General features: G+C 40.4%; 3 protein-coding genes and 1 pseudogene across 12 annotated transcripts; 2 read left to right on the forward strand and 2 right to left on the reverse strand.

Moving 5' to 3' along the window:
* Nucleotides 1–6049: 6049 nt before the first annotated feature.
* Nucleotides 6050–16975, reverse strand: CBX3 (chromobox 3). Of its 3 annotated transcripts, XM_017655214.3 has the most exons (6): nt 16447–16602; nt 15230–15281; nt 12184–12326; nt 9844–10006; nt 7655–7749; nt 6050–7318 (listed from the first exon to the last, which is right to left on the reverse strand). In XM_017655214.3, exons 2-6 carry the CDS (start codon nt 15251–15253, stop codon nt 7192–7194), a joined length of 552 nt encoding a protein of 183 aa, XP_017510703.2. In that variant the 5' UTR covers nt 15254–15281; nt 16447–16602; the 3' UTR covers nt 6050–7191. The 3 variants fall into 3 exon arrangements, with proteins under 3 accessions (XP_017510703.2, XP_036883305.1, XP_036883304.1); XM_037027410.2 differs by lacking the exons at nt 15230–15281; nt 16447–16602 and adding an exon at nt 16727–16975; XM_037027409.2 differs by lacking the exon at nt 15230–15281 and having other exon boundaries at nt 16447–16594.
* Nucleotides 16976–17201: 226 nt separating this feature from the next.
* HNRNPA2B1 (heterogeneous nuclear ribonucleoprotein A2/B1) lies at nt 17202–27808 on the forward strand. Of its 7 annotated transcripts, none has more exons than XR_001852346.3 (13): nt 17202–17765; nt 20504–20539; nt 20637–20747; nt 20936–21082; nt 21393–21603; nt 21762–21863; nt 21945–22025; nt 22684–22746; nt 24015–24134; nt 24388–24510; nt 25174–25256; nt 26609–26742; nt 27276–27808. XR_001852346.3 is itself a non-coding variant. In XM_017655209.3 (12 exons), the coding sequence occupies exons 1-11, from the start codon at nt 17760–17762 to the stop codon at nt 25233–25235; spliced, it is 1062 nt and encodes a 353-aa protein (XP_017510698.1). In that variant the 5' UTR covers nt 17202–17759; the 3' UTR covers nt 25236–25256; nt 27276–27808. The 7 variants fall into 7 exon arrangements, 5 of the variants coding, with proteins under 5 accessions (XP_017510698.1, XP_017510697.1, XP_017510701.1 ...); XR_001852347.3 differs by having other exon boundaries at nt 26609–26679; XM_017655209.3 differs by lacking the exon at nt 26609–26742.
* NFE2L3 (NFE2 like bZIP transcription factor 3) lies at nt 25656–59779 on the reverse strand. 2 transcript variants are annotated; one of them, XM_017655206.3, is made up of 4 exons: nt 58987–59777; nt 39178–39357; nt 33472–33555; nt 25656–32715 (listed from the first exon to the last, which is right to left on the reverse strand). In XM_017655206.3, exons 1-4 carry the CDS (start codon nt 59527–59529, stop codon nt 31474–31476), a joined length of 2049 nt encoding a protein of 682 aa, XP_017510695.3. In that variant the 5' UTR covers nt 59530–59777; the 3' UTR covers nt 25656–31473. The 2 variants fall into 2 exon arrangements, with proteins under 2 accessions (XP_017510695.3, XP_017510696.3); XM_017655207.3 differs by lacking the exon at nt 39178–39357 and having other exon boundaries at nt 58987–59779.
* On the forward strand, nt 43766–44393 carry LOC118974158 (ubiquitin-conjugating enzyme E2 D1-like; annotated as a pseudogene).
* Nucleotides 59780–70933: the final 11154 nt, after the last annotated feature.

Consider the following 70933-nt stretch of genomic DNA (forward strand, 5'->3'; position numbering starts at 1 on the left):
TCATTATTTTCTCCTTTAAGAAGCTAAAATGCAGAACTTCTGAATAGGTTGAATCTATGGTTTTATTTTTAAAAAGTGAAAATTCTCTATACATAGAGCTACAAGAGGAGCTTTAAATATCAATGTTCTTGTCCTGCTCTCCCAAGTCAATTTTTTCCTCAATGCTTATATCCAAGGAAAAGGGCTTATTTCAATTTTCTTTTGAGAAGAACAGTTGGTAGGAAGTTCTATAATATTCCAGGACACTGCAAATATTCACATTAGAAATGTTCTAAATCTAAATAGATGTTTTCCAAAAAAAGACAGATGGCCAACAGGCATGTGAAAGAATGCTCCACATCACTAATCATCAGGGAAATGCAAGTCAAAACCACCATGAGATATCACCTCACACCAGTCAGAACGGCCACCATCCAAAAGAAAAGATAAACAAGTGTTGGTGAGGATGTGGAGAAAAGAGAACCCTCCTACATTGTTGGTAAAAATGTAAATTGGTGCAGCCACTGTGGAAATCAGTATGAAAGTTCCTCAAAAAACTAAAAATAGAAATACCAACTGATACAGTAATTCCACTCCTAGGAATTTACCCAAAGAAAACAAAATCTCTAATTCAAAAAGATATATGCACCTGTATGTTTACTGCTGCATTATTTACAATAGCCAAGATATGGAAGCAACCAAAGTGTCCATCAATAAATGAATGGTTAAAGAAGATGTGGTTCATATTAGCAAAGGAGTATTATTCAGCTATAGAAAAGGAAGAAAGCCTGTCATTTGTGACAAAATAGATGGACCTAGAGGGTATTACTTAAAGTGAAATAAGCTAGGTAGAGAAAGACAAATATTGCATTATTCCACTTGTATGTGGAATCTAGACACTGAGAAGTGACTAGTGCTTAGCATGGGTGATGGGTTTGGGTGGCTGGGTGAAATAGGTGAAGGGAATAAAGAGGCACAAAATTTTAATCATAATATAAATTAGTCATGGGGATGAAAGTACAGCACAGAGAATATAGCCAATAGTTCAGTAACATTTTTCTATGTTGACAGTAACTACACTAGTTTGGGTGAGTATTTTATAATGTAGATAACTGGAAAAAGAAAGTAAGTAAACACACTCTAATTTATCAGGAAAAAAATGTTTCCTAAAATCAAGGACAAAGGGTATTTTAAGAAGGCATTTTTAAATTGGCTGGAATTCCCTGCATTATATATTTTGTTTATATAAAACATCCACCTTTTTCAGAAAGCATATTTCCCCACACAATCGGTTGTAGTTGGTAGTTCCAGGGAGGGCATCTGACCCCAGCCAGGACAATCAGAGATCTCTTAAAAGGATTTTTGAATTGGACAGCAGAAAGAAAAACTCCCTGTCTCTTTAGAGGCAGACGTGGGTATTTGGGAGCTGCCAGCACTTGTTTTTGATTTGTGATCAGTACCAGAGATGAGAGCCAACAACCAGAGATTGAATTGTGGCAGTCCAAGGTTCCAGTCATCCTAAGGCTGACAGTGGAGATTGGTAATAATATTTACCTGGTCCTATTAAGTACTAGACAGTTGGTTCTAGGTATTTAAACATGTTTCTTACTTAACTCGGAAATTCCATGAGATAATTACTATCATCATCCTCCCAGTTTTTTTATTATGGTATCATTAATATACAATCACATGATCAACACTGTGGTTACTAGATTTCCCCCATTATCAGTCCCCACCACTACCCCAATACCATTCTCCCAGTTTTATAGATGAAAATATTAAGGCATAGGGAGACTAAGTAATTACAATAGCTGAGTTGGAATTCAAACCCTTGGGGTAGGACTTCAGAGTTTAGTGCTCTGAACCACTTTGTTATTCTGTCTCTAGGCCAGTGAGTAATTTCCCTTATCAAAGTGAGTTTGTGTTGGGTATCTTCCACTTTCAGCCAAATTATGCAGTTTTGTTGTAGGTATACTCATCTCCTAATCAAAGGAATCAAAGGGATACCTCCAAGTATGTCCAAAGCCACTTTATTATTTCCCACCTGAAACTTGTTTCTCTTCCTTTTCTCACTAAATGACATTTTCACCCATCCAAGATGAAATGAAATCTTGGAGTCATTCTGAATCCCTTTCTTCCTAACCTCCACATCATCTCATTTTATATCCGAAAGCACTTTATTCTACAGACATGTACTCGGCAGTTACTATGGACAAAACTATTTTCAAACCAGTCTCTTTCTCTCTATTCCTACAGCTAATGTTGTAGTTCAGAATATTTCTTTAACCTTCTTTAACCTTTTTGTGCCCTGGTTTCCTTACCTATAAAATTGGGTCAGTCATACTCACTCCAGAGGGTTATTTTGGAGACCCTCTGGAGATAAAGATTGAAAAACATTTAATATAGTCCTCAACAACTATTAGGTATTTCTTCTAGGAATTAAACAACTTTTATATATGCTCATGGAAATTTTCATTATGAGCTGTAATGGGAAAATAAGAGACTTCAAAAAAATTATGATTTCAGATTTTTGTACTTCTCTAGGTGATTTACATGATTGCCTGCAGATATAAACAAATTGAACATTAATTTCTTAGCACACATAAAACCCCACCAAGAAACCAATGACTTTCAACCTCTCCTCCTTAATTATTGTTAGCAGGTATGTTAATGATTGTCATGCATCTACAAAGCATTCATCAGACATAATACATTCAGAAAAGATCAAGCTATGAAGAATTAACAAGAGATTTGCACCTACAACTTCCTAGATCAACTACTAGAGCTTTAAGTTGTGAAGGTTGCTCCCCTTGTTCAGTAAATATTCAAAGGTACAAATTCATTTATTCAACAAAAGGGTTGAATAAATGATACCTATGTATCATATAGGTTACATACACATATATTATTCATATTCTTCATATTAGAGATTCCTATCTTTTGCCTGATACTCAATTTTTCTTTTAATAAAACATACAAAGAATGCATCCTGTAAGGATCAAATATGAGATTCAGCTTTATCCATTAAAGCCACACACAGAAATTTTAAAAATTGAGCACTTGTCTTCCTTAGCCTTCTAGGGGAATGTAGCCAAGACAAACCTGAGTGGCTTTTTACATGGCAATAATAGAAAAGGAAAATATAATGATCAAGCTCAAACTCATGATTTCTTCTCCAGTATATATGTTCATTGGCTAGAGAACTTGAAAGAGAAAGGAGACAATACTTTTAAACATCCTTACAGTTACTTATTTCATACCTTCTCAATACTGTACATGGTACTGGGACAAACTACACAAATATCCTGTGCATATCAGGTCCCATCAGACTAACAAGAACCAGATCTCTGGCTTTAAACAAGCAGTCATTTGTTTTCAATCACAAGGAAAGCACAGGGAGGGGTGAAAAGGTAGTGAGGAATCATGGTATTAAAACTTCAGGTTTTGTAAGTGTCCATCAATAGATGAATGGATAAAGATGTGGTACATATACACAATGGAATACTACTCAGCCATAAGAAGAAAACAAATCTTACCATTTGCAACAACATGGATGGTGCTAGAGGGTATTATGCTCAGTGAAATAAGCCAGGTGGAAAAAGACAAGTACCAAATTTCACTCATATATGGAGTATAAGAACAAAGAAAAACTGAAGGAACAAAACAGCAGCAGAATCACAGAACCCAAGAATGGACTAACAGTTACCAAAGGGAAAGGGACCGGGCAGGAGGGGTGGGAAGGGAGGGATAAGCGTAGAGAAAAAGAAAGGGGGCCTTACTATTAGCATGTATAACGTTGAGGGGGGCATAAGGAGGGATGTACAACACAGAAAAGACAAGTAGTGAGTCTACAGCATCTTACTACACTGATGGACACTGACTGTAATGGGGTTTGTTGTGGGGGGACTTGGTGAAGGGGGGAGTCTAGTAACCATAATGTTCTTCATGTAATTGTAGATTGATAATAAAATGAATTTAAAAAAACAAAAAACGAAAAAAAACACTGCCCTAGAACTCCCAAAAAGAGCATGTCAGATACAAAATTCTTTGAAATCTCACCCAATTTAAACCCTTGGCCTTATGTAATCAGGGAATAAAAAATCTCTTCCAAAACTGAAGACAGCTTAAGTACAGTACAGACGAAAAACTACCTTGTTTAAACAGGAATGAGAAAAATCCAAGATAACATGCATTAGGAAAGGTCAAATCTAGGAGCTACTTCTTTTGGGAGCATAGGAAGAGGGAGTGGGAAGGGAGCCTGGTAGCCTCTTTGTCCAAAATAAGATAACTGAGTAAAGTTTATTCATTCATCAAAAAAAAAAAAACCTTCAGGTTTTAAAAGGAACTATTGGCAATAAACTCAAGGTTTAAGTATCTGTTCTCAATGGTATTAGTTAGGGATCTTGCCAAACTAATACTTGTCCAGGTATTTGAACAAATTTCAGGGCCGTTATAAAAAAGAGAAACTCTACAGTTTCATATGCTGACCAGCTTTTTTTGGAGTGGCACTTACTCCCTTTGATCCATAGGATCAAGGAAACTTTGCTACCTATATATCTGGCTCCTTCACAGAGGTACTAATGTTCACCTGGGGAAACAAAAACCAGAAACCTTCATCACAATACCCCAAAATCTAATATTAAAGAGCAGACTGTAAAAATAACAGTGAAAATAGAGGGAAATTTAAAAGAATATCCATATAACTTCAGGAATGGAGAGGTACTTTTAATTAACAGGGAATCCAGAAGACAGAAAGACTGACAAGAGTTGACCACATAAAAATGCAAAAGTTGGTACAACAAAACATTATCATAAACTATGTCAAAATATAAACCCTGGGAGAATATATTTGCAACAAAAAAAGTCCAAGCATTAATATTCTTATTACAAAAGTCCAATGAAAACAATTTATAAAAGTGGCAATTAACTTATAGATAAAGAAATACAAACAGAAACTAAGCACGAAAATGCTCAACAGATTATCAGACATGCAAATTAAAACACTGGACTGGCTAAAAATAAGATCAGAATTATTAATATGCAGTACTAGTGAGGATGGGGGGTAATGGCTACTGGTAGAAGAGTATCAGTGTAAATTTGATTTAATTTCTGGGAATCAATTTGCATCTACTTAAGTGTCACTATATACTATGTATAACAATGTTCACTAAGGTAATCTAATAGCAAAAAATACAACCTAAGTACACATACCCACAGTAACTGGTTAAGTTGGGTAACCTCGGCACAACAGCCTACAAGGTATCCCCCAATTAAATATATTAATAGATGAAACACATTTTGATTACTAACACAAAGCCCTGTTCTAAATGCTTCATATGCATCCATTTCATCGTTAGTCCACAATTTGTTTCATAGATGAGTAAACTGATAATTGACATATAACAGAGACGTGAAGTAACTTGACAGATTACATGCCATATTGGTTTTTAGGATGCAAGGGGCCAGGAATGAATGAATGTAATAGATGGCATCCGGAAACATAAAATGACAAGGGACCAGATTTTGCCCCAGAGACTCTGGAAGGAACCAGTCCTGTGTTGACAGTAGTGTTAGGTCTGTAAGGTAATAATAAAGTATAGATATATCATTTTTAAAAATTAATTCTACTGAGGTATGATCAACATATAAAATTGTTTCAGGCATACATGATGTTTTGATTATTTGTATATATGGCCACATTTTTCTGTATGGGTTTTTGGACATAGTAGAAATGTATCTAGCCCAACAGGGTCAGTGCTATCAGAATACCTCTGATGTCGTTTAGATGGTAGTTTCAACAAACTAGATTCTAAGTATCCAAATTTCACATTAATGAAGCAAATTCCTTCGGCATCACATGAATCTAATTTTTATTACACCACAAAAGAACATTTTTTGTGAAAACATATTCTAGTTGAGTTTTAAACCTCTAAGCTCAAATGATCTGAGACATATACCCTAATGCCTTAGTGGGATCTTAAAATTACATGAAGGTAATTCAACAAATGTGTGTGGGTGTTTCTATTCCCATCTCTAGAAACAGATGATGAAAAAAAAAATTCTCATCACATAAAGGAATATAAAATTATTTATTGACCACTGTTTACCAGTTATTTACAATAAAGTAAACAATATACAGTTGGGTAACATTCTGATCATGACAAAGTTACTGTTTTTCCTGGCTTCTGCTGAACCCGAATACTGAGACTAACTTACATATAAAGCAATGAATTGGGGTAAAGAAAAACATGCAGATCAAGAGTTTAGATTACAAAAGCTTGTTTACTCATTTATTCTGGTAGGTCCTAAATTGCCAACATCTCTTAACTGATTAGGTTTCCACGAATGGAGTCTCAGACATTCCATGAGTCATGATTGATATAGCATAGGGATTTCAACTTCTTGTAAGGGAACGGGTCACTATAAAGAACCTTTAAATGTCCACTTAACTGTCTTGCTTGTCTAATTAAAACACACGAGGACTTGTCTACTTTTTTTCATTTGGATGGGGAGGTTGTTGGTAGCGATCAACATTTTCCTATATAGGACTCTAAATAAATTTGGGGTTTGCATGTCTGTAAATATGGATTCTCATATGGTTGCTTTTAAATTGTCTACTTAATTATAATATTATCTATTTAATCTGAAAGGCTATGGCTTCAGGAAATCTTTCAACTTAACCTGAAGTGACTTACTTTTAGTTTACTCAAAATCATAGCATCCCATAAACATGGGCTTATCCATGGTTGTGAAATGTCTTTTGTTTTGGTGAATGTTTTTTAAAAAGAAAATTAAAACCATTTACATGTATATTTTGTGAACACACATACAAAAAAACCAATTAAAAAAAACTCAAAAAGGTCCTTAGGCATGAAAGAAACACAAATTCTCATTACCTACAGCATTTAGAAAAACTGTTATCTAATGCAGAGAAAATAATATACCATGATATCAAAATGTTCTTTTCTGATAAAGGAAGCCACTACAGAAATCTTTTATTTGTTCAAAGTAAGTAGTGCTATACAAAAAAAATCCAACATATCTTCCCTGCCCCACAAAACTCAACAACTCCCCCAATACCACTTTAAAACGAACATATCAATGTTGATTTTCAAGAGTATGTAGTTATTTCTCCACACTAGTAAGTCAAAAAAACAAGACCTGGGTTTTATATATATGTATAAATATATATAAAAAGCAATGCAAACACAATTACTGAGCTTCATCTTCTGGACACGAATGCCAAGTTAGTCTCTCTTCATAAAAAGCAATTACAATTTGAGGACACTTTATATTTGCCTCCTTTGCGAGCACCAAGTCTGCCTCATCTGAATCTTTCCTGTTGTGAGGAAAAAAAACATTCAATTAAAAGTCTAAACAGATACTGTCAGTTGTGATGAGCAGCTTTCATTTAAGAAAGCATAATATAATCAAAAAGTATGGGCTTCGTTCAGGAGGATTATGTGGTATTTGTGGCCATGTGCCAGGAAAACTTCACTTTCCAAAGCAGGCCACAGTTGCCAATCTCTGCTTTAAAACATCATTAGAAAAAATAAACTAGAATTGTCCTTTCAGCAGGTAATTACTATTTCGTGATAAAAACTATCCTAGACAAAGCTTCACAAATTAAAAAGCCTCTTTTCTAAAATATAAAGGCAATCACCTGCACACTTACCATTTCATAAGAAACATTAATTCTCCACTGCTGTCTGTGGCACCAATTATTCGTTCAGGATCAAGACCTCTGGCAAAGCCTCTTGGTTTATCAGCCTGTTTAAAAAAGGATACATGCTTACTTACATAAATGTTTCAACTAATAAAGTCAACTAATACTAACTTCTATTTTCATGATACATAGCTTTTAAATAAAAAGTTTCCAATAGTGAAACAGAAAGGATTAGAGCAAGAACCCACATTTAGTACTAGAACATGTAATTTCCATTAAGGAGAAAAAAACAAACAAATCTGGCTGTCAAAGTATTCTGAATCGTAAGTCAGGAAAATAGACAAGTAACTTTCTTCATCCCAAGACACCAAGGGCAGAACTGTGTGGGGGCAACAGATAAAAAAAAACCCATTTATTTCTGGGAAGTCAAGCCAATTAATAAATTCTTAAAAGTTGGTATTTCACACAACTTCTAGTCTAAACCACCCATTATTTTAAGCACACACACAAAATACAAAGAATAAAACAGTAAAAACTTACATCAGTATTATAACCAATCTGAATTATAGGAAACCTTATAAGACACTCAAAGTGTGATCTGAGAACCCCTGAGACTTTTTGGGGGTGCCTATCTCCAAGGTCCCCTTTTTCATGTATCTGTGACTTGAGATTATCTTTCTCAAACCTCCCAACAACATAATATGGCAAATCAAATGCACAAGTAAAACTGGTTCCTGAAGTCTGACACTAAAGATTTACAAAAAATGTAAAATGCCACTCATCTGTTTTTCATTGTTATGAATAACATGCAATAGGTTTTGTCATTCTTAACTGAGTACACAAATACTTCAGAAATTTCTATCATAATTTCTAATAGCATTGATAGTTATTACAACCTTTCTAAACAAAAGTTCTCTGCATCTTAAGTAATTTTCAAGGGTATAAAGAGGCCCTGAAACTACAAGAATTGCTTAGATTAACAAATCCTTTCTCTCCTCTAGGCTTTTACATTAATCCCAGGCTCTGAGTCAGACTGCCTGGGTTGGTTACAATGATGTGCTCTAACCTTTTTTGTATGGCTTAGGGCAAGATAACCCCTTTGTGCTTCAGGTTCGTTATCTGTAAAATAGGAATAATTCCGTATGTTTCATAGACATTTCATTGTATCTGAAATACAAATTAAGTTTAGAACACTGCCTGGCACATTGTTAAGGGCCCAATATAGGTACCTATTGTTATTAAACAGTGCTTCCCTTGAGCATGCCTTGAGCATGTTGTTGACTTTCAATTTATGTATATTGACACTCAACAGTTACCTTTTTTGCTCTGACTGCTAAAGCATACATAAAAACAAATTTGTAGCCAACTTCCTTGTTTCCCATTTGTAAAATGGGACAATACCTATAATCTTAATAGAATTATCATGAAGATTTAATGGAAGATCTGTAGTACTTAGCAACTAGTTCAAAATGACAATCCAAAGACCTCATCAGTAAATCTGTATTGTATATTTAGTTCCCAAGACTAGATAGATACTAAATCAGAACCAAGACTTTTCCCAAACTGCCATGCTAGGCCAGGAGGCAGGGCAAGTATAATCTGTTTTGAAGTTAAGGGTAGAGGGAAGGAGTCATGGGATTTGTCCAAAGCCAGACATTAGTAGAGCAGACTAGATCAAAATACACATGTACGTGAATGAACCATTTTAATTCACACCAATAACACATTTTAAAAAAGTTCATCATCAAAGATTATATACTTCAAATCAAAGTATTATTTAACAATACAAAGACCACATGAAGTATTTTCTGGTACTCAGTGTCACTAATGGCCTACAATCAGTATATGCTATGTGCAGATTGTTTTCACTGTATTTTAAGTTATTTCAATGATCTAATGTTAGTGTTCTTTGTATTTAAGACTGCCAGTCTTGGGTCACAGGAAACTGATCAGGAATCAAATCTACAAATGTGCCCAAAATAAGACTAGCACAAGTGGTATAAGTACTTTCTGCACATTTACAGATTGTAGGTTACACCAAACCTATCATTTTAATTCTAATTCTAAAACATTTAACAAAGGCTTTTAAAATGTAAAAGTACTTCAGGTTTTAGAATTGTCTTAAAAGTATTTTTTTAAAAATCAAGTCAATGACCTTTTTTAAAAAGCTAGTATGATGGGTAGTATTTTATACTTACAGCATCTCTTTTCTTCTTTGATTTGCTATCATCAGATTCACTGTCAGATAAAGATTTTCTTTTTGTACCATCTTTTTCTTTACCAGCTTTTTGAGAATTAAGAAATGCTTCAATTAACTCTGGACAATCTAAATTTTCTTCAGGTTCCCAAGTATTGTCAGCACTATGTTCAGTTAAAAAAAAAAGTTCACTCATTAAACATAATCATCACCATCACCCAGATCCTGTGAAAAGTCCCCTACACTGTAGATGCTTAACCATTTGCTCCCTATCTCCCCCATTCTTCTGAGACAATCTCCTTATACTTCCTTCTACTTTTACAGCCCCTACTAAGTGGACAATCTGCTATACTACCTCTGAGTTAACTGAATTTGACTCTAGCAGAGTTAGTATCTTTTCAAGTTATGCAGACAACCCACTTCAGAATTCCTCTGGAAGTGGCTTTTTTAACATGTGGATTCCTAAGTCCCATTCCAAATTGTTTTATCAGGTTTTACCTAGGCCTGAGGCCTCTAATATTGTTTGAAAACAACAATTCTGAGGCATTCTCAATTATAAGACATTATTTTCTATTTCTGCTGGGTGTTCAAATTGGGAATGATATAAAGCAGGGGTTAATAATCTACAAATCAAATCAGCCTCTTGTACAGCTGACGAACTTTTTTTTTTTTTACTTATTTAATGGGCTGGGAAAGAATCTGCAAGTGAAACATGAAATTCGAATTTCAGGGTCCATAAACAAAGTGGTATCAGAACACAGCCATATTCATTTGTTTAACTGCTGCTTTTGTACTCCATTCACAGAGTAGTTGTGACAAAGAACTATGGTCCACAAAGCTTTAAGTATTTACTATATGATTCTTTATGGAAAAAATTTGCCAAATTCTGATATAAGGCTGAAATGACCATTTCCATGTTTTTCAGAAGGGCCTGAAAGAAAATGAGCATCAATTACCAAACGTGAAAATTAGATTATTCCTGCACTAGTGACAGGTTGCTAACTTCGTGTTCTGACCCAAAAAGCCTTTAAAGAACAAGACAGAATGAAATTAATCATTTTACAAATGTTGGGAAAGGTGTCATTAACCTCTGGTTACAACTTGGTCTGTTAATATCCTGAGACTCCAAAATTGGCAAACCTAAATCAGAGGGTGGAGGAGGACAAAAAGAGCTGAAGTGGAGACTCCAATCTATAGCATTATTTTCATTATTTTCTTACACAATTTATTACACACAGCAGGTTCTCTATCATACTAACAGCCTTAAGTTTGAGAAAAAGAAGGAAAATTTAGTTTCCTAGTGTTTTGCTCAGTAAGATGAAGGGACAAAGAGTGTTTAATGTCTCATGGGACTCCAAAACAAAATAAAAAACTGTCTACCCTATGAAAGCAATGAATTCTTTGGCAAACTGGTTAAATTTAAAAATAGTTCATTTATTTTGTTTCATTCTTCTATGTATAGGAAATTTTTCTAGTGGTAAATCATGAACTTATGATATGTATGCTCAAGTAAAGGTAGTGGAAGGATACAATAGGGGAACCTAAATCTTCCATTCAACTCTTTAATTCCCAAACTGCTAGGGAGGCAGCTTTAAATGGGAATGGTGGGAAAAATAGTAGATAACAGATATCTGAAGCCTAACTATTTGACTACAATACCCATCTCCACCATGTTCAGAAGCTGTCAATCTCTATACATTTTCAATAGTTGCTGCTGATGGAGACTTGCTGTTTTTGTGGTTGAAGGCAGAAGAATCCAAGAATATTAGCACATGATAAACCTAAGCGTAAGAGTGTAATTTCTGCATGTTAGTTATTCACCAGACAGCTAACATTATAGAGAGTAATTATGAGAGTAAGATACAGGACCTAGGGAGCTGGAAAAAAATGCCAACTTTACATCTTAGAGATTAGGATACAGTAAGCCTAGTGTACATCCTGGATTTGGAAAGCATTTTTATTTAAAACCCACCAAGTCTACTGTACACAGTGTCCATGTTTTTTAATGCCCTCAGTATGTATGTAACAATATAGATTAGCTATTCTAGTTAGTATAATACCTAGCTACATTAAAATGCATTACACAGAAAACCACAATTTTTAATTCCATAAAGTTGACTCTCCAAAATAATCAACTAGTCCCTAATATGCTTGGTTATAACTGTAGGTTAATGACTTGGCTCTTTTAAAACAGATCTCAAACTTGATATCCTGGATTACAGGTGTCTTTAAGTTTAAAGAAACCTATGGGAAAACTAATAAAAGATCTCATGTTAAAAAAAAATTTTAAATGCCACGGAAGTGCAGTTAAACATATAATAAAAGCACTGAGGTTTCTTACTCTGTAAATCCCTTCCACTTCAGGAAATACTCCACCTTCCCATTCACTACACGTCGGTCTAGTACTTTTTCCACCACAAATTCTTCAGGCTCTGCCTCTTCAACTTTTTTACTCTTTCCATTCTGTTTTTTCCCCATTTTTTGCTAAAACAAAACAAACAAAATTTAAGAAACACTTTTTTTACTTTTTAAGTACATTCTAAAGGCTAAATTGCTTATAGTTTTGTTGTAATCAACACCTAAATTTTTACTTCTGTATCCCAGGGCAGACACCTGAAAAGATAAAAGTCAACAAGTAATCAAAACAAATAAAGGAATGCTTAATCCTATTGGTTTAGCTCAAACGTATCACCCACCATGTTCTTAACTGAAATAATAAACAAAAATACTATCTGGAAAATATTATCTTTTTTCCAGTTATACTTCTATGTAGTCTACAAGACCAAATTTACTAGAACTTTCACTCATTTTAACTACAACACAGCAACAAACAACTAGAAAGTATTTAAGGATGACAGAGATTATCAATGATAACTCTTAAAACCACAGCCCCCAAAACAGTAAACACTAAGACCCTTTTCCCCAATTCAAACACCAATGTTAAAAGACTCAATTACATAGAAAACATGGTTTAGAATCCTGATATCAACTGCAAGGTGAACCAAGAAAATCAAATAGGGCAAGATTATTTTTCCATGATCTTTTAATAACATTACTGACTAGGTGGAACAAAGCTATACTTTAACTTCAAGGGGCCAAATGCTCTTATTTTAATCCTCCAACGTGAAGAAGTCCTTGTTTTTCTCCAGAGAAAGAGTCTAAAATTGGTAGCCAACAAAAACCACTTTAAACACATTTTCAGGTTAGTGGGCTTTTTTTTCGTTATAGCTCTATTTGAGAGAAGCAGGAGGCCAAGCTCAAGATGCTGTTTTCCATTAACTCAAATAGGTTTGTTAAGAGAAGACTGAAAATGGATACATTTTCAAAAAACTGAAGTGGTTAATTAGAAGAGACTAAGGGGGGGGAACCCAAATGTTCTGCTCATTTTAAAATTTCTTCTTCTTAAGACAGGGGCTATTTAAAAAAATTGCCTAGTCACTAAGATCATCTGTCAATAGACGTCAATGTAACACAAAAGCAGAAAAAGTAACAAATACCTCATAACTGCAAAAAAGGCATTAAAACTAGATAGCCATTTAAAGGTACATGCACACAAAATAAAAATCCTGAATTAAAAAAATGCAGCAGACATCTGATTTTGTTGGATACCACCCTCAGGCCAGACCTTACAATTTTCATCAGTCAAGAGAATTGGTACTGCACTCAGATAGCTTTCTGCTTCTGTACAGTAGTACAGTACAGATAAGCATGGAGTGAATAAGTGGTATAGACAAAAGCTTATTAGAGACTGATCCTAAATGAAAAACAAAATGGCTATGTTCATTCATAAAGGTAAGAAATTAAGAGAATGATAGTAATGAAATGAAGACAGAAAATGAAAAGGATCAACACGAAGATAAAATTGGCAGAAAAATTAAGTATTTACTACTATGGCACTCACAAGCTAGTTTCAAGTGCTCATCTTATTAAGAAAATCTACCCACTTTCCCATTTAAATTGCAGCACACACTATCTCACAACATTAACAGAAATCTTAGAATGAAAAGGTAACTAAAAAATTTTAAGGTTGTCAATTTGTTTTACAAAGGATAAAATATTTACCAGTTCTACACTGAATATACCAGTGAGTCATACACTTAAGACTATCAAAGTATGCGTGCAACAATTTAATAGAACCATGTTTTTTGTCTGCTTTCTGTATCTATATTCATCTACAAAGGCCCAAAGACAACTAGTTCCTGTCCCATCCAATACTTGAAGGACACAGGTGACCCTAAAGCCAATTCGATTATCTACACTTTTACCAATTGTGGCATTTGGACAATTCAATTTTCAAGGGGCACATAAGATACTTTGCTTTTCTAACTGATGCCTTTGATGGGAATCATTTGTGCCAACGGGACTCAACAGACAAGCCTTCCATTTCGTACTTCAATGTTTCCTAGGATATTAGACTTACTTAAATGTGCAATCTAATGATGGCACAAATTAAAAATCACCAACTTGCTCTTTTTAGTGTGAAACACAAGGAGACTATACAAACCAAAGTAAATGCTGCTTTATTTAGATGTTAACATTCACCTTTACATGCTTGCAATTATTAATGCAATGTGTTAGAATTAAATACTGTGGGAACCAAAACTTTGAATTTCCTGACTTATATTTTCATAGATCATTTCACTTTAAAGAACTTGTAATGACGTGACTGAATATACATGTCCTTACACATTTGTAGAGCTTTTGATCAAGCCTAAGAATGCAAACTTTAGGGGTTAAGACACTGCTGGGAAAGAAAAAAAAAATTCAATTGCAAAGCCCCAGTTCTAAGTTCTAATTCTCTCTCCTTCCTGGACATGTGTGTGATCTTGCTCATTTTGTGTATTAAAAAACACTGCTCTTGACTTAAATATAAGGCCCTTCTGTATTTCAGTATAAGTAAGTTTGAAATTTGACATGACCAGAGTAATCTGCCTCAGTTACTTTTGTCCCCATCTAAGTGTACAAAGTACCTGTGCTCTTTAAACTGGGCAGTACTGAAAATATTTTTCTCTAGAATCCTGTACAGAGTGATTTAGGGATTATGCCAGTGAACAAGAGCTTTACTGCTCTATGCTTATAATATTACATTTATGTAAGCTTCTGTGTTTTATTTCAAAATAAAAAACTTGGTAAAATTCATATAGTGCTACCCCTCCCAAGACTGGGTTTCTTTAAATTAATTAAGACACTATTAAAACAAGTCAGTAACTACCTTAATGTAATGATTTCATATTTTGACCCTAATTCTCCCCATTACAACACTTGGGGGAGAGGGGTTTGGACAATTTATATGGATGTAAATATCTACCACAGAGATGCAAAGTTATCATTTTTGGGAAAAAAATTGTGAGTTAGATCCTTACATATTTAGGTTTTCATTAACTTACCAATGTAGTTTTATTGGAGGCCATTTTTTATTGCAGACTTGAAGAGCTATTACTAGAGAAATGCATGACAGTTAAAAGAAGTTTCCATGACACAAAAAAGGTAGCTCAATACAAGTTTTGTTTGGATTCCACCCCCACCTCTGTAGTGCACATTATCAAATATGTACACAATTCCATAGAAAAACAGATTTGCACTCCTTAAGTTACATGTGACACATGTCTGAGAGTCTTATCAGTATTCTCTAACCAAGTGGGTCCAGAAAACCTTACTGCGGACATGGGTACCTGAAACAGCTTCACAGGGTGAAAAACAGTAGACAAATTTTTTTCTCCAATCCAAATGCCATTTATACCACATTCAGGATTTTTTAAATGGCCACATTTTTGTTGTTCAAAATCAGACACAATACTTAATCACAATGGCAAACTACCATGAACTTTTCCTCTGGATCTCTTAACAGTGTAAGAGTCGCCTATGTAATCCCAACTTGGTTTTCTTAGAAACATTACTTAAAAAATTAAAGGTAAAACACACCGAATGCTTTAGTCCCATTTCAAACCACTTTAATAAAATCACCTCCTCTGTACGTCCACCCGCTCCCCCTAAACCCCAGGCCCCACCCTTTTAATAAGGCCTAAACGCCCGCCCCCCGCTCCCCACCAGGGAGCGCGGGCCTCGTGGTCAGCGGATCCGCAGGGAGAAACAAAGGCCGCGGCGCGGGGGCTCAAGGGCACTGCACCCCGGGGCCCGCACGGCACCCCCACCCGAAGGTGTCCACGTAACGGAGCGTCCGCCGCCGCCTCGGGGCTGCAAGCCGCGCGCGCCGCTCGGATGCGGGAGAATGCACCGCCCTCGCGGGAGGCCCGAGTCGCCGACCGAGCCCGGGAGGGGGAGGAGGGCCCCTAATCTAGATCGGGAGTGGGGGAGGGGGGAAGGAAATGCGCTTTGTCTAAAAATAAGGCTGCCGCCACAGCTCTCCACACTCTCGAGGACAGTCTTGTCCACCCCAACTAAACAGAGGGGCCGACCGAGCGCCAGGCCCGCCGGGGGGTCGCTGCACGCCTGTCTGCTCCTTCCGGCCAGCTTCCCCACTCGGGGTCGGGAAGGGAAGGACAGGAAGCGGGAACTGGGGGGGGCGGGGGAGGGTCCCTGGGGTGCATGTGGTATCGTAAGCACCACCACCGAGTGAAGGCTAGAGAGAAAGAAAGACACCGACTTCACCGCCTCCGAGCTGCTCCGGGTCCCTGTTCTGCGGCGTCTCCTAACCCGGCGCGCCTCAACCTCGAGCCACATCCGAGGGGGAGGAGGCTGGGGAGCTGCGCGCCAGGCCGCCGCCGAGGAAGAGGGGAGGTGGCACCGCCCACGCCGGGCGGCCGCGAGGGGCGGGGCGGCCGCGCGCGTCCGGCGGGGGAGGAGCCCTCACCGAGAGCCTGAGGGAGGCGGCGGGGCAGAGGGGAGGGTGGAGTGTGGAGGGTGGTGGTGACAGCGGCAGTTACCGCTCGCGGCGTGGCGCCTGGTGGTCCCCGGAGGGAAGGGAGGGTGAAGGAGGGGCGAGGACACTGATCAGAGCCTCCCTGGCTGAGGTGTTTTTGCTCTGCAACGGCAGCGGCTGGCACCCAAGCCGGACTCCGCCCACTTCCTTGGCCCTGGGGGTTGGGTGCCTCCAAACGCTGGAGTTGGCCGGGCGGCGTATGGGTGGGGGAGTGAAGAAGACATGGGTCAGGGGAACTAAGAACGAGGGCCTCTTTCGGACCACCCTCTCCAAAGACTCGTGAACCCAAGGGTTCGAACCCAAGGATATTGACCTGGGTGAGGTGGGTGGGCGGTACGGTGTAACTGTTGACTAGAACTCATTTCGGGTGTTTCCGGAAGGGGCCGAGTCAGTCCTGTGCTTAGGGGGTGAGGGGCGGGAGGAGAGAAAACGTAGTTGGGAGGCCACAGATTTTTTTGGCGGGACAACTGAGGGTGCTGGGATTATCAAAGGCGTTGCTGCAGGGACCACCTCCAGGTTGAGGGGGCCGGCCCTCTGGGTTGTGGAGTAAGCTCCTCCCGACAGCGTTAATTTCAAACTGCGCGACCGTTTCTCACCTCCCCTGCGCAGAGGCGGGGGCTGGATCCAACTGAGAGAAAACCACGCTGCTCGCGAGCCTTCCGCAATTCACAGATCCCACTTACGTAAGTGACGTCAAGAACCACCAGTGGCTGCAAGGAGGAGGAGTACGCACTTAGCGTAAGGAGGGCGTAGAGCGTTCCCGCCAGTAGCGGCGGTTAGGGCGTTTACGCAACGGCTGACGTAGGGGAAGACGCGTTAGTCAGGGGGAAGGTTCTAGAAAAGCGGCGGCAGCGGCGGCGCTAGCGGCAGTAGCAGCAGCGTCGGCTCTCCTGTGGAAGTGCTCTTCGTGGTGGTGTTTCTCGAGCAGCTGCAGTTCTCACTACAGCGCCAGGACGAGTCCGGTTCGTGTTCGTCCGCGGAGATCTCTCTCATCTCGCTCGGCTGCGGGAAATCGGGCTGAAGCGACTGAGTCCGCGATGGAGGTAACGGGTTTGAAATCAATGAGTTATTGGAAAGGGCATAGCGAGGCCGTTGGCGCCTCTGGAAGTCGGCCACCGCTTCCACGGGAAGTGGCTGTGAAATTGGGCCACCTCGGAAGCGGATGGTCTCAGCATATTTTCTGAGAGGGGTCGTTAACGGAGGTTTGATAGCACGGCACCTTCCCCACCCACAGCCTCCCGGCGCCATTTCCCTTTGCTGGGGGTGGGGGATGGGGAACATCCACATGGCGAGCGCAGCCCCGCTTTAGTGAAACGGGCGCGGAGGCGGGAATCCTACTCCCTTCCTAGAGCACGCTGATTTGGGGGCCCCGGCGTCCCTGCGTTTGAGCGTTTCCGCGGGCTTTTGGTCCCGGTGAGGCATGCTGCGGAGCATCCCCTCCCCCTCTCCCGGGAACCGGATTTGGCGGCCGCCATTTTCGTTTCTTTCCTTCCTCGCAGCGTTTTTCTTTTCAACATCTGAATTCTGCTAGTTTGGACTCCTTTATCAAAGAATAGAAGTGGTTAACTATTATCTTTCTTCTCGGGCTGTTTTCATGCCCTTTCGAGGTGGATTCCGAGTGTTTTGTGAGCTTGGATCTTTTAAAGTCCTGCGCACCTTTTGAGAGGCTCTTTTCGCTTCTCGATGAAATGGCGCCATTGCGTTCAGAAGCCACAACGAAGAGCGGGCGGGGGGAGGGTTCTTCAGGGCCGGTTTGCACGATTTAAGAGGAGGGAAAACGGCCTACGGTATTGTGCCCGGTTTTTAAGCGAGCCACGGTACCAAAAAAAAGACCCTTTTCTGTTCCTTGTTTGAGTAACGGTTTTATCTGAGTCTGCGGTGATTCAAAAGGCAGTTGGATCGCAGGAAAGTGTAGAAATAACAATTTGGAGCCATCGGATTAGTGGGCACTAGGAGTTAAGGGGGTCCCGGGGGTTCGTTTCAGAATCCTTAATTTTCCTGAAGGATTCCCTTTGAGTCGTAGAATTAACTCACACTTTAAATAGTTCACTGGGAAGTTTAGCCTTAACTGAATCCAGGCCCTCAGACTTTAATGAATAAGCTAGAAATAGTAAAGACAAAAATGACCCTACTTTCTTGGATTTGGGTTAAAACATGCTTCAGTCTTTCAGTGAGTGTATTGCTATATACAAAATGTTCTGGGTTGGGCCGGTATGTATTTGAACTTAATCACTTCCTTTTCTAATTTATGTTTGCTATCATGGTTGATGATTACACTGGTAAACATAAGGTCTCAAGCAAAGGGGGTCTACCTGGGTATTTTTATTTTCTTTGACCTTAAGCTGGCATATAAAATAACTTTGTTTAATCGTTAGTGGACATCGGGTAAGTTTGGAAAAAACTGAGGTAAGTAATGAGTTTTTGCATTTTGTTAGTGACTTGTAAAAATTCATATGCTTTTTTTTAACCTCCGTAATTTATTTGGGCTTTAAAACTTAAAATTTAGAATAAATTAGCTCAAGAATTCAAATGTCAACATGCCAAAAAGCCCTTTTAAAATACTGTTACTTTTAAATGTCTGGGGCATCCTGAAAACAGTTTTAACTATGCAAGAAAAACAATTTGCTTGTTACTGTGCTTAATGAGTTGGGAGAATATTACGCATGGAGGAAGACACCTCTGTACAACTGTGTTATTTCCTGGGAATAAAATAATTCTGTGTTGAAAAATATATTTTACCTTTCAGTTGTACTCATGAATAGCAATTGGTGCTTGATACTCTGCTCTATTCTAGTTTTTTAATATTTATCTTTTTTAACCTGGTTACCTGAAAACCATCCTTAACTGACTGCCCAAAATACAGGACAAGATTTCTTTGCTGGTTTATAGGGATTAAAAGATTTCAGGCCAGGTTTTTTTTTTCCTTTTCGTTTGTGTAATTAGAGACGCTTCCATGGGTTGTGTAGTTTACCAGATGGTCACAAAGTTCAGTACACTTGAATGTTTTTTAGTGGTGAAGTACAAACAAATGGTAGTGTGGTATTGTAAGTAACTACTGGATAGTCGCAGTGGGCACTTAAACACATTGGTAGTTTTTGAAAAAGAAGTTGTTACTGTGAATCTATTTTGCTGTATTTTATAAATGAGATTTTATTACCTAAATAGCAGATATACAGGTACACACAAAAAATGTTAACTTTTCGAGCTTTGAACACCGTTAAGTCACTAAAATCACTCTGCCTTGGTCAGAAGAGAGAAATTCTAAAGATTAATGACATGTAATGAAAGCTTAAATTCCACCTCCTTTTGGAAACTGGTGTGTAGGGAATGGTTTTTCTTAATTTTTTTTTCATTGAGATACATTGGAATCCCCATTGGAATCCCCACCAGAGGGAGCAATGAAGGGACAATAACTCACTTTTTCAATACTGAATCTGAAATAAGTCGTAAACCATGGGTTTTTAAGTAAAGAACATTGTTTTAAATTTAAACTAAGAGTTCTCTGTCATAGGATGTAGGGTTGAACACAAATTTTGCTAAGACTGTTGACCTTACAATGACCAGGAAATAGGTTTGCTCCTTTCTCTTCGGATAATCTTTTTCAGATTATAAGTGGTATTACATTTGTTTGAAATAGGTTAATGTCAAGTAAATTTAGATCAATCATTAATGACCTTGAAACGTGTAGTTCAGCTGAGGCTATATTTTTGGTGTAACACAACTAATATGCAGTTTAACATATGGTTTAAATTTGATGTAAGTTTTTTTTTTCCCCCCCCAGAACACTTTAGAAACTGTTCCTTTGGAGAGGAAAAAGGTACTCTGCCAGCAGGTCACCTCATATTTAAGAATTTAATTTCCTGCATATAAAGAGAAAATGTAAATAAAAATTGAAATGGTGTTTTCCTTTACAGAGAGAAAAGGAACAGTTCCGTAAACTCTTCATTGGTGGCTTGAGCTTTGAAACCACAGAAGAAAGTTTGAGGAACTATTACGAGCAATGGGGAAAACTTACAGACTGTGTGGTACGTTAAAGACAAAAGTTTGTACAGATACTAGTCCTTCAGCTGTTGGGCTTTCGTGTTTAAAATGTTCAGTGAATCAGAGAAAAGTTTAAATTCATGGTCATTAAAAAATGCTACCAGTTCATATTGCTAGTTCATAACCTACGTAACAGGATCAAAATGCTAAAGTTGCCCCATTGGTTTTAAAGGTAATGAGAGATCCTGCAAGCAAAAGATCGAGAGGATTTGGTTTTGTAACTTTTTCATCCATGGCTGAGGTTGATGCTGCCATGGCTGCAAGACCTCATTCAATTGATGGGAGAGTGGTTGAGCCAAAACGTGCTGTTGCAAGAGAGGTGAGCAAAAATACAACTTTTTTCTATATAAGTAATCAAGTTCTGTCCCAGCGAAGATTAGACTGTGTAGCTTTTCAAGAATTGAAAAGGTCTTTATATCTAGCTGAAAGTTTTTTCTCTCATTAAAGCTGTTGGATTTCATTACTTTGATTTTTCCTAGACTTGCTAATTTTTCCAGACTAGGTTATGATCTGTTGCTTTATCTGGTATTTTATTATAAGATAGAAGCCACCTATGGTACCCAGATAAAGTGCTTTTAATCATGTTTGTGGTTTCTAAAGTCAAGATGACTCTTCTCCCACTATTGTAGGAGTCTGGAAAACCTGGGGCTCATGTGACTGTGAAGAAGCTATTTGTTGGTGGAATTAAAGAAGATACTGAAGAGCATCATCTTAGAGATTACTTCGAGGAATACGGAAAAATTGATACGATTGAAATAATCACTGATAGGCAGTCAGGAAAGAAAAGAGGCTTTGGATTTGTTACTTTTGATGACCATGATCCTGTGGATAAGATTGTGTGTAAGTGTCTGTATAAACCCTGGGCTGTATGGCTCTAAAGTAATACCACATTTTGGGTTTGTTAACACCTAACAACTTACTTAAAAAGGCAAACTTTATAAGTTGCTTACTACCATAGAAAGCTGATTTAATGGGCATCTGAACTTTTTTGATTTCAGTGCAGAAATACCATACCATCAATGGTCATAATGCAGAAGTAAGGAAGGCTTTGTCTAGACAAGAAATGCAGGAAGTCCAAAGTTCTAGAAGTGGAAGAGGAGGTAATGTTAACTTATTTTGTCTTTTGTTTAAGATATATTTCTATAAGTACTTGTTACCAACTAGGGTGGTCTATATTGTAGGCAACTTTGGTTTTGGAGATTCTCGTGGTGGTGGAGGAAATTTTGGACCAGGACCTGGAAGTAACTTTAGAGGAGGATCTGGTAAGTTCAGGCTCTTAAATGATAGAGTAAATGTGCTTTATTACAAATGGATTTAGTTTTTATTAGAGTGAAGAAATCCAGTCTGATTTTAAGTTACTCAGTCTTTAAGGAGGTTTTATTCTGGCGGAATATTCTGATTGGGTGGGGCAAGAAGTAGTGCTTACTATAAGGTCAGTTTTACAGATATTTTTTTATAGTTGTCAGTTTTCAATAAAATGACATTACAACCACCTTAGAAATTACAACATATTCCTGAATACTGAGTGAAAATACTATAGAGGCCTTGCCTGTAGGTTTTTTAAATGGGTTGTGATCTGTGTTAAGTCTTTTGCTTTAGGTTACCGGTGTATGGTCAGAATTAATAGTATACAGAGGTACCAACACCAAAACCTGTGCCCCATCGAGTGTTACTCCTGTGTGTAAATAAGTATAATCTTAAATTGAGACTTGCCAAAGCATAAACCCCAAGTTAGGTAGTTAACTTTATAGCATTGTTTATTTTTAAGAATAAACTAGTAATGCCAGTGTTACAGCATAAGAGTGGTTCCCAATAGTAATTCTTATCTAGAGATACTAATAGATAATATGGAAGTAAAGGAGGATAAGGAATTAAAAAATAGGGTGAACAGAGTGTGATACTTTTTTCTCTCTCTAACAGATGGATATGGGAGTGGTCGTGGATTTGGGGATGGCTATAATGGGTATGGAGGAGGACCTGGAGGTCAGTTTCTTCTACATTTTGGTTTATGTGACTTAAAATTTTAATCACACTGCATGTTTGTCCAGTTGAGTGTATAAATGAAATTTTTCTTAATGTTTTACCTTTTCTACAGGGCTTATGTGATAGTGGTTGAGTCATTTGGCTTTTCTTATTTCCTTTGCATCTTAACTGTTGTATAGCTTAAAGGAAAATAGCACACTTGTAGGTGTTAGTATAGGATGCAAGATGATTTGGGTGGATTTCAAATGAGAATTTAAATATGCCATCATGCTGTATCCCATCTCATTTCTCAAGCAAAATAACTGGACATGTGATACTTACATACTGTTACCCTAAAAAGTACAGAACACTGGATATAACCAATATCAACATGTGAGGGGGGAGTATGTGTAAGGAATTGTGTGGTCTTAACTTTCAGCCCTTGCCAAGATAACTTTTAAATAGAGTTCCCCAGGATAACTTCTAAATAGGCGCCAGAGGAACTTTTACAAAACCTACACGTGTGCTCCTGGGTTCTGCTAAGGTTGACGCTACTGTTTTATATCTAATAATAGTAGACAAAATGCTTTGCTGTAATACAGAAAAACTGATACTTGCTAACTAATGTCCTAGTAAGAAAGAGACATTTAAAATTGAGCTAGTAATACACCTGATTTCTGGTTTTGCTCCTGATAGGTATAACCAAGTTATTCCTACATCTCATTGCCTCCACCTTTGCTTTGAAATCTAAATACTTGGTTTTTTGAAAAAGATGAATTTTTGTACTCAGAAGTAATTTAAGACTACCTATTTAAAACCTAGAGTTCGTACAAGTTGGCTTAGTTCTGGTCATCCCCATTTCTGCTCAGGAGAAGGGAGTGGTCATACTAAAAAGACCTGGTGATAATTTATAGGGAAACATGAGTTGGGGCATAAGTCTTCTGGACCAAGTAGGGGGATTTAGCTCTTTTTTTGCAATAGTCTTCACCTCTGACCCCACATAAATAGTACTTCAAAATACCTTAAGAGAACTCAGTAGCTTTAGTTTTAGGAGAGAGCTGTGGCATTCCAGGTATTGTCTCCATAAAGGTTTTACTAGTGGGTGGGCATTCTCCACCCCCAAATGTATACCAAGCATATATTCTGCCCTTGAGGCTGTAAATGATTTCCTAGAACAAATATTTTACTCAGTAAAAATGTGTTTTGGAAAGCTGGAGATGGGTGTGATAAGACAGTTCAAATGGCATTGAAAATACTAAGTAATTACTTAAAGGCTTATTTTATAATAGGTGGCAATTTTGGAGGTAGCCCTGGTTATGGAGGAGGAAGAGGAGGATATGGTGGTGGAGGACCTGGATATGGCAACCAGGGTGGGGGCTACGGAGGTGGTTATGACAACTATGGAGGAGGTAATAAATTCACCTGCAACCTTTATGTGGGAATTTGGATTGGAATTAATGACTTTAACATAACATTTTTCATTTCAATGTTGTCAGTAGTTGCCTTTAAAAATTACAGCACTGTAGATAGGGTTTTGAATTTATTCTGATTTGTTTTTGTGGGAGATGTGTACTAAATACTTAGCATGTATTCCTGATAAAAGTTTCATTGTATCTTTTTGAGGTTCGGTATGCAAAACTAGTAGTACAATTTTTCTTACAGGAAATTATGGAAGTGGAAATTACAATGATTTTGGAAATTATAACCAGCAACCATCTAACTATGGTCCAATGAAGAGTGGAAACTTTGGTGGTAGCAGGAACATGGGGGGACCATATGGTGGAGGTAATTTATTCTTCAGACTGTTGTATGAATGATTAAAGAAGGGAAGATAACATGCAAATTGTTTGGGAAAGACTTTATTATAACACTTGGTGAAATAATTTTACAGAAATGACTTACGCAAACAGGTAACATAAGCCTGAGGGATCAGTGTGGTAGAAGTGACATGTTAACTGGGATGAAGCATTTAGTTAGGAGTTGGGGCTGGGTTTTTTTTTTCTTGGCAAATTCTTACGAGAAAGTCAGATTTGCTGGGCATATACCAAGTGATAGAAATTAGTGTGAGTTATCTTCTTGAAAGTTAATTTAGTAAATAATCCTGAACCACCTTCATTCACATCATCAAGTCATTCTTGAGAAGTCTTTAGTTAGCAGAGACCAGATTTGTTTTTCTCTGCTTTCTGTACAAATTTTTTCTTGATTACTTAACTAACCCAAATGATCATTGTAGAGAGTTCCCTAAAAGAGTTGTGTCATAAAACTAGTGTTCAAGTTTAAAGGACAAAATCATATGTAAGAATCTGGATAGTTCAGTTCCCAGTAATGTTAATTAGAAACATGGGGTTGTGATCTGCTGTGTTTTAGAGTGTATGACTAACTATTATGCTAATTTTGGGAAATTGAAGTAAGTGTATTCTCTCTCTCTTGCTGTTCTTACAATTCTAGGAAACTATGGTCCTGGAGGAAGTGGAGGAAGTGGGGGTTATGGAGGGAGAAGCCGATACTGAGCTTCTTCCAATTTGCCATGGGTAAGTAGATTTTGAGTTTTACATTACTACTGTCTTGGGAGACCTAGCTGGCAGGAGTAAAAGCTTTTTAGGATCATGTTATCTTTCCTTAAAATCTGGTTAGATGGATAATTTCATAACCTATTTTTTTTTTACTCTTTACTTCTGTTGAAACAGGCTTCACTGTATAAATAGGAGAGGATGAGAGCCCAGAGGTAACAGAACAGCTTCAGGTTATCGAAATAACAATGTTAAGGAAACTCTTATCTCAGTCATGCATAAATATGCAGTGATATGGCAGAAGACACCAGAGCAGATGCAGAGAGCCATTTTGTGAATGGATTGGATTATTTAATAACATTACCTTACTGTGGAGGAAGGACTGTAAAAAAAAAAATGCCTTTGAGACAGTTTCTTAGCTTTTTAATTGTTGTTTCTTTCTAGTGGTCTTTGTAAGAGTGTAGAAGCATTCCTTCTTTGATAATGTTAAATTTGTAAGTTTCAGGTGACATGTGATACCTTTTTTAAGATTTTTCTCAAAGTTTTGAAAAGCTATTAGCCAGGATCATGGTGTAATAAGACATAACGTTTTTCCTTTAAAAAATTTAAGTGCGTGTGTAGAGTTAAGAAGCTGTTGTACATTTATGATTTAATAAAATAATTCTAAAGGAAATTGTGTAATTATAGACTTTTTATTTTAAATAAGTTAAGGAGTGGGTAGTATAATTAAGGTCCATTGTAAAGCTGTTGTTACATTTGTGTAAGAAATGTTGGTCAGCTAAAACTAAGTGTGTTGTCTGCAATTCATCAGGATTAAATTACCTAGATAACTTAAGGGATATCTCTGCAAGGAGAAACACCTTTTTAGATCTTTTAGATGCTGCTTCTTCAATGCAAGGAAAGGAAATAATCCCAGCGAGGTACTCTTCAGGGATACAGGTCTAGGACAAGAGAACTCTTGACGGCTACTAAGTTCAGCCAGTCTTAAAAAACTGTGCTGTTTCAACAAAGCTTTAACTACAGTAGTTAAGGATGCCAACGAAAGCTGAGGGTGTAGAGCAAAATAGTTCTAAGCTTCAGTTAAACTTCTTTAGGTAAGATCTTATTTATTTTTCCTTTCTTAATTTTCCTCCCCAAAAGATAAACTAATACTCTTCAATGGTCTTTCAGTATAGTGGTTCTTACGTAGTTTAACATAGCTATAAATTGAGTTTAACAATTTATAAACTCAAGAGAAATAATCTTAATGAACCAATCTGTCATTTACTTAAATTATTTTGGTTTTTCCCTTTTTTCCTTCTTTCCCACCCCCCTCCCCCTCTATGAAGATTCAGGTGCTTAACATATCATTTTTTTCCCTGCTGGAATTTTAGCATTGATATGAACCGTGGACAAGTATATTCTGCTGCCACAAAGACTAAAGTGCTTCATTTCAACAGCTGAGGCAAGCCAAGTGATCATTAATAAAGCTTTTCTTGGTTCCTTCAGTGGTGTTGGTAGTAAAATGGTAGGTAAAAGCTAGGCTGCAAATTCAATAAATCATGAAAATTCCCATCCTTACACCCTTGTGTATTCACGTTTCTTGGATCAAGCCTTTTGAGTGAACTAGTGGCTTTTATTAAAAATAAAGACATTTTGTTCTTCTGTTACTTAATATGGTTGTAGTTATACATGCATCAGGCTAAGGAGAAGGTAGGGCAAAATGGTTGGATTTATTTTCAGAATAATAGCTTATACTTACAAATAAAGTGTCAAAACATTGTAACCTGTATGTATCCAGTACTTGGGTTTAAATGTAATTCTTTCCCAATCCCGTACCTTTATAGGAAAGATGTAGGTTGGCTGCTGATAATCATTTCTTAATTGACATCAGAGTTTGATTGCCTGGCTTTATTGCCTTCAGGAATGTGGTAATCAGGGCATATTCTGCTGTATGCACCAGTGAGTCTTCTTTGATTCTAAGACAACCACTGAAGTTATTTAGGTTCTTTGGAAAAAACATGATAAACTTCTTCAGATACTTTTTTTTTCCTTTGGCAGGAAGGTGTCTTGCTGCAGGTAACTAATGAAGAAGTGGTCAACCACAGAGTCTTCAAGAATAAGAAATTCTGTACCATCTGAAAGTAGTTCTTGTTGGTGCCTTCATTTAAAAAAGCACTCTTAAGATCAAAGGGAAATGTTTTCTGATACAATAACAAACTTCATTTAGTACAGGTTCTTAATATAAAACAATTACATTGAGTATTGTTTGTAAAAGAGTTAACATCAAATCAGCTAGAAATGTATCATGTTTTAAGTTAGGTTTTGTGAGTAGACAGATTAAAATTCTATTTTAAATACAAAGTTTATAAAATAAATACTTTTGTATCCAAATACTTGGTGTAATGTTTACACATAAGATGTGTGAATCTTGTTTTATAAACATTCAGTTGTCTAAAGGGTTGCCATTCCCTAGATTTTTTAAGCAGTTTTACAAACTATGCATATTGCCATTTTTCAATATTGATAGACAAATGAGAAAAAAGTTGTGGACATTATTGGCTGTCCCTAATAAAATGGCATTCTTCACACTATATTCAGTGTTTGAATACTGCTATAGTTTTCTGGCTTTACCTTGTATGTTTAAAATTGCTGGTGATGTTTAAAAATCACGTATTAACCAGCTAGAGTGGTCTGAATTAGTGGCATGCAAAGCATGGAGATAGTCTGTCATAGTAATTTCTTAAATGTTTAATTAGCATTTTATACTTACTATCAGTGGTTGTCTTCTATGGGCTTAATATGGTGGATAAAATTTAACAAGTACTTTGGACATTTACCTGAAATGAACTAGAAAACAAACAGTATGGTTGACTTGTTCTAACTGCAATTTCTTTTTTTGGTGTTGAGGTATCTCACAGGTAAGTCAAACCTAGTGGTGGCTAACAGGTGAACTGGCTTGCTTAACATCGCTGCATCATCAACTATAAACTTGTCAGAATACTTGGTTTCAAATTTGTAGGGAAAGTAATTATAAGGGTCTTTTAAATGTCTAGCTCTACAAAGAAGTTGAGCTTTTGAAGATGATGATGGTGGTATAATAACCTTTAAAATACCCAAATCCTTATCCAGTACAAAATAGGAAAAATATTTCACCAATATGTAATAGGTGGAAATGAACTGGAAACACAGATAATGAACATTCAGTATAGCGTTTTCCCCTATGTGTGTATACTGTATCGGGCTGTGATTTTCTAACAAAATAAGACAAGGTTTTTGTGCAACCCAAGATGATTCTAAAGAAAAACTCTTCCCACTTTGTAATAGGAGTTGAGAGTGATACACTTGCTACCTCACACAGTATTTGTGAGAATCTGGAAGCGCTTGTGCAATTTCTGGTTCAAGGTTTCAGGGGGAACTCGACTTGTTCTTGAAAATCTGCATCCAAAATGTACTGGCTCATTCCTCCCTCCACTGTGAACTATGCAAGAACAGAAGGTTCTCAAAATGACCAGGGTTTGGAAATACTGTCCTTGTATTCTAATGGTCACATAGTATGGTTTACTCAGCAAGCAACAGGCCTCATTGGGAGCAATGTTGGGTGTGGCTCCCACACTGCAGTGCCCTGTGAAAGTCACTGAAGCATCGTGTTCTCTTGCATGTAAGGTTTTCAGTCTAATTTGGGACATTGAATACAAATTAATTTGCTCTAAAAGTTAACACTGCTGTGTGTGCTACTGATGGAAACACTCAGCTAATATAGGGATGATTTAATAGAATGTCCCATTTCCTTAGTTGCATATTTGAAAGTGGGTGTGCCTTTGCAGCAAGTGGAACAGCATGTCGAGTACGTGTACATTCCTGGCTTATTTTATTTACTAAGTGATCTGAAAGGTTTGCAACGAATGTGTCCAGATGAATACCCATATAATTTGTTGTGCCATTTAGTACTGCAGCTAATGCTCATTAGCTGGAACTGGACTTGGTTTTTTGGTGACTCAAAAACCAGTGAGTGGATGCCCCAAGAAAAGCAAATAGAGTTCGTTAAGGTGACAGGAGAGGGAAAGACATCAGCTATTTTTAAAGGTCAGTGCAGACTAATAAGCCATGAGAGGAGACCCAAATACACAATTTTGATAAAGTGCACATTGCTAGGGATACAATTGGCCAAGAATGTAATTCTATCCATGAGTGTGTTCAACATGACCAAGAAAATGTGAAGGCTTTTAATGGGAAAATGACGGATTGCTGAGCTGGCACAATTTTGGCACTGGCAGAATCATTTCAGAGACACCTCTGTAAGGCAAGGAAGGTGGGACTAGTTTTGTGTTGGGACCAATTCAAATTGGACTGTAGCCAGTCGCTGCAAATTGCAGAAGGAAAAGTGCCTGCCAGACATACTAAAGAAAGGGTTATTCATGACTAGATATATATTGTCCCCTTGTGTTTAAGCTGTATACCAAGTACTTGTGAAAACATTGGGGGTGGGGGGGAGCACAGCAAGGTCACTTAAAATTTGTTGGAATTGTTCCCAGTTAAGTCACCTGCTTTTCCAGATCTTAGAGTAGCTGAACTCTCATAATTCACCTATTTAGAGAATGGGTCAGATAAGTGAAAGCTTGGTTCCATGGTTATGCACAAAACATTTAGCTTCAGTCTGAATTTGAACAAGACTGGAATACTGACAGGGAAAGTAAGCTTCAGTTTACGTACTCTCATAGTCAGGAAATACAGCCTGTGGCAGACTGAAACTGGCTGTTTAGACTTCATCACAACACAAAACATTACGTTTTTTTGGTTTTTAAGCTTAAGTTTCTAATGAGTTCCAGCACTCTATGCTTTTTTTTCTTTTCCTTGCCATTTTGATGGTCTGTTGTCTTGAGGGATTTGGGGAAATACCAACAAAGTCCAACAGGCACTCTTAAGGCTACTCAGTTGTGAAATTCGCTGTGATGTTGCAGGCTAGGAATATTTCCTATGGTAATAAACCCTGCCTGAAGCTATCTATGATTTATATACCGAAAGTGCACTTCTAGGCCAAAAAACCAGCCTGTTGGACAGATTAAAAAGGAATTGAAAATACTGGTCAGAAGAATGGTATTGGTATCTAGAAACATTGCTGGCAAAATCTAGGTCTTGAGAGGAATGTCTAGGCCCAATTTAAGAGTTTATCATAAAAATTCAATGTATAAACATCTCTAACCTAAGATATTTGACCAGTGACTTCTGTGGCAGAAATATCAAGATCTGACATTATCTTCAGGAGATTATGCTGTTAAACTTTTTATTTCAGATTTTAAGTCTTAACCAGGTGATTATTTTTTTGCCCATTTTAAGCATTTATAATTTTCATGGTTTCAGTATTTCTAATTCTTTGGTTGTAGAATTTCATACAAGTTTTCCTCTACTGTTTGTGTTCCTGGTATGGCTTTGTGATGTGTTCATGTTAAACTATGTAAATTCTGAGACCACCTAGACAAGCTGGCTTTATCAGGGAGGTATATTCCCTGTAAAGGAGCTAAGCTCTGCTCTACTAGTTACTGGAGAGAAGTAGGCCAACACCCTCTTCTGACTGACTACAGGTCTTTGTAGCCAGGCATTAAAGCCTAGTGCACTATTTTAAAGATTTTTGTTTCTTGTAACCTGGGTTTAGAGCTTGGGCACTTAGTTTACCTCATCTGTTCGGGATTTCCCTTCTTCAGTTTAATTGGTTGACTGATGATTTTGTACAAATTTTAAAAACACTATGCTCCCTATTTGCTAGATACTTGTAATCCTGAATGTGGGTATTTGAAGGGAAAACACCCAAGGTAAATTTACCATAGTAATTTTTTTGTAAGTTCAAATATAAAATTTATTCACAGAAAACTAGCTTTCGAAAAGCTCACTATACTTCACTGCCAGTAAGCTAAATGAAAATATTAAAGTCTACTTTGCATTCCAAGTCATTAAAACAAATGGTTTGAAATAATTAACATCCAGTGACTGTTCTGACCATCTTAATAGCAACCAAAGTGAAACCTTATTCTTTGTATATACTCTAAGTTGTGCATATAATGGAGCAGGAAGATTTCATTAAAAATGGCTTTCTCCCAAATTTCCCACACTTGTCCACAGAAGCTTCAGAATGTAGCCTTGAGTGAAATAGCAGTACTTAGAAGTGTCACGCTTGAGCAACAACCCTGAAGCAGTGACAAGGTTTGTGATCCATATGTATTTTTGAACATCAGTACCTCATGCATATTAATGGAGTCCATCTTCAGTTTTTTTCATTTTTTTTTTTCCTTTGGTTTTCCTTCTTGTGGTCTGAGGTCACCAGTTCCTTGGGTACTATCAAAATGCTTCCGTCATGACTGCACTGAAGAGCATACTGGTTCGGATTGACTGGCCTACCTTCATTGTCTCTCAGCCTACTAAAAACATCATGATAAAGGTCATGCAGTTTCTGTTTCATTATGTTAATAGCTTTGTTACACCAGGCTTGCTCACTCTCAAGAGTTTCCTTCTTTGCCTGCAAGTTATATACATCCTCTTCTAGATTTAAAATTACATCCAGTTTGCGCTTCCGACAGTTCTGAGCAGCAACTTTGTTTTTGCCCCTTCGTCTAATATCACGCATGAGTGACACTTGTAAATCTGTCAAATAGTATCTGCTTAGTACACTGTTGAAAGAATCAACAGGCATGCGGACAATTTCATCTACAGAAAAAGGTATACACAGAGCTTTGGCATGCCGTTCATCACGGCTTAAGTTTGTTTCTGTGTTATTCAGGTACCCGTTCATTTTCTGTGACTTCCCAGGCCATGAAAAACATTCAGAAGTGGATTCTAGTGCATTTGGCTGTAAGTGATAAGTGTGGTTATGAAATACATGTTGAAAAGCTAGGTCCCTGTGAAAACCAAAATTATTCTTATGATCCATGTGGCAAAGTTTACTGGGCTCTGGGTAGTCACCTCCAACAGCCCCCTGTAAGTCATGGTCGGGGAGAGATTCACGGTCATCACTATAACCTACAGCACCTTCACACACACAGGAATTAGATTTGGTGACAGAGGTTCTATTGTGGCTTGAATTTAAGGAAAGCCCAGAATCAGAATCTGGTTCTTCAAAAAACTGAGAGGTTTCTGTTGGATCAAAACCTGTGGCCAAAGACATTAAATTTATCTCATCAAATATGTTCACATCAAGGTCATATAAGTCTTGGCTTGTTAGATTCCTCAACTGATGGTTAAGTAGTGGAAGAAATCCTGTCAAATTAGTTCCAGGAAGGGTCTGTTCAGGATAAGTAGTATGAGAATTTAACTGCAGATGTGGTTCTTGAGGCTGTGAAGTCCTCACTACTAGATCTCTTCTAAATGTATTGTCAGGACACAGCAACATAGCCTCATGGAGATTGACATCATGACTTATGGCCTGGCTAAAGTTTACATTGTAATGTGAAGAATTAATGCCATCACTGAAATTTCCTGGAAGTGCAGGAATATCTCCCAGTGAGATGCCCTGGAAAGGGAAGAAAAAAAACCTTTCAATACACAACCCTATTTCAATAGCAGTTCTAATAACACTTCGCTTTCCTCACCTTTGTCAATTACACATACAGGAATATGCTGTTGGCTATGATTACGTTTCCCCTAGTTAAGAATTACACAAAGTATTGTATGTGATGGAAGCCCATCTCAGAATATGCTATACTTGGGGGGAGATCTGTTCTCTGAATATGCAAATTTAGAAAGCTTCATTAATAGGTTACATAAAAGCTGATCTTGTTAAATCAGTCTAATAACTGATTTGGTACTTTTTAAGATGCAGTTCTCATCCTAGCTGTTCGCAATCTAAATCCTTACTGCAGAAGGTTATGGATAACAGCTATAGTGAAGTGGTCTGCAGGGATGGGATGTCTTTTTGAAAGCAAATAAACAGACAGCATAATGAAGTCAAGACACAAACGCTACCAGGAAAGTGAACCTATGCCTTAGTTCGTCAAATGTTTAGTCATTTTTATTCAATAGGAACTTTATAAATTTGATTATACCTTGTGATTATTTGGAAGGAGGAACAGTATATATATATTCTGCTAAACCTCCAAAGTTGAACTATTTCTTATAAAAAGGATTAGTGTGTGTGTGCTTAAATGATAACAGATATTTTACATAAGTATTACTTTATGTCATTCAAGTAAAAGGGTTGTATTGTAGTCAGTCACACACAGGTCAGTGCAGACATATTCCTACAAGGAAAAAGCAAGGTTCCAATTACCTCCAGTGAATTTTCAGGCTGTGATGAAAGTAGCTGAAATAAGCCATCCAGAGAGAAAGATGCATCTGTCCCATTTAGATATCTCTGTAGAAAAAATTGCACATCATTCAAGTAAAAAAAACTGAACTGGTTGTCTTGGGGCTTTTATCTTGAAAGGATAATCAGGTATTAAGTCCATACTAAATTTTTTGTCCCTAGTTTGGAATTTTTCCATTTGACTCCTCTTTAAGTACTCAGTATTTTAAACAAGAATCGTTCCTTAAACAAGAATCTTTAACTCCTGCCCTAACCATCTTCCATCTTTTGGCTGTCATTTTAGTTCCACCTTATTTTGCCCCTCCACAGGTGACACTCCAGATTGGTCACAAAATGACATGATTTTTACAAATACATACTTCGATTTACCAAAATGTTTTATTAACAACTTACTCATACTGCTTCATTTCCTGCTGAACTTCAGGGTTTAGTTTGATAGTTCTTTCTAGAGAGATCTACAAGTAGTAAACTCTTTTAAGTTTTTGTAATGTGCAATTATTCTGCCTTCATGCTAACAGACAGTTTACCTGGTAAGATGATTGGGTTTTATGTTTCCCTCAGTACTACTGCCTGTGGCATTTACTACCATTGATATGCTTGCTATCAGTCTCATTTTTTCCCTCAGGTTAATTTTAACTTTTTTTCCCTTTGTTGTCCTGCCATTGCACTTTGATGTGTGAAATGATCAAATCAGAACCTAATTTGTATTTATTCTGAGTCATAAAATTGTTTTAATTTTGGTAATATTTTGCCATAAACTCTGAATACTGACGGCCTCTCCTGTGACTCCTATTAGAAATAATTTGGATTTTCTCATTCTATCACTATCAATTTTTCTTTTATACTTAAAGGTGAGCTTATCTTGTTGGGATCCCACAAACCAAGTTTAGCAACTAACTAGGAGGTAGTTTTGTGTTCTTTGCAAGGACCAGTTTTGTATCACTTTCTAGACCTTGCTTTCTTGTTTCAGGATGCTTGATAGTGACAGTGTGGATTCAGACTATATATATGGCTTTGAGGCCCATTTGGGGTTCTATTTCTAAAGGGTAAATAGACAAGCTTCCTTGCTTGTCTCCAAGCCAATGGCTAGAATTGTCCTTAGACCCCTATCACCTAACAGAAGAGCCTTTAAACATTCTGAGCTGTAAGCAGAGAACTCAGGTACCCTAGGTATGGGCTCAAGACCTCATTTCCCATCCAGTCAACCTCTGTCTCTGTCATGAATACTGGATTCAGTTCCTCCTTGGGGCGCTTCAGCTTTGGTACCTGATTATCTTCAATTCTAGATTTGAGTACCTTTGTTATATCTATAGAGTTTCCTTTCTTGTCTTTGACTCCCAATGTGCATTTAAAAATTATCCATTATATTTTATCCAGGATTTCTGTTTTTGCTGTGTCATGGGGGGGGGATATACCTACATGTTAACCAAGTTCCTGATTTGTGTGGTGTATCCCTCCCACCCCTAACTTTACTTTAGGGTTTACTTTTTTGAAGATTCAGCCCAACTGGACTGAGGTATAGGTTTATAAATATTTGTTTTGATAACAACTAGGTTCTATGATGCCATTTTTCAAGGCCATAATACGACGGATGAGTGTAAGGCATTCTGTGCTTCTATGGATGTTATAGGGCTATTTAAGGTAAATTGCTGGATAAGATTTCTTGCTCTTTAACTGGCAAATTCTGCATTCTTAGTGAATAGCAAACTTCTTTGCTAACTGAATTATTAAAATGATTCCTAATTTCAGAAATGTTCTATTAGTGACCCCAAACATGATCCATTAATCCCAGCCAACCACTGACCAAAATTTGCTAATGGTCATAAAGTATGTGAGAATGAGTAACATAAACACAAATCTGGATTCTTCTGAAAGTAATCCTAAATGGTGCGCAACGTTTGCAGAAAAGAAAGCCTTCATATTTAGAACATGGAAATAAGCTATGACAATCATTCTGCTTAAAATGAATTATGTACTGATTGTTCAGGCTAGTCAAAACTACATTTCATTAAACATTAGACCTATTCTTCTCTCTTCTTCACTGTTCATGGAGATGGCAGGCTGGGGGGCTAACCCCTACCAACCCAGCCTCTGGGTGCAGGGGAGACAGGCAGGAGACAGAAGCAGCAAGACAATGCTTTTGAGAATGGCTCTGCTGAGTCTCTCAGTTCCAGCTTTCCCTGAGCTCTGTGCCTCCCCACATTCCCTTTCTGCCCTGATGGTGGCAATGGCTTCACGTTGTTGCCAGTCCCTAGGCACCTCCCTGTTGCTTGGTGTTTCCCTTAAAACTGTCCTCACCTCTGTTTAAAAAATCCCCCTCCCTCCTCTTCAAAATGTTAGCAGCAGGTGCCTTGTCCTAACCTGTGGACAGCATGCTGTTTGAAGTCACTGTGCAGCAGAGTTCTTTGTCTACCACACTTAAGAAATTTTACAGAACAATTATGAGACATTTGGTTTCACAGAATGTGGTTAATCCATTTCAAAATTTAATTGCTAAATCTTTCCTGTTCAGCTGGGTACAGATCTTCCACAGAAATGGATAGCCAAGCCATTGTTACAATTAATCCATTAAGATACATTTCATACTTTAGGTTCAACTCAGATTGTCAAGAAATGATCAATCTTTAGTCAGACTCTTAGAATTCTCTTTCCTAAACCTTCACATAAAATTCAGTTCTACTTGGGGTCAAGAATTCACTGCATTTTGAACAGAGATCACTAGGAGTATTCAAATATGGTGGACAAACATTTAACTTTATAAGACATCTTTTAAAAGATGAAATATTTAAAAACTCAACTTGTCTTTAGTGAGAAGAAAATGTTTTCAGACCAGTTAGCCTACCTATACTGTGTATTTATTCTTCATTAATAGCTGATAGTATAATTCTAGCTCTGCAGTCGGGTAGAAAGAAGTCACTGTTAAGGAGCAAATGACGTCAGTCATCCTAAGTATTTCTGTCACCCCAAAGAACAGGAATAAAAGCTAGTGATTCACTGTGGTCACAGACAACTCCTTTCTGTTTTCTTTACTTCAGCAAACTGAGCACCTACCAAGTAACATTTCAGTAGAAGAGCTAGACAAATGTTGTCAGAAACTTCCTGTAAGAAATGTGTAATGTGCCATACACAAAGATGTGGTGTAAACGTGACTTAAACAAGACTGATACAGGTCAGAAGTACGAAATGAGGAGCCAAGACTGATTTAAGAAATAAGGCACAAATGCCCTGCTTTGACTGATTAATTTGTTTCAGGAAAATTTTGTTACAGTTCAAACATCAAATTGTATTTTAAATTCTCCAAGGAAGCTCTCCATACTTCATCTATCTCCTCACTGGTATGTAAGGAGCGAATATGTATATAGCAACAGTAAGACTATAGGTAATTCAAAGTAGAAAACACAGTTCCCACTTCTCTGGGAAGCCCAGTGAGGTAGTAAAGGCAATGACATACCTAGGATAAAAATGAATCAATAGCAGAAATCTACCTACAGTGAAGCAGCAGACTGGTTAAAAGCATGTCCCCCAAAAGAGATGCCCGTAAGGCACTTGGGAAAGTGGGCTGTAATGTCTCCTGCAAAATACATATGGTTCTTTCAATATTTTGTTAATATACAAGTCCACTGGCATTGATGTGACAATATGATGTGTGTGATGGTGGAACGAGCGGGGGGGTGAGGAGGTTAAGGCCACTCAAGGGTGCATGAATCACTGGGAAATACAAGGCCTAGGGAGAATACCAGTGGGTAAAAGCACAGGCTGGTGTAAACACTTTCCCATTTCAGGGTGAAATGTGATGCTGTAAGGGGGCCCTCACATAACTGAAGGCTTTAAAAAAGGCTGAAGCCTGAGAGGTTAGGAAGTTAAAATAGATGGGTCCTTTGGGGTGAGCTCCCCACCCCACTCACCTGACAACTAGCAAAAAAGGGACTCAAGGACACCACTTAGAAATGTGTGCATTTCCTGCAGTTCGGGGAAAACAGTGGATGCATGTTCCATCTTGAGAAACAGAGGTCAAGAGGCTGAGTAAGGGCTGCAATTAGTTTGGGAGCTGATTGGTCTGTTGAAGGCGATGAGGTGCAGGTTTCCAGGAACAGCTCCTGAGAGCCAGCTCATGCTTGAGTGCTACGTGGAGAGGTGAGGTGTATGCCACTGAAAATGCAGGGAGGACTCCTAGAGGCGAGGTGGGGGTGCGTTTGTCCTTTACAGAAGGGTGGGTGCAGTACTCCCAGCTGTGGGGCGGGAGTGTCTGAAGAACTACTGAAATCAAAGGGCTGTACCATCCAACAAGGAAGCTGTTAATACACCCATAGTCCAGGGAAACTAGTGTCAGATTGGCGCCAGTAGGTAACACCTTTCCTGAGCCTTACCACCCCGTTACATCCTCACTTCCAGGAAGACAGCCTAACGGGTAAGGGAAGAGGAATTGGGGCAATAGAGGAATAGGCCACTTACACCCTTTTCCACTTCAACCAGGCTTTGAGGCTGCAGCAGATGAGACAAGAGGAGGGAAGAAGCTGAATTTCAGTTCAGAGTCTGAGAATTACACTGGCTTATATCGATGAGTTGCTGCACTGAGATGAACAGGCAGATTTTAATCTGATTATCAGAAAGTCATGGGGCCTGCCCTAGATTTCACCCAAGGTGTAGGGAAGAATAATAGGCTAGGTGAGGTGACATGTTCAGGAATGGTGGGTGGGCAAAGACAGAAAAGCTGTTTTTTTGTTTCACTCCCATCAATCATGTAACATTTGATGTAATATCACATGGGCAAGGCTATAGTGATGACGACCAGCTGTCTGAGAAGGGCCCATGCTTTGAGGCCCAAACTCCACCTGGGGCAAGTCATGGCTGAGAACCACCAGCGCAAGACCTGCAAGGGTGTTCTTCCAGGTAGAAGTGCTAAATGTGGAAAGGTCTGTGGACCCTCCAGGCATGGACCCTCCAGGCCAGTCTTTGGAGCATTTGTTTACCAGGTTTGTGGGTGGGGCCTAGCAGGGATGAGTCAAAACCAAAGTATGGCCCAAGTGAGAAGATGGGAAGCACAAACTACAGAAGAATCCATCCCTCTCCACCAGGCCCCTGGAGTTCATCTTTCTGTACCTCTTCTCATCTCTGAAGAGCATGGTTAGACACAGAGGAACCAAGGAGGGTGTCCCAATGGCCCTGGCTAAAGGTACAAAATGGGCTCCTGGATGCCCATTCAGCATGACCTATCGGGAGACTAGTGAGGATTCCAGTCCAAGCCCTGGTTGGTTTTGAGGCTGATTTGCCTCCAGCAACCTCCGGCTCACTTGCTCAGACCTACCCAGCCTGGCTGCCTCTTCAGATGGCTGGTTGAGGATTCTTCAGTTCAGGATCCCAGCCATCTCCTTATCTCTTGCCATGTCAAGCACAACTAAGAAAACCAGCAAGCAATTTCCTGGAGGGGTGTGTATTATGTACACACGTATACACATACACAATCTTGAGTTTAACTGAGATAAGTAATTCTATGGACTGATTCCTTTGTAAACCAATCACTCCCACATGTATTTTCATATATGAGATTTTCTTGGGGTGGGGGGGCACTTATATGCAAAATTCATTCTCAACACAAATTTCCAAAACCATAAAACCTACCTTAAAGGCAAAATGGTATGGTGGGGATATTCTAACATATAACATGCTTACCTCATTTCTAGATTCAGAAGTCTTTTCTGCCTCCCCATCACGTTTATCTGCTATTTTATTTTCATCTTCATTCTCCTGCTGTAGGGATTTTTCCTTCTGGGCTGACAACCTTTGCTCATTTCCCTCATACTGGGAACTGTGATCCATAGCTTCATACCTCTCTCTCAGTACCTCATTTTCCTATAAATTAAGAACCCCAAAAATGTGTTAAGTAGAAGTCTGTATGTATTTCATCAAATAAGTAAAAAAAATTTTAAACTGCATTGTATGTACTGGTCAGTGATCGTAAAAACCCACAGCCAGAAGCTGAGACTGACATTTCATTATTTCAGTATCAAAGAAATACTTAATTCTGAAACAAAGATCAGTTCTGTGTCCTGTCCTTAGGAACTCACTTTGAGACAAGCTGTTTTAATCTGCATAATTTAAATTATATGCATTTATAAAGCCCCTTAGTTTAAAATATTTACAAATTTGGTTAGATTTGGAAATCAGTGTTGCTAGCAGGCAGTTTTTATTTAGTTGTCTCCTGAAAGTAAATCAAACCACTAAGTTGGAAGCTAACACTGAAAAATCTGGAACATATTACTACAAAGTATTAATTGTGGTTCTCTCTGAAAGGTGGGAGGGGTTGAGGCAGGGTGCATAAAAAGAGTTGATTTCGGTTCATACATTTCTGTTCTGTTGGAGTATTTTACAACAAATACAAAATTCTTTTACAATCAAGAAAAAGGTAAATATACTTTTATTTTGAAAAAATAAAGTCAACAACAAAGCTTAAATTAACTTCTCCATAAATATTTTCAACTATGCTTATTTACCCAGATGAGTCTTTTCACTTTTTATTATAAACTTTTTGTTATAAACATTCAAATAGCTACCAGATGGCATACGCTGTATATACTGATACATTCAATTATGACGTTAGAATCTCTCTGTATAATTTTTTTCCCTTCTAACATACATCATGGCTTCTCAAACTCTTTCAAAGGATCTATTTTTAATTTCTCTCTTCCAGCATCACAACACCCTGGACTGACTCAAGGACCGCACTACTCCCACCACTAACCCACAGAAATGTTAATCTTAAGGAACCAAAAAAAACAAACATGCATAGGTCAAAGAAATGGAAATCTCAAAGATGCCAAGAGTAAGGAAAAAAAGCAAGAGCAGAAAATGATCTGCTGGTGCTCTGCTTGGTTTTGCATGCTGCTGTTAACCGTACCTAATTCTCTGACATACTCAGCCTTCCTTCCTGACCCTGTGGATGTCCGTTTTGTTCCTACTTCAATCTCTCCACACACAATCCTGCTCTGGAGCTTAAGGACACTCCTGTTACTCTACCCACTTTTCTGAGCGACTGTTGTTTCCTGTCTATTGGATAATTCCCATCATTTTATGCTTACTAACAAAAAAAACCCTCCCATTTAAAAAAATCTATTCCTTGGTTGCATCCCATTTTCCTGCTCCCTTTCATGGCACGATCCTCCGGAGTCCTCTGGACTCCATGTATTCTCTCCTGAACCTATTCCAGTGGGGACTTTGCCCCCACTACTCCACTGGAACAGCTCATCAAAGTCTCCCAAGTCAGACGGTACTCTGTCCTCATCTTACCCAACACATCAGCAACATTTCACTTAGTTGTTCCCTCTTCCTGGAAAAAAGTTCTTCACCTGGCATCCAAGTACCTTCTCTCTTTATTCTCTTACATCTCCAACTACTCCTTTGCTGATTCTTCATTTTCACCATTTTGAAACATGGCAATGCCCCAAGGCTCAGCCTCAGGCACACCAAGCATGCTCCCTCCTCCCACCCTGTATCTGCTGTTCCTGCTGCTTGTAAGGGTCTCCCTCTGCTCCCCACTCCCTTGACCACCCATGGCTTCCTTCAGGTTCCTATTCAAATACTACTATCTCATTTTTCTTTCTTAAGCACTCTCAACAAAAAAGTACCTCTCCCATTTCATCCCAATGTCTATCTCCCTTATTTTGCTTTATATTTTTCCCATAGCATTTAGCAACAGCTGACATCATGATTTTGTTTCTTACCTATCTGTCTCACTAAAATGGAGGGGTATTTACATTTCTTATATTTTCTTGTCTTATTGCTTTGGTTATGATTCCAGAATAATGTTCAATAGAAACAATGATACCTGATGGCATAACTCTCTGCATCTCTCCTCTAAATACTCTACTGCAACACAACCTCACTTCTGACACTAGATGTGTGGGTTTTCCACACACTAAGCAATTCTGGGACACTATGGGTGCCCTGTAGTTTAACTCAATTCTGACACAGGGTCAGATCCCAAAGGTTAAGGGCTCAGTTTCACAAGACTGCCCCCTTCCCTGCTTCAGATGCCAGCTGCAAGTCCAAGTTATTACCTGTGCTTCTGACCAACTGGCTGTAAATCAGAGGTTCCCACAACCCCATCCTTGAGTTTGATTAGTTTGCCAGTGTGATTCAAAGATCTCAGGAAAACATTTTACTTAGTACATTACCATCTTATTATAAAAGTAACAACCAGATGCATAGACCAAGATATGCAGGAAGGGGCACAGAACTTCTATGCCCTCCTCTGGGTGTGCCACTTCCAGCACCTCCACGTGTTCACCAATCTAGAAGCTCTCTGAACCCTATTCTTCTAGGTTTTTATGGAGGCTTCAATAAATAAGCATGATTGACTAAATAATCATTCATTGGTGATAGAACTCAATTCCCAATTGCTCTTGCTTCTCCAGAGGTCTGGGAGAGGAGAGGGCGCTGAAAGTTCCAACTCTCTAATCACACAGTTGGTTCCCATGGCAACCAGCCCCCATCCTGAGGGACTATCCAAAAGTTACCTTATTAACATTACAAAGGTCTGACTGAAAGGGACTTGTTATCAATAACAAGATACTCCTACCTTTCAGGTAACAGAGCTAATTCAAGAACTGAGGACAAAAGACCAAATATTGTGACAAGAGAGGCTCTTTGCTCTTACCACTTGGGAAATTCCAAGCATTTGGGAAGCTCTGGGCCAGAGAGGGGCATGAAGACCAAATATGTATTTAAATCACATCATCACACCTGACATTCTTACCTTGCTCATGTATTGAGTGCTTTTAGTATTTCACCAATAAAGATGATGTCATTTGAGGTTCAACAGTCACTCAGTTATTTTAGTCATTCATTCAATCAATACATACTGAGTGCCAAATATAAAACTAGATGCTAGGGATACAATAGTGAAAAAAAACCTATTCAGACTGCCCATTCAGAGCTTACATTCTACAGGGAGAGGGAGCCCAAAATACAAGTGAACTAACAAAATAACTGCAAGATATGGTAAGTGAAAAAAAGGAGAGAGAGGACCTACTTTAGAAAGAATGATTAGAGAAGGCCTTCGGGGGTGTGATATTTTAGCTGAGGTCTACAGAGAGAGCTGTGTGAAAAGAGGAGAGGAACGTATTCAAAGCATAAAAAATATCCCAACAGTGTACTCATTTGCTTGTTATCATAATGTACTTAATTAGCTTCTTAATGGTTGATATTTAGTTGTTTCCAGTCTTTTCTTATAGCAAACAATATTAAAATGTCCTTATACATACTTTGCATGCATGTGCAGGTGTCATGAATTCCTAGAATTTATGCTGAGTCAACAGATATGTAGGGTTTTTGATTTGATGGTTTCTTCCCAATAGCCCTTCAAAAACTTTTGCAGTGTAACAAATGAAAACTAGTACCTCATTGTAATTTTTATATTTCTCTTATTGTAAGTGAGGTTGAATATCTTTCACAAGTTTAAAAGTAACGGTATTTCCTTTTCTGTGAACTGTCTGTGTGCCCTGCCCATTTTTCTAATGGGGTGTTAGTCTGTTTCTTATTGGGTAGTAATATAAGATCATTTTTACTCATCTCCTCCCATCTAATCTGCAGAAATGCAAGCATGTAAGTGGGGAGACCAGATGGGAGGGTACTGCAATAATTTAAGAGTAAATGCAGTCTGGAAAAAAGTTGTCCATAACAGAGAAGTGGAAGAATCCATGATATAATTGTGAAGAAAAAATAGACAGGGTTTGATGATGGAAATGGAAGAAAAAGAACAGGGAAGAATTATACGGTTAGTGATTCTGTTAACATCTTTCTGTGTTGACAGTAACCACATTAGTGGGGGTGAGGATTTACTAATGTGAGTAACTGCTGAACTACTGGGTTGTATACTTGAAACCAATATAAGATTGTGTATCAGTGATACTTCAATTAAAAAAAGAATGACTCCTAGATTTCTGGCTTGAATAATTTGGTGGACAGTTATGGAGAGAACAGTTTAAAAGGGAAAACAGTTCCTCCATTTTAGATATATTAGATTTGAGATGTGAGGAGTCAAGCAGAAATATCCATTGCACTGCTGAGATAAGAATCTAGAATTTAGAGCAAAGGTTTGAACAGTATGTGCAAACTGGGAACATGAAAAAAAAAAAATCCAACGGAGTGGGCACCGGCGCCGGGAGCCAGCCAGCGAGAGGCGAGCCGGGCCCGCGACCACCGCACGCCCCCGAGCCCGCAGCCGCCCCCCGCCGGCCGGTGTCCCCGCCGCCCTCCCTGACCCATCGCGCTGAAGCGGATTCAGAAAGTGAGTGCCAGGGCCAGGCCCGGGGCGGCGCGGCTCGCTTCGGCAACCTGCCCACGCTGACCCGGGCGGTGGTCCCGAGAGGCGCGCCGAGAGCGCACGGGAGGGGAGGGGGGTCCGGGCCGGCGGGCACTGCACAGGAATTAAGTGATCTGCAACGTGACCCACCTGCTCACTGTTCAGCTGGACCTGTGGGAGATGACCATTGCTTTCACAACAAAAATTTACCGTTCAAATATAAACAGTAATGGAAGTATTTGTCTTGATATCCTGACGTCACAGTGGTCACCGGCTCTGACTGTATCAAAAGTTCTATTGTCCATATGTTCTCTACTTTGTGATCCTAATCCTGATGACCCCTTAGTACCAGATATTGCACAAATCTATAAATCAGACAAAGAAAAATACAACAGACATGCAAGAGAATGGACTCAGAAATATGCAATGTAAAATCAAAAAATTTTTCATATATACCAGAGTACTGTAAAATCTAGGTTTTTTTCAACATTAGCAGTAAATTGAGCACTGTTTACTGTTTCATTGTACCATGAAATCCTTTGATTTTTACCCATTTTAAATGTATTTCTGAAGCAAGACAAACTTCCAAAAATACCCTTAAGACTGTGATGAGAGCAGTTATCATTTGTATGCATTGAGAAAGACATTTATGGTTTTTAAGATACTTGGACATCTGCATCTTCAGCTTACAAGATCTACAATGTATCTGAAAAGTAACCAAATTATTTTTTACCGAAACTAGATGTTTTTACATGAGAAATACTGTGTGTGTTGTCTAAGATGTCGTCAGTTTTATAAATCTGTATTCAGATTTCATTCTTTGTTAGTTCACTTTATAATTTGTATTTTTTTACTGTATAGACTAAATATATTCTATTTACGTGTATGTCAACTCATTACATTTTTCCTGTGAACAGTATTGAAAAAACGCAACAACTGATTAATTAAATGAATTAACTGTCTATCTCCCTTGTCTTAGGGTATTCTGTAGGTCAACTGCAGATTTAAATCTGAAATGATCTTTCACTGTAATTCTCAGTATACTGATTATGGAGAAACACTTGTTTGATTTTGTTATACTTGACTTAACTTTACTGCAATGTGAAATAATTGCACTAAGTAGGAAGATGTGTAACTTTTATTTGTTGCTATTCACATTTGAATTTTTTCTGTATAGGCAATATTATATTGACACCTTTTACAGATCTTAATGTAGCTTTTTCCATATAAATAAAATGCTTTTTCTACTATTTGTCTTCATTACTTAAAAAGATAAAAAATTAAGTTATCTATAAGTAAGGTTCAAAACTATAAAATCTTGCATGAAAGTTAATGCAAAATTGTGAGAATGAGGTGTTGTATTTGGCATTCATCACTATTAATTTTATAAATCTTACTGCTTTAGATTTATATCTGTTTACTAAATTGTCAGTCTGAAGGATGATATTGGTCCCTTGTTATAGAAGAGAATTTAGAATAAGTTGGGGTTTGCCTTGGATCACATCTAAAATGGATTATTTACTAATATACTGAGATGAGTATAAGGCAGTGTCACCCACACTGAAGAAAAGTCTTTATGGACCAGAAGAATAATTAGGTTGTCATTAAAATGTCCCCTAGATGTAACTGACACTGTATTTTTTCACATGTTAAAATCTAAAGTTTCTAAAATAGAATTTTAGTGCCATCACAATTTGAAAGAGGACACCCATTTTTTGCTATAGAAATTATAAAGAAAATTCTAAAATGATACTTTCTTCTGTTATTATAAATTGCCAGTTAAAAGTGATTTAAATAGGTTACCTTGCAGGTTTTAAAGAAAGCTAGAAAGTTAAAGTATTTTAACTTGGAAAAAAATACATCTCTAATTATTCACATGTTTACCAAACTTGAGTGTCATTTCTAAGAAGAGTTGTTGCTCCTCTGATACTGCAGTAGCTGTATATGTGTGCAAGAATCTGTGACGGGTGTAGTCATTAGCAAAGCATTTAAATCACTTAAGTATTTTACCATGGTTCATGATTATTAAAGCACAACATAACCCGTTGTTAGAAAATGTGTTTTTATAAATGAATGTAAAATAATTAAATGAATTGTGAAATGGATGCTTAAGAAAATAACAGGTCTAAAAAGTAACCATATTAAGTAATGTCTTGAAACAGCCATATCATGAAAAGCACCTCTTTATTAGCTATATTGTTATAAGAAACATTCACTCAGAATTTGAACACAACATCATTAAAGTATTTAGTAAATTTTGATAGCAAAGGGTTTTGTTTCTTGAATATCTTCACTTTTTAAAAAAACTTTCATTTGTGTGGCATTTACTTTTGGAAGTGTCTTTTTTTTTTCTTTATTAAAGTTTTTGAAACTTGAAAAAAAAAAATCCATAGAAACAAATGAGATTCCAGGAAGCAAGTACAAAGCCAGAAGGGGCTCAGCACTGGCCAAGGAGCCACAATGTTCAGAGGTCAGGCAGAGAAGCCAGCAAAGGGACTGAAGAGGACAGGACCTGAGGCACAGGGGACAGCTAGGGGACAGCAATGTCTTGGAATCCCAAAGTATTTTAAGAAGAATGGAGTGGTTAACTGTTTTGAATGCTGCTTGGAGGTCACACAAGCTGAGGATAGAGACCTAATGATACTGTGTGGAAGTGTAAATAGGAGGGGACCATTTGGAAACAGTACATAGACCATTCTTTAAAGAATTTTGACTATGAAGTGAGTAGAGAAATGGGTCAGCTCACTGTTTTGTTTTGAAGGTGAGAGATACTAGAGTAATGCTTGTAAGGGAATAATTTAGGAGAAAAGATAACTGCAGAGCAAGGCCCTCTGGGAGGCAACAGAGGATGGACTCCAAAGTACAAGTAGCAGGACTGATTTTGACAGAGGAAAATTAAAGCCTTTATTTCAAGGTAAGGAGTAGAAAGCAGATCCAAGAATATATTTGAGGATTTGGCAGTAGGAAGATCTATCTGTTCTTATTTTTGAAGGATACTTTTAAAAAGTAGAAATGGATATGGAACATTAATGATTTTAAAATATGTCCATATACTTTTCTTCAAGAGGTGAAGTTAATTTCTTTTCCCTTGAGTCGGGGCTGGACTAAGTGAATTGCTCCTAACAAATGAATAGGATGGAAGTGATGGGATAGCACTGTGCTTCCCTCCTTGTTCTGCCTCTGATCACTTGTTCTGGTGAAAGACAGTGCTCATCTTGAAAGGACATCTAACACGTAGGGGAGGCCTACCTGGCAAAGAACTGAGGCCTCCACCAACAGCCATGTTGAGTGATCCATCGTGGAAGCAGACACTCCAGGCCCAAACGAGCCTTCAGATAAATGCAACCCACCCAACATCTTTATTACCATTTCATGAGACCCTAAACGAGAACTACCCAGCTAATATGCTCCAGAATTTCTAATTTAAGATAATTTCTAGTCTTAATTAAAAGGCCGAAAATCCACCTCATTTGCATCTATCATCTTGGAGATTTCAATGTACATATGAAACAAGTGGTTGACTGTGGAGACAGAAAGCAGGGCTGTAGACTGAAGTGGGGGGCCGATTCAAAATGTAAGGGAATGCCTGAGTGCTCCTAAAGTTGGAGGCATGTGGAGCTTAAAATAGAGCCCAGGAAGGAAGGTCATGGTCAGAGCAGGGATTTGAGCTCTGCTGCCTGTACTTATTTCCTCTTTCTCTTTAGCCACATAGAGGCAGGAGGGGCAGAAGGTGAGATCTGGAGCAAGTGGCTTCAGTGTTTAATACCTGATTTCCTAAGAGGGCCCTTTCCAGTTGACACTCCAGGGGCCATGAATAGCTGGCTATACAATTGGTCACCTTAACTGGTGTGCTTTTGAGAGAGTAAGAGGGCCTATTAACAATTAAGTGGGCAGTAGGCACAAACCAAGACTATCTCAAATGGTCGTCCTATCTATGAGACCATGGGGGGAAGAGGAGACTGCATAACTATCAAGAATTTTGATGGCCAGCTGGCAAATGTTGACTGAATTCCACATACCTGGGGAAGAAAGGTACTTCAATTTATACAGCCTTGGGGATTCAATAAGTATTTTCTTAGCTAGTACTTAACTTATTCATTTAACTATCATTAATTGCAAGCCTACTACAAAGCTAACAGAAATATTGTTTTAAGAAGTGATGAGTAAGAAGTGATGAGTAAGAATTTCCCCCAAGTTAGTGTGATGCACATGGAGCTGTGCAACCCAGACCCCCCCAAGGAAGGACTTGTGGCAGCTGTTGGGCAGGACCTGCAGGCAGAAGGCCTCAACTGCTGAGAGCCACTCCACCCAAGGTCACACATACCCTTCCCAGGGCACCCACATGCCATGACTGAGCAAAGAGGGTATAAAGGCCTGGCCACAGGCCCAATGTGGGACAACCATGATATAGCACCCTAGCCCCAGAGCTCCTGGTTTCCTGAGGCTGCATCACAGCTTGACTTCAGCTTCTGTCCACTCCTGCTTTCTTGTCCTCCTGTCCACTCCTGCAGCTCTCAAGGATACTTCCTGTTAAAACATCCTGCATACTCTCAGTCTCAAGTCCCCTTCCCAGAGTCCAACTTGTGACACCAATCTTATCTTGGCAAGAAGAGACCAGAATCTCAAGGCAGGGAAGGGTGGAGGATATATTTCTCTCTAGACTAGAAACTGAAAAAGGCCTATTGCACTTGTAATATAATTTGCAGTCTGCAAGGCCCCACAACAGCCTTATGGCCAGGAGGGCACAAGGTCCAAACACAGCTGAGTAAAATTGGCTGATCGTATGACCACAAGCTGTGTGGACTTGGGCCACTTTGATCCTCAGTTTTCTCATCGGTGGGGAAAAAAAAGGGGGGGGGTAGTATTTCCTAATTCACATTTTAAGGAATTAGTTGAGGAAAAGCACTTTATACATTTAAGATGCAATACAGACATTAATTACTACTCCTTTCTCTGTTTTTTTATTATGAAGAGTTGCAATTAATCAGATGTCAAGAGAAAGTGATACCAGCTCCTGGTAGCCAGTAATTATTACCTCTTTGCTCCCTTATTTCATGTTTTTCTCAACTTAAAGACAAGGAGCTGAGATACAGTATGCATGTGTTTTATAAGTACTGTTGTATATACTGATGATTTATATGTTCAATTTAAAGAATGAGTAAGTTAAACCCATCATTACTTTTTATTTGTGTGTAGGTGATTTTTACTCTTGTGAGGCTGGGACTCAAGAAGAAAAAATAAAGTTTCCACATCTGCCATAGGAAGCCATCATAAACTTGTGAGCTGGGGCACTTAATCACAACTCCGAATCCAGTGACTTGTACTGAACTAGAACTTTCTAGAAATGCCCTCCCCACCACAGCCCTCTTTGCTGGGAAACAGCCCACCCCCTTCTCTGTATGGATCCAGAACCTTCTCCATTTGGGATGCTTAGCTAAAACTGGGTTCTCCTGTCTCTAACATCCCAGGACCTTTTCTTTCCTACTGAGCTGTACAGTTATGACACCTGTCTTCTAGCTATTATTCACCTTTGCCACTGACGTAATGGGCAGAGCCTTGCAAAAAGGTTTTGAGTCAATGGAGGTAGTGGGAAGGGGAAGAAAGGAGCAAAGTTGGGCTTGTCTCTTCTGCTTGCTAATCTTTAAAGTTCCTGATAACTGAGCAACATGACTTCTAAATCTATACTTACTATACTGTATTGGGACCTGAATAGTGTGATGAAGAGTTTGACCCTGAAAAAACTTTTTTGTGAACAGTCCCAGCTGGCTTGGCTGACTGTTTCATTTATTCATGTGGGGGAGGAAGGACTGAGACCTGCTTTGACCTTTAGGGTTTGATGAACCTTCAAAGACAAAGAACAGTGTGGTGCCTATGAGAAGGATGATATCAGAGGAAGCTGGATCATCAGGTCTAGAGAGAAATGAGGAGCCAGATAAAGAGAGACTGTGCCCTGTTTGGCCTGGATGGTTCTTAATAGCAGTTTATAATAATTAATAGCTCCCATTTATTGAGCACTCGCTGTGGACCAGGCACCGCATCCATGATCTCACTTAAGTTGCTCAGCATCCCTGCAGGGTAGGTAATTGTTGCTATCTCTTTGTACAGAGGAGGAAACTGAGGCACTGAGAGGTTAAGCAACTTGCCTTAAGTCACACAGCTAGGAAGTGAGAGAACCAGGTGTGTCTGCAGGCATTTTACTTCATAGCCAGCTCTCAGGCCCTGTACTGGTTCCTGTTTGCCCCTCCAGATCCACATGTCTCCCAGAAGCTGTCCCCTGCACACTCCGTGGCTCCTGTGCTGGCTGCTTTGCTTCCAGGGGCTGGGTTCACTAGAGGGAGGCAGGGCAGAAGCCTGGAGGTTGATCAAGAGAGAGGCCAGGGCATTTCTCCCACTTCAGCCGCAACAATGGCCCCTCCTCACCTACCCAGGTGACACTCTCTCAGCCCTTCCAACTAATAATTTCCAGGTGCTCCAACACCCCTGGTTGTTTCTGTAAGGAGTCATTCATGAAGTCCCTCAATGTGGGCGATCTGAGGTAAATTTTGCTTCCTACCAACTGCACCACCACTACCCATGCTGGCTCCCACTTGAGTCACACAAATTAGCATAGCAAGGGTGGGAAGAGTTGACTCCATATGAATAAATGAAGTTCCTTCCTGTCTGTCTGAATACCATTTTATCATGCAAAACATCTGGCTACACTGCAAGGTGTGTATTTTCTTCAGATTATGAATCCAACAAACCAACCATGGAAAAACCATTCATGAGATAATTGGAGAATTTGAATACTGACTGGATATCTGGTGGTTTTAAAGAATTATTGTTGATTGTTCTTCTAGGTATGCTAATGGCATGTGGTTATGTTTAGAAGAGTCCTTATATATTAGACATATATACTGAAATACTTACAAAAGGTTTTCTGATTCAATGAAGGTACCGGGAAGAGTAAGAAAAAAAAAGAGCAGGGTTTTTCTCTTCTCTTTGCCAGTAAGTCCCCCCAAAAAGAAGGCACAAGATTCACAAGAAATGACGTCTGGGATTTGTTTCAAAATAATGGGGGATGGGGAAGTGGGAGTTACAGGTGAAGCAAGACTGGCCGTGAATAGTTAACTGTTAAAGTCAGATGACAGGGACAGAGGGCTGGCTCCACGACTCTACAAGTGAAGAGAATCTGCCATTCTCTATACTTGTAATATACGCCTGAAATGTTCCATAATAACGTGCAATATAGGCTAACCTCACTTGTGAAGGCTGCTGGAGGACGCAGAGAGGCAGCTAAAAAAATTGGCAGGCGTCCTCCATGCAGCCAAAACGAAGTAGTCTAAGTGACTGCCCACCAGAAGCCAGGTATTCCAAGAAGCCAGTGCTTCCAAACAGGAGCCTCCACACCCAGGAGGAGGCAAGGCCATGGGCTCCAGCTGCAGACCTTGGTTTTAAAAAGAGCTGCTTCTCAATGGCATATCAATGATAGCTTAACTTAAAAAGAAGAGCTGCTTCTCATGTAAGTAACCCCTTGGTACAGGCTGAGGAACTACTTGTTGGGGGGTCATGGATTCATTTATGATTCATTAATTTACAGCTAGGTTATGCTGGCAGGTAGGATAGGCCAACTGGCCTTCAAAATGTGTAATATGTTTTGGTATTTTATTATGAAAAATTGCAAACACATAAAACAAACAGAAAACAGAATATACAGTAAACCCTCCATGTATCCATCACCTAGTTTCAACAATTACCAAACATTCTGCCATTCTTACATCAATTCTTCCCCCTCCCCATGGAATTATTCAATCTTTTAGGCAGGAGGAACACAGGCAGGAATGCATAAACTGTAGCTGTGTACAACTTTGACAAATGGAGGCACCCACTTAAGGCGAACCTCAGTTGAGATAGAGACCATGTCTACCTCCCCAGAAAATTCTCTCCTGTTGTGACTTTTTTACCTCTGCTTTGCCTGTTCTAGAACTTATGCATGAGTTTTAAACTGCATTGCAATCTACTTCTGTGTTTGTCATTAGTTTTTCTAGCAAGCTAGTTCCTTAACCTCCAACAAGGAGCTAGAGAGACCTGGTTTCAACTTTAAAACATGAGGTTAACCAGTGCACTAGCCCTGGCTCGCTGCCCAAGCAGGTAGTCATGGCCTAGTTCTTAAGCTGTTCTGGGCCTTAAATTCACAGAAGGGCCTGCTTTCATCCACGCACCCACTGGAATCACTATGGGTCAAGCTTGGGCCAGCACAGGAATCAGAAGGAGGTCTGGGAAACTGCAGATTCCAAGGCCCCATGTGCGAGGGTCTGACACAGCCACTCTGAGGTAGGGCCCCAAATCTGCATTTTAACAAGCAACATGGTAACTGATGCAGTCACTGGACCATCCTTCAGGAAAACTGGCTCTGAAGAAAGGCTAGGAAATTCTACCTTTGGATGAGCCTTCAGGGTTCTGCCTCCTCAATAAGTCCAAGGTCTCCTGTACATAACAGCTCTTCAACTATTTTTAAAAATTTTGATATCATTAATCTACAATCACATGAGGAACATTATGTTTACTAGACTCCCCCCATCACCAAGTCCCCCCCACATACCCCATTACAGTCACTGTCCATTAGCGTAGTAAGATATTATAGAATCACTACTTGTCTTCTCTGTGTTGTACTGCCTTCCCCGTGCCCCCACCTACATTATGTCTGCTAGTAGTAATGCCCTTTTTTTTCCCCCCTTCTTCCTCCCTTCCCACCCATCCTCCCCAGTCCCTTTCCCCTTGGTAACTGTTAGTCCTTTCTTGGGTTCTGTGAATCTGCTGCTGTTTTTGTTCCTTCAGTTTATCCTTTGTTGTTATACTCCACAGATGAGTGAAATCATTTGATACTTTTGTCTTTCTCTGCCTGGCTTATTTCACTGAGCATAATACACTCTGGCTCCATCCATGTTGTTGCAAATGGTAGGATTTGTTGTCTTCTTATGGCTGAATAATATTCCATTGTGTATACGAACCACTTCTTCTTTATCCATTCATCTACTGACGGACACTTAGGTTGCTTCCATTTCTTGGCTATTGTAAATAGTGCTGTGATAAACATAGGGGTACATCTGTCTTTTTCAAACTGGGCTGCTGCATTCTTAGGGTAAATCCCTAGGAGTGGAATTCCTGGGTCAAATGGTATTTCTATTTTTAGTTTTTTGAAGTACCTCCATACCGCTTTCCACAATGGTTGAACTAATTTACATTCCCACCAGCAGGGTAGGAGGGTTCCCCTTTCTCCACATCCTCGCCAACATTTGTTGTTGTTTCTTCAACTATTTTGAGTTGGCAATTATGTTCCTTCCTCAGTCTGATATTGGCATGGAGCACCCCCATCCATTTTTTAAACCATTTTCAGTATGATTTCCCCCCATGGGGAGAGAACAGTTCCTTTCCATCAAAGCAGGTCTCAAGCATGACCTACTCTTTCTGTTAATTCCTGCTGGAGGACATGAGTTTCCTGGGGATTGAAGGGGCAGTAAGAGCAAATCATCTGTTGAACATCTACTAACATGCCAAGAACTGTACTAGTCCTTTAACATAGGGTGTTATTCCATCCTCACAAGAACTCTCTCAGAAAGAGGTTAATGTTCTGATTACAATTTGGAAACCAAGGCTCACAGAGGTTGCCCAGGAAGAGATGGAGCTAGGGTGCTGTGATGGTTAGTTGTGTGTGTCAACATGGCCAGGCTACAGTACACCCAGTTATTCAATTAAATACTACCCTGAGCGTTGCTGTGAAGGTATTGGCCCACTCAAACTGGCATTAAATGGTCTGATGTACCATCAGGATTTCAGATCTGACCTACTTTCTAGTTGGGATTCTGGCCTTGAAGGACACAAGCCCAATTTAATTAAGCTCGTGGTCTCCTGGAAGTCCTGCAAAGCCAGTGTGGACGGTGGCTGAGGGCTGTTTGACAAGACACCACCTGAACTTATGTCTGCTCCTAGCCCTGTCCCTGAGTGCCATGTGCAGGTTCAGTGAGCGCAGTTTCCACACTCAAGATACTGCAGTTCAAAGTAGAAGATGCCAAGTCCCATAGAGGAAAGAAATTCTACAGTGTGCAGCAGGGCTCAGAGGAAGCACAGCAAGTGTTTACAGATGAGGTGACAGTTGAGATCAGCCTGAAAATTTAAAAGTACAAGACTTGGGAGGAATAAAGGAGGCACACTGGACAAATGTAACAGATTAAAAGGCAGAAAAGCATGGGGCTGCCTAGGGAAAAGGGATGTTACCTGAAAAGTAGGCTATAGGAGAGGATTCAAGTGGGAGATGAGCTCAGCTGGGCAGGTGGGGAGTTGGGACACACTGGTCAAACCAGGGGGCCTTGAATGATAAAATACCAATTGGCAGGTAATGAGCAGCTTGTGGAGGCTCCCCAAATGAAAGTGAAGATTAAAGCATGCTTTGGAAACCTGCACTTGGCAGTAGAAAGGACAAGGATAAACTGGGGAAGGGGCACTACAGAGCCCCAGCTTAATTCACAACAGTAGCTAACATTACTGTGTGCTGACCTGTATCAACACTGCTGAACTTGCACCATCTCATTTAATCCTCACAACAGTGCCCTGAGGTACTCTCACCATCCCATTCTACAGATAAGGGAACCAAGGTGAAGAGAGGTTAGGGAAGTGTGCCCCAGATTATAAATCAGAGATCTGCCTCTAGAGATGAGCTCTACAGCGGTCCCAGCTGGTGCAACTCCAGTGCCAGCACAGCTGACCACTAGCCCAGTCTGAGTCCTGGGTGGGGCCTGAGCCCTGGGCACTGCACTCTGATTTCTGAGTTGAGCTGAGAAGTAGGGGGAATGGAGAGGAGGAGAATGAGACAAGGGACACTGCAGAGATGAGTAGCTCTGTAACCTACTGAATGAGGTGAAGAACTGCCCGGGAAAAGTCTGAATTAAGGTTCCTCAGGGTTGTTGCACTTGAAGCCAGCAAAACCCTCAGATGTGCTCATGAGCTTACACCAACTCCTGCTGGAAATGATCCTCCACATAAGCCAGCTGCTTCCAGAAATAGTGGACTTAGCTTTCCACAACTGGAGCCTACCTGATAAGCAAACTGTACACCCCAAGTTTGCCAGGAACAGGGAAACGGTGACTGTGTAATGGATTTAATTGTTTTTCTCAAAGATCTTATGTTGAAGTCAGAACCCTCAGTAACTCAGAGTGTGAACTTACTTGGAAATTGGGTTGTTGCAGATATAATTAGTTAAGATGAGCACGGTGGGCCCCTAAGCCACTCTGACTGGCGTCCTTATTAAAGGGGAAATTTGGATACAGACAGACATACAGAGAGAATGCCATATGAAGATGAAGGCAGAGACAGGGGTAAGGTAGTGGAAACTGAGGGTCACCAAAGATTGCCAGCAAACTGCCAGAAGCTAGGAGAGAGGCCTGGAACAGATTCCTCTGCATAGCCCTCAGAAAAAAACCAACCTTGCTGACACCCTGATCTCCAACTTTTTGCCTCCAGAACTAAGACAACAGATTTCTGTTATTTAAGCCACCCAGTTTGTGGTACTTTGTCACAGTAGCCCTAGGACACCAACATGGTGACCTATGCCATCCTTTCCCATAAGAAGGTCATGGGTGCATCTTTAGCATGTCATTTAGTAAGCAAAATGACGAGGCGACTGCAAAACATTGTTGTACTGCAATGTACGTAATTATAAGACTATTTCTGTATCACAGTTGTGAAAAAAAACAGCAAGTACTTGAAATTTCATCTCTCCAACTGCCCAGGCATGATGGACTATTTCTGCTTTTGAAAGAAAAAACAATTACCTTAACAATCAAGGACCGTCCTTCTCTTCCCTTTACTCTTAGAAGCAGCTAGTGATTGTATTGGATTCTTCCTGTGACCTAAGAAACCCAGTCCAATGAGCAGCACATCAAGAGGTCCTGCTGGACCCATTACCCTGCAGAGGGTTCCTGTCCCAGGACATGAAATGACTTTAATATGACCACAAGCCCCCTCAGTTTCAAAGTGGCAACAGCTCTCTGAAATACAGATTCTGGCTGTAAGCAGTCGCCCATCTTCAAATACAGTTACACGGTCAAATTTGTGAAAACTTTTCACTGCTTTGACTGACCTGTATGTTATTCTGAAGAACACGTGCTTAATCAGTGGGGAGTGAATGGTGGTGGTCAGGAAGGGAAGCATGTCCGCCTTGGGGAATTCCGGAGTCTTGTTTTCAGATGCCAATGAACCCCCACTAAGAAGCGAAACCAAAGCAGCACTTCTGATACCTGGAAAATCCCCTACTCCGAAATATTTTTGTACATGCACAAAAATTGTGGAAAATTATACTGTAAAACCAGACTTTCGTAAAAACAGCTAATCATCACCAGAATAAACACAACCAGGTTGGCCAAGCAGCTGCCATAGTCCAGCAGGTCCACACATGCCAGCAGGGGAAGGAAAGGCCAGGAGCACAGTGGCCCCAAGTAAACTTCTCCTAGGAAAGCCAAGTCAATTCAAATGTAAACCATCACAATTATCTATTTAAAAACAAAACAACACTGACCAGTGATGTTCCAAGGAAGTAAAGCACCCTTACCCCTGAAGTTAACAGTAGCTAACATTTATTAAGCTTAACATTTTTGAAGCACTTAAGATGTGACAGGCACAGTTCTAAGCCTGTTCCATGGAATGAATTGTGTAATTGTTACAACAACCCTATGGCATCTGTATTATTCCCATTGTGCTGGTGAAGAAAATGAAGAAGCACAGATAGGTTAAGACATTTTTCCAAGGTCACAGAGCTCTAAGTGGTAGAGCTGGGATTCAAAACCAAACAGTCTGGCTCCAAAACACCCCACACCCTCAACAAGCAAGCACCCAAGCCAGACGGACAAGACACAAAGAAATAAAGTGAGTGGGGATAGGTTAAGGAGGTTGGGTTGAGGACGGAGGCAAAGAAGAGAACAATTACAGGCACTGGGCTGGCCTGTCGCACATGCTTTTCTCATTTAATTGGCACAACACCGCTAAGGTAAGCATTACTCTCCCACTTGACAGATGAGACACTGCGACTTGGAATGATTAAAGCTTTATAAGGGCACATTAATAAGTGATGCCCCCAAACCCAGGTTTGCTGATTGCAAAACCAGTGCTGTTTTCTCAGCCCATTTTCTCCCAGAGTCATGGTTGCAAATTGTAATCCCCATTATGGATTGTACAGTCTGCTTTTAAAAGTCAATCCAGCACTGGAAAGCAGTAGTCCCAGGCAGGAGTGGGGGCATCACCCTCTTCTAGTGCAGGCTTGTCCAGAGAACCTGAATACAGTGCAGGCGCTTAATTAATGTGGCAGTATAGGAGTCAGGAAGCCTACGTTACAGCCCCACTTCCAGCACTAGTTAACTGTGTCGCTTTAGACAAGTCCCCTAACTTTACTGAGCCCCTATTTTCCTTAAGTACAATCTAGATTTGAATACCTAGCCTGTGTAAGGTTGATGTAAAAAGGGATTACCAATAAAGGTGAATTGACTGTGAAAACTGAGAGGTGCCTAACAGCTAATCATCACCAGAATAAACACAACCAGGTTGGCCAAGCAGCTGCCATAGTCCAGCAGGTCCACACATGCCAGCAGGGGGAAGGAAAGGCCAGGAGCATGGTGGCCCCAAGCTCAATGCCTTCAATGAAATCTGGCTGAGCCTAGGCCTCCAAAACTTCCCCCAAAGCAGGTGTGCTGGTCTAAATAGGTATTACTGGCAGGTATCACACTGGGAAGGCGAAGGAAATCCTGGCCGAGCTAAAAGCCTCACCTCCCTCCAGGTCCCCCTAGGCTTTACAGGCCTTCGGCATCCCGCTGTGAGGGGGAGCGGGGTGCCATTTGGTACAGCAAACAGCACTGGGCTTTTCCCCCGCACGTTACAGAATTGGGACATGCAGCAGTGCTGCACACGCCACTTCGGGAAAAGGATTCAGAAGAGGCTCGGGATGGGATGAAATGAGTGGGAAAAACTTCATACCGTTTGGGACTGGGCCCACCAAGACTCCCACTAACTCCCACCCCATTAGTTCTGGCTCCAGGAAGAGGAAGGGATCAGATCTGCATAACAGTGAATCACAAGCTCCTTGGCACAATGACCCCTCAGGAGAGGGTGGAGAAGCTCGTCTGGCAACTGCCTACACACAAACAGGGCAATTCTGAAGAGCAGCAACCAAACCTGTCTAGCCCCAATTCCCATTTTGCATAAGATCGCACTCCACAAAAACAGGCTTCCAAGAAGCCCTGGCTGATGATACCGACAGTTAACACTAAGGTTTGTGCCAACAGAGAATTAGAAAGGTCCCTTTGAAGGAACTTTGGATACAGTGATTTTGTGGAAATTGGTATGAAGTGTTCTTGATCTTCAACAGGCCATTGGGAGCCCCAGGTATTTCAATCAACCGATCTTGGTGAACTTCGTCTCAAAAGGAAACCACCAAAGAATTTGAACCCATAAACCAAAGGGACCTTGTTAAGTCACTAGGTGAATGTCTGGGTACCTGTTTTCGTTATACTAATAAGGGGTTACAAAAGTTTCAGAAGGGAGTCGGATTGTTAGGAGCGGGGAATGGTTAGGTCACTGCGGGACTGTCGGCCAGCTGGCCTCGGCCTGGGCATACACCACGGCTCCTTAACCCACGGAAACAGCAAAAGCGAGCTGCAGTTGGGTTACAGTCTGGGCAGGGGCCCATCACGTGAGGCCGGGAGCGTGGTTATAAGGAATTTCTCCCGGAGGCCACGGCCTCCTTTAGATCCTCCCGATTCTCCGGGTCGGGAATGGGTTCCCGAAAGACATCTCAGCGTACACGAGGCACTGAACGACAACAGAGGGCAAGGAAATCACCAAGTTCCCTTCTCCCCTCCTCACTTCCAAATTACCCTTGATAGCCAGCAAACACAGGAAAGGTGTCTTCTACAACCAACGATGATACAACCAACGGGGACACGCCCACTTCTTTCTCAAAAACCTGAAAGCCACAGAGACAGCACTAACATCCTTCGTTGGGATTCACAAGGAGGCTCAGTGTCGTCTGCGATCCTACAACCCCCCGGTAGCTGAGGGTGGAAGGCGAGAGCAGATGGCACCTCCTTTCCCTGGATCTGTCACTACCGTCCCAGGCCCTGGCCAGCACCGTGCTCGCGTCCCTGCTCTCACGTTACCTCATTCGTGCGTCCACCGGCGTCGGGCACTTCAGCCGTCGGTTCCGCTGGTGCCTTCTCCTCCTCCCCGGCGGCCAAGGGGCTACTCGGAGCCGCTCGGGGGTCCCCGCCTCCCCCTGGAGCCACCGGGCCGCCGCCGCCCACTTCTGCGGAGGAGGCTGCTGCGGAGCCGAGCAGCCCGTGAGCCCCGTCGGCGTCCCCGGCCGCCACACAGTGCACCAGCCACGCATCTACTCGGGTGCGCGGGACGAAGGGGACCCCCAGCGCGCGCACCTCCCGCAGCAGCTGACCCACGGAGTCCGGCTCCGGGCCTTTGAGGTGCAGCTGGTCCAAGGGCCCCCACCCTCCCAAGGCGGGGAAGGGGCTGAGCGCGCAGGCGGAGGTCGTCGGGCCGCACCCGAGCAGCAGCTCATCCCGAAGCAGGGTGGGCGGCGGGAGCAGTAGGTAGAGGTCCAGGTCCAGGCGGAGCCCCGCCAAGCTCAATAGGATAGTGAAGTGCAGGAGGCCGCCGCCGTCCGACCACCACGGCTTCAGGTACTTCATGTCCGGCCGAGCCCGGGGACGCCCCGCCGGCGCCCGCGGGTTTCAGAGTTCCAGCCGCCGCTAGGCACGTGCGGGCCCCGCGCGCCGCTGCGGACACCTGCCCGGAAGAGCCAGAGAAGCGAAACAATGGACCTGGGCGCGCAGCGGCCGTCGCGGACTCCCGGAGCAGGGCACAAAGGCGTTCCCCCGGCAATGGGCACGGTGCCTGGGGCCCAGGAGAAGCGGAGGAGGAGCCACCTGCGCGCCTGTCAGCTCCGCGGGCGCGCCCTGCGGCCGGGCCCCGCCCAGGGCCGCGGGCGCCACAGCCGAAGACACGCCCATGGCAGCCCCGGGCCTGCGCCCGTGGGAGGGGCCCGCACGGGGCGGAGCTCCCGGGGCTCCCCAGCGCAAAGCATTTTACTGGGGGCAACGCAAAGCTTTCTGTGAGCAGTAGTTGTTCTGGGCGCAAAGTGACCCCCACGCCGAGGCCGGCGGTCTGTCACTCGTAGTTGAACGCGTGGAGTAGGAGTAGAGATCGGGTAAAGGTGGGTGGGAAGGCATCGGATGTGTAGACTAGGGGAAAATCTGAGGCACTGAGCGGCGTGCAAAGGGCTTTTACCGGTGTGAGAGCCCTGGGCTGGCGCTGTGAGTTCAGGAGTCTAACCCTTGGGTTCAGATCTTAGACCCCTGATCTGCAAGGCCTGTGACCTTGAATAAGTTACTTAACTTCTTGGTGCCTCAGCCTCTTATCTGTAAAATGGGAATAATAGTACCTGCCCAATAAGGATGTGGTGAGGTCAGATGAACTATTAAAGCCCAGAGTTCGACATAAAGATTCCACAGCTGCCATTGGGATCAAACGCACTTCCACCAAATCCCAGTCGTGTCCTCCACCCTCCACCCCACCCCTCCCAGGCCCTGTGCTGCAGCCTCACTGTTCCTTGGGGATGCCCTGCACTGTGCTAGGTTTTCCCTCACGGTCTCTGCTTCTGAAATGAGAATTAAGAGCATAAGCCCTAGAGTTAAACCCTTTATGAGTTCAAACCTCCCCGCAACACTCCCCGTACTAATCTGGACCTTGGACAAACTGCTTACTCTCTCTGTGCCTCAGTTTCCTCACTGTAAAATGGGACTGATAATAGCACCTCCGCAGCAGATCTGGTGTAAGTCCCAAATAAGACGCATGTAAACCACCAACCACAGTACTTGGTAGGTAAGAAGCGCTCTTGAGTGTTACCTATTATTTGCAGTACCCATTCTCCAAGGCATAACTCCAAAGATACAACCTCTGAGTTTTCACCGTTTGGAATTTATCTCTTCCCCCATCTGTCTTCCACACTGCTTTCTCCGTAAGCCAACATTGCAACACTTGGCACGTTGGCGCTTTATATTACAATTGAGGATTGGTCTGATTTGCCCATTGTAAATTCTTGAGTGCAAAAAAACCTGTTTGACTCACCTTTGTGCCCACATTGTACTCAGCATTGGGCCTTGCAAATATAGGTTTTACTAACCTTCACTCCCTTCCTGAGTGGGAAAGAAGAAGGGGATACCCAACTGAGGGTTGGCAGTTGTGTAAGAAGTCAAACAAGACTTGTTTTTAAAGGCCCCTTCCTCCACCTGGTTTTCTCTCTCCTGGAGCTAGAGTGATAACTCTACACTAGGTTTCAGTTTTACCAGTGACAGCCAGGAGAGCAGAGGCAGATTTTGTAAAGTTGCTTCTGCTCTAAACCTTGGAGATAGGATTAGCCTGTGGTGAAGAGGCTGGCAGAGAGATGCTCGCCAGATTAGTGAGATTTGGGGTGGAAGCCCTGTTCATCATGCTTAGACCCTTGATAGGGGGGTTTGGCTTCTGTGCTCCCTTAATGGTCTGCTGAATTCAGGTTTATACTGAGGACCTACTAAATTGCCTGTGTTAGAGCATGTGAAGGATATGAAATGGGATCCTTTTTGCTCAGTAGGTTTATGATTTCATTAGGGAGATTAGATACAGATGCATGAAACACTTAGGCACAAGGGAAAGAAGGCACTCAAATGCCAACATGTTGAGGAGATGTAAATGCCTGGAAAGGAAGTGCTGTAAGCCAGGTGAGGACAGAGATGGCACCTCTTCAAGGTGGTATCTTCCAGAATCTTGCACACAGTTGGTACTCAAAATGTGTTTTTCTTGCAGTTGAATAGAGGAGTTTACACTTGAGATGCATTTTGAGGGATCTGAATAAGCTAGGAAGGCATTTAAACTTCCTTTCTAACATTAGTTGGGGAAGGGGCTGACCCATCACCTTTTAAAATGTGAATTGTAGTCCTATTACCTTTCAGGCTGCTCAATTTAAAAGTGTGGTTTAATTCTAGTTTACAGACTGATGAGAAGGAAGGCATCAAATGGACCTTGTAGCAGAATATTGAAAAGGAGACACACCCTTGATCTTAATCACAGCAAAAGGTCCACTTTTAGGAATGCAGAGAGTGGGGTGATATTAGAAGGAATGACTTCTACTGAGGTTGCTTTTTTTTTTTTTAATTTCTAGAATCCCTCCATCTAGGAATAGCCTAGTGAAAAGTGCAAACCATTGTCTTGTAAAAGCCTTGGAAAGTTATCTGTATTTATTAAAATCCTTCAATCAGTGCTATTCAAAGAATGGTCCAGAACTGGTGCCAGTACATAAATTATTTGTTTCTGGTCCAGATGAGGTAAGTAATAGAATTAAAAGTATTTAGAAATTTTTGTAACAATTTGACATTGTGTGACATTCAGCATTTGATGAGTGGGTTTGCTTTTTTATGCTTTTGTTATTTTATTTCCATTTTTCTAGAAAATTAATTTTTTGTATTTTACAAAATTACTTGCCTATAACAAAGGTAAGGCAGGAGGGGGGAAAAAAAAGCTGGTCCTTCATCAGGATGTGTGTGAAAAACATTACCTTAAATGCGCTCCTGAGAGGTAGGCAGATGCTAAGATAACTTCAGTGCTTGCCTTTCCTCCAGTGTAGGCTGAACCTAGTGACTTACTTCCAACAAATAGAATATGGCAAAACTGATGAGCTGTCATTTCCAAGGTTAGGTTATAAAAAGACTCAGTGGCTCTTTCTTGCTTATTGTCTTTGTCTGTTTGGGCTGTTATAACAAAATACCATAGAACTGGGTGGCTTATAAATAGCAGAAATTTATTCAGAGGGATCTGAATGAACCAGGATGAGGAAGGGCATTCTGGGGACTAGAGGTCTAAGGGGCCAGCATAGTTGGGTTTTGGTGAGAGCTTTCTTCTGGTTGCAGACTGCTGACTTCTTGTTGTATCCTCATGTGGTAGAAGGGGCAAGGTAGCTGTCTCAGTGAATTTAATAAGGCTACTAATCCCATTCATGATAGCTCCGCCCTCATGACCTACTAACCTCCTAAAGGCCCCACCTCCTAATAACAGCACCTAGGGAGTGAGGTTTCAACACAAGAGTTTTAGGAGGACACAAACATCGAACCATATAGCAAGTCCCTTCTCTTTCCATCTCTCACTCCCTCCTCTTGGAGAGGGCAGCCATGTTGTGAGCAGCCTTATGGAGAAGTTCACATGGCAAGGCGCTTGTGTCTTCAGTCAATGGCCAGGGAGAACTGAGGCCTGCCAACAGCCCCTTGAGTGAGCTTGAATCAGATTCTTCTCCAGTCGAGATTCTTACCCAGTTTGAGATGATGGTAGCCCTAGCCAAGTCCTTGATCACACCTGGTGAAAACCCCCAAACCAGATGATATATCTAAGTGGCACATGGATTCCTGACCCAGAAATGACTTCGAGATAGTGCTGTTTCAAGTCACTAAGTTTTGGGGTAATTTGTTATGCAGCCACAAAAACTAACACACTCTGTGTCAGAAGTGAATGTCAGACAAATGGAAGTAAAAACAAAAAATGCAATGGCAGTTATGCTGTGTGGCTAATTATATCCAACAGATAATTTGTAACTCTGCTGTAGAGTAACATCACAGTAGTGCATTCTGAGTCTTAGATGCAATATTCTCATTTGTCCCTTTAAATGTAAGATTGTAGCTTGACATAACAGATAGCTACCACTGGGACATAGCCACCATCAGCTGGTGTGAAGCAAACACAAGTGCTTTCTTCCTTGGCAGGTTTGTTTTTGTTTTTGCTTTTGCATCTAAGACTCAGAATGCACTACTGTGAGGTTACTCTATATCCAGTATGAAGCCTCACCTGTGTGGAACCACCACAAACATTCTGAAACACACACAAATAAAATACTTGAAAAACGAAGTACCACATTTGGTTAAATATATGATTTTTTGAATTGGCTGTGTGATAGGAGCAGGTTGATGAAGGACAAGAGAAATGCTAAATATGCATTGTGACCAACAGTGAAAACTTAGGGATAGTAGCTAACATGAATTATATTCTAGTAAGATGAATAGGCTGCTTATCATTAATGAGAACATACACGTTTTTCTAAGTTTCACATCCACCTGTGATGAATGTGCTAATGGGGATAAAATACATTTTCATAACACTTGTATTAACAGCACACTAATAGACTGACATATGCCATGGCAAGTTTTTGTAAGTATCTATCCAAAATCAGCAAAAAAAGAACTTGGGCATCCTAATTGTAGAAAGTTTCTGCTACTAGGAAATTTAAATTTGTAGTGGAAATTCCAGGATGTGGCAACTAGCTTATTGAAAGTCCAAGACATAAATTAAGATATAAGTTATATTATCTAGGAGGAAGAATTCAGCATAGCTAGTTTCAAAACAAGCAGAGCCCCTAGAACTTAAATGACACTGCAGTTGTTGAAACGTTCTGTCAAAGCCTTCTGCAAAATAGGTTTATGAATGCCTAATTTGTTGTCTGGTACCATTCTTGCTGATGATGCATCAGCCCACACTTAATGAAGAGGAAGAGTTTATCCATTTTCTCTTGTTAGTGTATAATCTTCTGAGTTTGACTGTAAAGTTGTTTGGATATTGTGATGTTGGTGATCAACATCTACACAGAGTGTTCACAATAGAAGCCACAAAGTACTAAGCCCTACTAAGTGCTGGGCCCTTTTTGTTCTTCACTGCAACTCTATGAAGTAGATATTACCCCCATTTTATATTGTCTAGATAAGGGCACTGATGCTCAGGGACATGACACCCTGTGCCCAGGGACATACCCTTGGTAAATGGCAGAGACAGAATTCAGACTTACAACCTCTCCACTTTTCATTGCAGTCCACACCTCCTCCATGTTGTTTTGCTTGTTTATTCATTACTCATCCTCCTTCCCCCTGCTTTTCTTCAATCAATGCCTTCTTCCCATGGCTTTTTAAAGTGTAAAATATGCTAAATTATTACCTTTTCTGCAAAGTTTCAGGGGAAATGACGTATTGGTTTGTCCCTCCATACAGTGCTCTTTCTACTTGATCTTGTACATGCAAAAACCCAACCCTGTAGATAGGGCAGTTTCGATTCCTATTGGTCTATGCCAGCCCCATTTACCATCAATGACACATTTTAAACACCTGTTTGGTGGCAGTCATTGGCCTACAGAGACGTTTAAGACAAGAGCTTGCTGTCTTATTAAGGTAGCAGGATTGCACAGGGTGAAATGAATGGATTTGGTAAGCCTAAGATTCCTCATGTGAGAAATATGTTTGTTTAAGGGCAGGCCCATGCCAGAGAACTTACAAGCTAAATAGCTTTGCTGCCTCCCACCTAGTTTTTGTAGTGTAAATTGGAGTACTTATATTCAGGTTAAGGTTCCAGAGTTTGCAGTTGCTGTGTGCATGCGTGCGTGCGTGTGTGTGTGTGTGTGTGTGTGTGTGGTCATCACAGGATAGAAAGGGAATTAGGAAGAGAGGTCTAGGGGACATTGAAGTTAGGCTGATCAACTGGAGTGAGAAGTCTGCAACAAATTTGCAGCATACACTTTTGGGAGCATTGACAACCTTTGTCTTGTCCATCACATCCTAAGTGCTGGACTCCTGCATGGTGCTGGACCCCTGCATGATTCTGGGCCTGTTTCTGCTTAATCCCCACACACAAACTTAGTCAGGGCAGCTAACCACTACAATAAACAAACCCCAAATCTCAGTGGCTTAACTCAGTGAAAGTTTACTTCTTTCTCCTTTCATAGTCCAAAAAAAGGGTTTGGAATAAGGGGAGTCTGGGCTTTTGGGGGCCATTTCCTTATTGTGGCTCTGTCCTCAGCATTTTCTCCATTCAGCTGGTGATGGAGGAAGAGTGAAGACCAAGCATGAGAGGATTTTATGGGCCAGGCCTGGAAGTAGCATCAATGACTTCTACTCAATGCCAGTGGCCAAAACTCAGCTGCGTGGCCACATGTCTCAGCAAGGGAGACTGGAAAGCAGGCCTTGGCGGTGTTCCCATTCCAAAGAACACAGATATCTGTCTTTGTCACATCACGTGAGTCACTGTCCCTTGTTCTTGTTCTGCATTCTATTCATTCAGGAACCACTCACTCAGCACCTACAGGGTATCTAGCTCTTCTTGATTAAAGCTTAGTATTTTAACCACTCGTAGTGAATTAACACACTGATGCAAACCTCGAGGAGCTTTTTAAGGTAGAGCAGCACTTCACCCTGACAATTGAGGTATAGAAGAAATGCTGCCTGGTGAGAATGGTCAAAGCAGATGGTACATACCATGAACAGTGCTTGTGACTCCAGGGTCTAATCCTATGTTGGCCCACGCAAGTCATTTTGGAAAGTACACATATATCTGGACCTTGGGCCTCTTGCCTGTGGAGTGAGAGCCAGAACTGGGCAGATTTCTAAGTTGCTTTCTTACCTTGAGTGTCTGAAAGTCTTGTCAATGAATGAGGCATTATGTTTGATTACTACAAAATTTGTGTCCTCACTTGACTATGATACTTTCAGTTCTAAGAGCACCACTGGGTATCTTTGGAAAAGAAAGCAAAAGACAATAGACTCTACTCTTGAATAACCCTACAGCTGGAACGAGAATCTGGAAGACTTTCTGTGACTTTCTGATGCATCTTCCTTACTTTTTTGTTAGCACATGTACCTGCCTGATGACATTTTGAAAGTCTCACACCCACGTTGATCTTTATTCTCCAACTTCGCACTGTTTGATGATGGGGAAGAGGCACATAAGCTGGGTAGTGGAGAAAGTCACTGACCATCCACAAAGCAGAAAATCCAAGCACCCATAATTGGGAATTAATACAAGTACAGTTTGCTGAAGCCCAATTTATTGCTTCTTTGCTATAAGAAACTAGTTTTGAGGCCAACTCTGATCACTATTTAATAACCTTGAAGGGTTTTTCATTATATGAACTGATGATTAGTTTAGCACCTGATTTTTCTCATTTGCTTGTCTCCCTCAAGCATGTTTGGATTTTTGATAACAGCTGTAATGTTCGTTCTTACTAATTCATATCACTAACCAGTTCCTGCTTAACTGTTTCTCTGTACATGCTGATTTCCTCTAGTTCCTAGCTTTATCTTTCTGTACTCTGAAATCACTATCTGATCTTAACTCTAAGGTAGCTTTCTGATTGCCAAACTACAAGACAAAAGTCAGGGCTTCCTGAGTCATACAGAACTGCTTCTAGCCCCCTGCCCACTCCAGTCTGTCTTCTACCCACCTTTTAAAAGGTAAATACTAGTCAGCGTATTTGTTTGAAGAACAAATGTTTTCTATTATATTGTAGTGCGTTGAATTAAATCCCCTCAAAATTCACATCCACCCCAAACCTCAGAATGTGATCTTTATTGGAAATATTTGCAGATGTAACTAAGGATTGAGATGAGATTGTTAACCTTAAAAATAAAAGTTATTTTACCAACAAAAACGGGTTTATTTGGCAATAGCAGAGAATTGCAATCCGGAATACGCAAACTATAACAAAACTATAGGTCTGTCCAGAGAACAAAGGAGAGAAACCGCTCTTTTGTAGAGGAAAGGGCCGATTTGAGGGACTGTTCTAAGCAAGAAGTCCATTGGAGTGAACGGGAAGTCCCACATATCGTGGCCTCTCATTGGCTGGGCTGTTGTGGGGAGACGGGAGGCAGAAACCTTCCTCGCTCGGAAGTCAGGTAGCCGAAGGAGTAGGGCCCCCGGTTTTGCTGTGGGGCTTGAGGCTCACCAGGGGCTGTGGCCGGAGAGCTTCCCCTCCAGGCCTGCCCACACCTGGCAATGAGGTTTCTATTTTCACAAGATCATAGTGGCTTAGGATGGGCCCTAAATGCAGCGGGAGTGTCCTGGACACACAGACACACAGAGAAGGTACTGTGAAGTAGGGGGCGGGGATAGGAGAGAGGATGCCAGGAGCCAAGGAACGCCAGGAGCCCCCAGAAGCTGGGAGTGGCAAGAACGGATTCTCCCCTAGAGCTTCCGGCGGGAGCGCGGCCAGCGGGGACTTCATTTCAGACCTCCGGCCTCCAGAAGCTCGCGCGAGAGATGAGTTTTTGTTGTTTTAAGCCCACAGGTGTTTGGTGTAGTAATTTGTTCTGGCATTTCTAGAAAAATAACATAGATTTTTTTTTTTATAATTGTGTTGTATAATTTTATAAGAATGTTTGTTTTGTTCTCGTTCTTTTATAATAACTATTTTTTCCCGAGATTAAAGTGAAAGACCGGGGTACTCTGGATACTGCCGACTTTGGGGCAACAGGAGCGCATAGGAGGGATTGTCGCCGAAATGGGCAGTTTTGATGTTGGCGCTCGGGAGGCCTGTTGAGGTAAGGGCAGGTAGGCCGCAAGCTTGTCTTGGAAGCCACCTGAACCCCTGACGATGTCCCTGCCTCTCACCTTCAAGGCACCATTCGCTCTGACCCTTATCTTGTCTCTCCCTTCTCCCCCGCGAGACCTCAGGAAAACAGGCTTTTGTAGGAGCAGTTGATTAAGAGTTACATGACTTCCTTTTTACAAACATGAAATGACTTTTTTAGTTTTCCTCCTGATGACAGAAGTAATATATGCTGCCTGTAAGACAAGACTAACAGATAATACAGAAAGGAAACGGGAACTTCAAATCCCCTAGAATTTAATAATCCAAAGATAACTACTTTTTAAATGTAATATACTCATATGTGTACATATATTTTCATAAAAGTAATTTTTATAACAATACATAAATTATGTAATTTTTATAAAAATAATTTGGTTTGCAACAAATTGTTTTTTTTCTGCTTTTTAAGAATCACTTATATTGATTACATCTTCCATATAAGCAAATACAGCTCCACATTGTCATCTTTATAAGGCTGCAAAATATCCCATAATATGGACGTACCTTGCCTTTGTCAAGCTATTTGCTACTAATACATGTTTAGGTTGCCATATTTTCGCTGTGGTAAACAACTCTGAAAAATTCCTTTTATACATATTTTTGGGGCACATAATTGGATTATTTACATAGTATAAATTGCTCCAAATTTCTGAGTGAAAATGCAAATGTTAGGGAGAGTTAGATATATTACACCAGTTGCTGTCCAGGAAGCACTATATATGGTGAGTACCAGTGTTTTTTTTTTTTTAAAGGTGTATCCTAATTTTGAGTTTCAGTAAATATTCCCTGATTTTCTGAGTAAAACCAATTATATAACTCTGCAGCTACTAACAACCAGATTAGAAAGGGTCTTAAGCTTTGTGGTAATTCAGATTTTTCTTGGAGAGCCTTTTTCTTCAGTTGTGTCCTCCTCCCTTTCTTTCTTTTTCTCCATAATTAGCTTTTATTCCTTTTATTGTAGTTGAGTATAATTAAATATTATAAAATTCACTCTTTCAAATGTGTAGACATCAAAGTTGTACCCCACTCCCTTCATATCCTTTCATTTCTGTTGAAAGTGCTTTTTGAGCATAGTGTATTGTTTACTTTGTGACTTTTACAAGTATCAGTTAACCATGAACATTACTCTCCCTGATGTATGTCTTTTTTAGTTCAGTGACAAGTGTACTTTCCCAATAGTATTGAACTATGTCTATCCAAACCTCAAGACTGCCAAGATGAGTTAGGAAGAAATAGGATCTGGATCTGTTTCCTACAGAATTTCAGTATTTGTTAAAACAGAGCTGGGAGTACCCTCAGTGGAAAGACATCTGTCCTTGTCTTTGAAAGCCTGCCAGAAAATCTTTTCACAGCCAAGAGATGATTATTTGGCATAACTAACACATACTCAGCAAGGTGGCTTGGAGATCAGGAAACTGGCTGATGTGAAGAGATACTTTGCTATGTGAAAACCGGAAGTATAAAAATGAAACTATATAATTTATAGTTTCATTTTTGAAACTATAAATTAAGGGTTGCTTACCAAAATTTTTCCCACAGGAACCTTTTCATCAGCAGGATCACCTAGTTGATTTAAATGTTCAGGTCATTAACATTATTTTGTTATACAGCTTATAGGAAGTGAGAACCTGACAAGGTGAGACACACTTCCCCTCTCAAAGTTCCATTATTTCAATCATGCTGTTTCATAAGCAGATAAGCTCACTACTTTCTTTGATTACATATGGAAACTCAGTTCTATTACAGTATTAGGGTAGAGACATAGGAAAGTCCCAGCGTCTGAGTATGGTCAGTTGCCTGCCTTGGGTTCCAAAGGAAGGTCTTAGCTATGGAGAAAACCCACATTCCTTTGGACAGCAACCTGAAGAGTAATTCAAGAAGTCATCTTTGGGTAGGTGTGAAAGTCTTCAAAAATCCATCCCGCAGCTGCTAGGGCCCTGGTCTCCTGCAGAGTATTGCTCGGTGGGATGTTTGCCACTCAGAATTTCTGATCCATCTGTGTATTGTTCAGCTCTCCCATGAACATGAATTCATTTGGGAACCTCAGACCCTCTGTAGATGCTTGATTGCACTATGTTCTTGTGATCCCAGAATACTCCATCCAGTTATGTCATTTCTTCCAAGTTTATTCCCAGCAGATGCTACCACCCCTCAGCTGGACCTTCATCTAATCCCATTCTTCTCAGGAAAAGAACAGCCATCCCAGCCTAAAAAGAGCTGTAGGCTGTCTCCTCCAGCTGTGCCTCCCATAGGCTGGAATGAACTGAGCACAGATCTTCTCTTACAGCAAGGCATTTGGCTACTCTGCAGTCTTGGCCAGTTCAACTAGGTCCTGCCAAGCCAGGTTCTTGACCAGTAGAGAAGTACACACTTCAGCCACCAAAGATACATGAGCACCTTTGCCTGAATGGTTTTTGGTGTGGACTCATGTCGCGCGCCCCGTCCTCGCCGGCAAGAACAGCACGCAACAACAGCAGGATTCTTCTGCAGAAAGCTTTATTCTTCAGCTCTTTGTGAAACAAATGAGTTGGGCAGGACCCAGAGGGGAAGGAGAGGCTTGCTTATATAGTTCTCATGCTCTGACCTGGTTGGTGCGGCTCCATATGCCTTATTAGCATAACCATTTGGTGGGTCTCATTGGTCCTTATGCCAAGGCGCAATTAGCATGT

This window comes from Manis javanica, chromosome 6, assembly GCF_040802235.1.
Source record: "Manis javanica isolate MJ-LG chromosome 6, MJ_LKY, whole genome shotgun sequence".
In the NCBI taxonomy this organism is placed as follows: Eukaryota; Metazoa; Chordata; class Mammalia; order Pholidota; family Manidae; genus Manis; species Manis javanica.

What these genes read in the sequence shown, in the direction of transcription:
- CBX3 (XM_017655214.3), bottom strand. Translation starts at nt 15,253, where the DNA reads ATGGCCTCCAATAAAACTACATTG. An exon ending in CCTCCAATAAAACTACATTG is followed by an intron (nt 12,327 to 15,229) that starts GTAAGTTAATGA and finishes GTTTTGTTTTAG; the next exon opens with CAAAAAATGGGGAAAAAACA. An exon ending in TTAATGTTTCTTATGAAATG is followed by an intron (nt 7,319 to 7,654) that starts GTAAGTGTGCAG and finishes TCCTCACAACAG; the next exon opens with GAAAGATTCAGATGAGGCAG.
- HNRNPA2B1 (XM_017655209.3), top strand. An exon ending in TTCCTTTGGAGAGGAAAAAG is followed by an intron (nt 20,540 to 20,636) that starts GTACTCTGCCAG and finishes TTTCCTTTACAG; the next exon opens with AGAGAAAAGGAACAGTTCCG. An exon ending in AACGTGCTGTTGCAAGAGAG is followed by an intron (nt 21,083 to 21,392) that starts GTGAGCAAAAAT and finishes CCACTATTGTAG; the next exon opens with GAGTCTGGAAAACCTGGGGC.
- NFE2L3 (XM_017655206.3), bottom strand. Translation starts at nt 59,529, where the DNA reads ATGAAGTACCTGAAGCCGTGGTGGTCGGACGGCGGCGGCCTCCTGCAC. An exon ending in CTTCTGAATCTAGAAATGAG is followed by an intron (nt 33,556 to 39,177) that starts GTAAGCATGTTA and finishes TTTTTTCTACAG; the next exon opens with AGATATCTAAATGGGACAGA. An exon ending in AGCCTGAAAATTCACTGGAG is followed by an intron (nt 32,716 to 33,471) that starts GTAATTGGAACC and finishes TTCCCTTTCCAG; the next exon opens with GGCATCTCACTGGGAGATAT.